At 47.1% G+C, this 71,268-nt stretch overlaps 2 protein-coding genes across 2 annotated transcripts; both read left to right on the plus strand.

Moving 5' to 3' along the window:
* The first annotated feature begins 1,305 nt into the window (after positions 1-1,305).
* LOC137384488 (baculoviral IAP repeat-containing protein 7-like) lies at positions 1,306-43,792 on the plus strand. The gene is made up of 10 exons (XM_068058627.1): positions 1,306-1,497; positions 2,928-3,017; positions 3,896-4,577; positions 11,374-11,473; positions 24,556-24,637; positions 25,147-25,156; positions 34,781-34,978; positions 35,197-35,268; positions 38,374-38,576; positions 43,655-43,792. The coding sequence occupies exons 1-9, from the start codon at positions 1,306-1,308 to the stop codon at positions 38,565-38,567; spliced, it is 1,620 nt and encodes a 539-aa protein (XP_067914728.1). The 3' UTR covers positions 38,568-38,576; positions 43,655-43,792.
* A 4,073-nt stretch (positions 43,793-47,865) lies between these two features.
* LOC137384184 (HUWE1-associated protein modifying stress responses-like) lies at positions 47,866-58,557 on the plus strand. Its single transcript, XM_068057823.1, has 4 exons — positions 47,866-48,174; positions 53,582-53,668; positions 54,709-54,981; positions 57,222-58,557. The coding sequence occupies exons 1-4, from the start codon at positions 47,949-47,951 to the stop codon at positions 57,458-57,460; spliced, it is 825 nt and encodes a 274-aa protein (XP_067913924.1). The 5' UTR covers positions 47,866-47,948; the 3' UTR covers positions 57,461-58,557.
* The last annotated feature ends 12,711 nt before the right edge of the window (positions 58,558-71,268 follow it).

Genomic DNA, 71,268 nt, shown 5'->3' on the forward strand with positions numbered 1-71,268 from the left:
ACTCAGGATCCCCCTACCTGCCTCACTTGCAATCATACCCTGTTGTCCCTGATAACTAACTGAATTTGAATTACTTAATCTACCAGGTGTGACTGCCTCCTGAAACAAAACGTCCAGGTAACTCTCCCCCTCCCGGATGTGCCGCAGTGTTTGAAGCTCAGATTCCAGATCATCAACTCTGAGCCGGAGTTCTTCCAGCAACCAACACTTGCTGCAGATGTGGTCCCTGCCGTTCACAATGGGGTCAGCCAGCTCCCACATCATACAGCTACAGCACATCACCTGCCCCGCTATCTCTACTTAGTTAATTACTTTATTACTTTATATAAATTTATGAGTTAAATACTTTCTGATACTTCTCTGCTATGGTCTTTTTCAAATAACCAATTAATAGATAAATCAAAAAAAGAAAGTAAATTTTTAACCAATCACACGATACAGAAGAAATAAAAAAGCTTACCTTATCAACACACCAGAGTTCTTTTTTTTTTGGTTCGAGGAGGAGGGCGGGTGGGAGACACTACACGTGTCCATTGGCCACTGACTGCAAATACAACTCATGGGCCTTTGGATGAAGGTAGGACTGTCCCCCTGTCTGGACCTGGAGGTGAGGGAAGGTGCTTAGACCCAATAGCTGAGGGCTGGGAAAGGGTGAGCACCTTCACAGAAGGAGAGGAGGGAGTAGACTAACAAGGAAATGAACAGCAAAGAACATGTATCTCTCTAGCACCTTTCAACTCTCAGGATGTCCCAAAGTGCCAATGAACTATCTATCATGCAGGCCCCCACCTGCCAAGAATGAGACACACATTATTTTGCCACATGAACATTAAAACTTAAAATTGTTGCTGGGAAGAAACGAGGCCCTATCACAAGGAATTGCCAGGCCCCACACCATAAAGACATTTTTTGCATACGAGCAGACAGTGTTGGAACAAAGAAATCAGTCCCTGCTTCCCCAATACACAGAAGACATGGTCAGACTAAAGGCCGGATTGGGTCTGCAAACGAAACCGGATAAGAGCCTGACAGAACCACATCTGACCCCGACCCAACCCGAGTCCTTCCATTCTTTCCTGCGCCTGAACCAACCCGACCCGACCATCAGTTAACCTAACTTCCGTTTTTCACTTTGTTGCTGATCTGCACACGCTTAAAATAACTGTAACAAAACCACCTTTCTAGTCCAAATATTACATGAATATTGGAGCCACTCACCTGAGGTTGTGATGGAGCGTGTTCAACCCAGCCCGAGCCCGAATGCCGGGCCCGGAAGTCTGACCTGACCCGATCCAAACCCGACACATGTCGGGTCCTGTCGGGTTTGGGTCAGGTAGCCAGCCTTTAGGCTGTTGGAGATTTTTGAATTTGAACTTGCCACAGAGTTTTAAAACTCAGAAAGCTGTTTGCTCCTGGACTGGAAAAGATCTCTGGTGGCTGGCTTGCTGCCGCCTCTCTCCTGTCTGCTCATCTCTTTCTCACCAGCTTTGGAATCCAGTAAAGACACAGGAACCCCAAGAGAGAAAAGTCTCCTACAGGGCAGCACAGTGGCGCAGTGGTTAGCACCGCAGCCTCACAGCTCCAGTGACCCGGGTTCAATTCTGGGTACTGCCTGTGTGGAGTTTGCAAGTTCTCCCTGTGTCTGCGTGGGTTTTCTCCGGGTGCTCCGGTTTCCTCCCACAAGCCAAAAGACTTGCAGGTTGGTAGGTAAATTGGCCATTATAAATTGCCACTAGTATAGGTAGGTGGTAGGGAAATATAGGGACAGGTGGGGATGTTTGGTAGGAATATGGGATTACTGTAGGATTAGTATAAATGGGTGGTTGATGGTCGGCACAGACTCGGTGGGCCCAAGGGTCTGTTTCAGTGCTGTATCTCTAAACTAAACTAAAAAAAAAGTGAACAAGGTTTAAGAAGAATACTGGGCCCCAATGAAAAGCAAGAATTACCTACAAAAGGATGACAGTGAACTCGAAGCACAGTAACAAGAAACTCTTCTGATATTGCCTCAAATCTCTCTACTTTTTTTTTCTGCTCTTTTCTGTCTCTATTTGCATGTGCGTATCTCGTATGTATGTTAGTGCGGAGCACGGCGTGTATCCGTAGACATTAGTGGAATTAGAGTTTAAGTTTTAATAAATGTCACTTTTCTTCTTTAAACCTGAGAAAACTGTTTATGCTCATTTCTTTGCCTTATCATTGGAAAGCAGTGAACAAAGATTCACCAAAGGGGTACTGAAAACACGGTGTGTTTAAAAGTTAAAGTCCTGTTACACTAAGATCAGGTGAAGGCTGAAAAGACCCCTAGGCACCTTTCTCACCTGGTCATAACATATCTTTGAAGTGTAGTCATTGTTATAATGTAGGAAATGCAGCAGCCAATTAGTGCACAGCAAGATCCCACAGACAGCACTGTCATAATGACCTGATGATCTGTTTTAGTGGTGTTGGTTGAGGGATTAATATTGGCCCCAGGAAGAACTGTCCTGTGCTCCTTTGAAATATTGCCATGGGATCTTTTACATCCACCAGAGAGGACCGACAGGTTTAACATCTCATTCGAGAGATGGCACTGCCAGCAGTGCAGCTCTCCCTCAGTACTGCATTGAAGTGTCAGCCAGGATTATGGGCTCAAGTGGGGCTTGAAGCCATGACTTTTTGATTCAGCGATAAGAGTGCTACCCACCGAGCCTCAGAAAACAATTCTCTGCTAGTGCAAAACCATTTGTGCATCTTACAGCGACCAAACTAGTATCTGAAATCAAGAAGACTTTTTAAAGTAGTATTTGAATCTAACTATCTGTATAAAAGTTAGTTTGTGTTTCAAAGATGACGTGGCATGGTTAATAAACATACGACAAAAGGCTGAGGCTGTGATTGTGCGAGTGGAGACCAGCTCAGCATAATGTGACTCTGGCTCTTTCCAGTCCAGGCTGGCTGTAATCACATGGAATCAGTCTGAGCTCAACACTTGCTGCACTGGGACAACGAGGGAAGGTCACAGAGCAAACTGTCCTGTAAGCCGGCCTAATGCACAGTTACCTCTGAGAGTGATTACTTACTGCAATATTGAAGGGATAGGACTCCCAGGGCTGAGTCTGAGCTGGAAACTGTCCGACCAGTGATAATGCCTGATTGGGTGCGTTATTTAGGTTTAAGTGAGTTCATTGGTTTATGGGGTTCTGTTAATTTGTCTTCTCTTTGTGCTGAGTGACGTCAGTAAAAAGAGGTTGCGAGTGATTCTGGCGTAACCAAATGCAATAGTTTGAAGGGTTGTTAGAAGCGGTTTGCAAGTTGCCATGGTTAAAAGGTTCTTTGATGGTGTGAAGCTGGTCTTGCTTTCTCCCTAGTTGTGCATTCTCACACAATTATAACAAGCAAAGATGTTGTTTTAAAACTGGAATCAGAGACCAGCCCCAAGTACTTGGAAAGGATGGAGAGTGCGGAGAGGGAGAGTGCAGGGAGGGGAAGTGCGGAGAGGGGAACTGCAGAGAGGGGGAAGGTGGGGAGAAAGAGTGCTGAGTTGGGGAGTGCGGAGAGGGGGAGTGAGGAGAGGGGTAGTCCAGAGAGCGGGAGGGAAGAGATGGGGAAGGTGGAGAGGGGGAGTGCAGAGAGGGAGAGTGCTGAGAGGGAGAGTGCAGAGATGGGGAAGGTGGGGAGGGGGAGTGCAGAGAGGGAGAGTGCTGAGAGGGAGAGTGCAGATATGGGGAAGGTGGGGAGGGGGAGTGCAGAGAGGGAGAGTGCTGAGAGGGAGAGCGCAGAGAGGGGGAAGGTGGGGAGGGGGAGTGCAGAGATGGGGAAGATGGGGAGGGGGAGTGCAGAGAGGGAGAGGGAACGTGCACAGAGGGGGAGTGCAATTTTCTCTGACCCCTACAGAATTGAGACCTGTGAGCAGTTTCCGTATACAGGTGAACCCTCACTGACCCATGACTTGGCCAAGGTTGTGCCACCTTGCCCGGGCAACCAGCTCCATTGCCTGAAAGCTGGGACGGCAGTGGGGAGCTGGTACTTTGGTGGAAGAGCCTGTGAGGATCACAGTTGGCTTCATGCAGTCTCTAAGCTCCCTGTGGTGACTGATCCCATTGGGAGGCTCCAGTGTGAGAGTCCAGGAGTCAGCTCTGCCGAAGGAGCAGGCTGTCAGAGGAGCGTGCAGATTCCTGATCCACCCCAAGGCTCTTGGCATCCAAGGCCAGAAGACAGGCCTCTGAGAATGTTCCAGAACCAGCCAGGCCGGAACATGTGCTTCTGCAGTGCCATCTTGAGACGTTGGTCGCCAGGCAGACAGGCCAGGTCAGAGCAGGGGAAGTGCTGCCCTCCTCGCACATGCACCTGCACCCTTGACCTTGACAGCGATCCAATCGACCCTGGTGCTGACCCCGGTGTGAAGCGGCAAGAGGCCGACGTGGTGGACGGGCAAATCATTAGCCAGCTCCAGCGGATGAGCATGGAGGAGCTAGTACCACCAATCAATGTGGAGATGGAGATGGAAGAGGCGAGACTGAGCACCTTCGAGAACTGGCCAGCCAACCTCACGATCCGACCACCACAACTGGCCCGGGCGGGCTTCTTCTATACAGGTAAGGCTCAGCACCTTTTCAAAATTACACAGCAGGATTGCAATATTGAATTGAAAGTACAAGAAGACATTAATAATCTTGCAGAATGGGTGTGCAATTGGCAAATGAACTCAAATAACGATAAGTGTGGGGTGGTACATTTTGTTAGAAAGGATAAGGATATAAAAACGAGTCATGTGGTTGATGGCGAGGATGAAAGATGCGGTGTGCAGGAAGATATCAATGGACTGGTCAGTTGGGCAGAAAAGTAGCAAATGGAATTCAATCCAGAGAAGTATGAGATAATGCATTTGGGGAGGGCAAACAAGGCAAGGGAATACACAGTGAGTGGTAGAATACTGGTAAGTGTAGAGGAACAGAGGGATCCTGGAGTGAATGTCCACAGATCCCTGAAGGTAGCAGGACAGGTAGATAAGCTGGTCAAGAAGGCACACAGGATACTTTACTGGCCAAGGCCTAGAATATAAGAGCAGACAGGTTATGCTGGAACTGTATAAAACACTAGTTAGACTGCAGCTAGAGTAGTGCATACAGTTCTGGTCACCACATTACAGCAAGGACATGACTGCACTACAGAAGATACAAAAGAAATTTATGAAAATGTTGCTAGGAACAGAGAATTTTAGCTATGAGGAAAGATTGGATAGGCTGGGGTGGTTTGCTTTGGAACAAAGGAGACTGAGGGGAGATTTAATTGAGGTGGATAAAATTATTAGGGAACTAGATAGAGTGGAAAGGAAGGACCTATTTCTATTAACAAAGAAGTCAATAACCAGGGGGTATAGATTTAAAGTAATTGGTAGAAGGATGAGAAGGGAGTTGAGGAGGAATTTTCACTCAGAGGATGGTGGGCATCTGAAACTCACTGCCTGAATGGGCGGTAGAGGCAGAAACCCTCATCACATTTAAAAATCACGAGGAAATGCCTTTGACGTGCTGTAAACCTGCAGGACTATGGACCAAGATCTGGAGAAGGTACACAAAAGATGTACTAGAATGATACCAAAACTGAGATTGAACAAGCTGGAACCTTTTTCTCTCGAAAAGTGTAGACTGAGGGGTGACCTTATAGAGGTCACTAAAATTAAGAAGGGGTTTGATTGGGTAGACGTAGAGAAAATGTTTACACTTGAGGGGGGAATGAAAAACTAGAGGTATGAATATAAGATAGGGAATTCAGAAGAAGCCTCTTTACCCAGAGAGTGTTTAGAATATGGAACTCACTACCACATGGATTTGTTGAGGTGCATAGTGTTGATGTATTTAAGGGGAAGCTAGATAAACACACAACAGAGAATAGAATAGAAGGATGTGGGAAGGGCAGGAGGAGCATAAACACTGGCATGGATCTATTGAGCTGAATGGTCTGCCTCTGTGCTGTAGGTTCTCTGTACATAAAATGGTGGTTCTCCTCCCACTCCCAGCACTGCTTCCCTCTGTGGATTGAACACACAGTGAGCTAGATTTTGTGCTGGAGGTGGGGCTCCTGATGCCGAGCCGAAAAGGCAGGTAAAAGCCTAGCTCTGCCTTTTCATGCACACCCGCACCCACCCGCCCCCCACCCAACCCCAGAGAAATCCTCCGTTTTTTAAAAAATCAAGTCAGAGGGCCAGCAGCTCAGCAGTACTGGCGGCACTATCGGGAGTGATGGCCACTGCCCGTATTACAGAGGCCTCAAACCCAGGCCCAGTGCTGGAACCTCCGACCCAAGGTAAGTGAGGTGGGGTCACTGGGGCCAGTCTAGAAGGATCCGGCGAGGTGGGGTGGGGAATAGTCATGCAGACCAGGGGAGGGGGATCCTGGGGGATAAACTGGTTCCTGGTGGGGGTCCTCCATGGGCCACAGATTGCCCACGAAAGAGGGACCTCCCCTCAAGCCCACACGGAGGGTGCCTTGTTTTACAAGGTGCCCCCACCAGGTGGCAGAGGCCCCCCCTGCCGCTGGTAAGATCACAGTGGCGACGGGAAGAGGCCATTAATAGGCCACTTAAGGGCCTCAACTGGCCTCTGGACAGAAAGCCTGTGGTCGGCCTATCCTGCCCCCGGGAAAATTTCCTAGCGACGGGCCTTACGACACCCCACCATCCTTCATGGTATTTAGTGCCCAGGCCCCCCCCCCCGCCTCCAACCCTGCCTCAGGTGGCCACATAAAATCCTGGCCAGTGGGTGGATAGCTGCGTTAATTTTAACTTTGACCAGGATTAAATTGGCCACACATTGTGCACCACGTCCCCGACTGTCACCACGTCCCCGAATGTCACCACGTCCCCGACTGTCACCACGTCCCCGAATGTCACCACGTCCCCGAATGTCACGTCCCCGAATGTCACCACGTCCCCGACTGTCACCACGTCCCCGAATGTCACCACGTCCCCGACTGTCACCACGTCACCGAATGTCACCACGTCCCCGACTGTCACCACGTCCCCGAATGTCACCACGTCCCCGACTGTCACCACGTCCCCGAATGTCACCACGTCACCGAATGTCACCACGTCCCCGACTGTCACCACGTCCCCGAATGTCACCACGTCCCCGAATGTCACGTCCCCGAATGTCACCACGTCCCCGACTGTCACCACGTCCCCGACTGTCACCACGTCCCCGAATGTCACCACGTCCCCGACTGTCACCACGTCCCCGAATGTCACCACGTCCCCGACTGTCACCACGTCCCCGAATGTCACCACGTCCCCGACTGTCACCACGTCCCCGAATGTCACCACGTCCCCGACTGTCACTATGTCCGCAGTTGTCACATCTGCTAACTTCAAGAAAACTGAAATATCGGCCAATATTAGATCATCAGCCAAAGTTTAAATTACCCCAACTGCCTCTTACTTAACTTTTCAAAATGTCAATTTGCTTTTCTTTCTTTAACAATAAACAAGGGTGAAGGTGCAGTCACACCGATGATCTATAAAACAGTTCTAAGAAAGAGAACTTTCTTGGTCTGTGTGTTTCCAGCCCAATGGATCTATTTCTGGGCAACAATATGGGGCAAGTGGAGCATGTTTCACTAGGGGACCATTTGGGCAATAGTGATCTTAATATAATCAGAGTTAGAATAGTTATGGAAAAGGACAAGGGATAATCAAGCATAAAGGGATCTAGCAAACAGTGACTGAACAATGGAAGGCCTTCAAAGAGGAAATGATTCAGGTACAGAGTGGACACGTTCGCGAAGGGAGAAAGCAAGGGGATCAGAAGCGAGAGATCCCTGGATGACTAATGATATAAAGGTTAAAATGACACAGAAAGATGAGACTTATGATAAATGTAAGGATGGTAATACAGTACAGAACCAAACTGATTATGTAAAGTATACAGGAGATCTGAAAAGAGTAATACGATGGACAAAAAGAGAGTATGAGAATAGATCACTGGCTAACAAAAAGGGAATTCAAAAGTCTGTCATAAACATATAAATAGTAAAAAGCTGTAAAGATAACGAATAAGATAAAATAAAAAAAGAGGAGGTACATAAAAGGTTGGCAACCTTCAAAGTAGAAAAGTCACCTGGTCTGGATTGGCTGTACCCTGGATTGCTGAGGGAAGTAACAGGGGAAATCGTGCAAGCTCTGGCTGTAATGTTCCAATCCTCCTTCGTTAAGGAGTTGGTGCCAGAGGAGTGGTAAATTACAATTGTTACATCCATTTAAAAGAGGGAGAGGGATAAACCCAGTAACTACAGACCAATCAGGCTAACATTGGTGGTGGGGAAATTTTATTGCAGGGCAAAATTAACTGGCATTTGGGAAATAATGGGTTCATAAATGAAAGTCAGCGCAGATTTGTTAAAGGCAAGTCATGTCTGATGAACTTGAGTGAGTTCTTTGATGAAGTAACAGAGAGGGTTGATAGGAGTAGTGCGGTTAATGTTGTGCACATGGACTTTCAAAGGCATGTGACAGAGTACCACATAATAGGCTTGTTAGCAAAATTAAAGCCCATGAGATTAAATGACAGTGTGGATACAAAGTTGGCTAAGGGACAGAAAGCAGAGAGTAGTGGTGAACGGTTATTTTTCTGGCTAGAGGGAGGTATATGGTGGTGTTCCCCAGGGGTCAGTATTAGGACAACTGCTCTTTTTGTTATATATCATTGACTGGTGAAATGGGAAGACACATGGCAGATTAAATTTAAGGCCAAGAAGTGTGAAGTGATGCATTTTGGTAGGAAGAACAAAAAGAGGTAACATAAAATAAATGGTAAAATTCTAAAGGGAGTGCAAGAACAAAGAGGCCTGGGGGGTCTTTGAAGTTGAGAAGGCCGTTAAAAAGGCATATGGGATCTTTGGCTTTATTAATAGAGGAATAGAGTACAGAAACAAGGAAGACATGCTAAACGTTTATAAAACATTAGGTAGGCCTCAGCTGGATCAATTCTGGGCACCAAACTTTAGGAAGATGTTAAACACTTGGAGAGGATGGAGGGGAGATTTACTTGAATGGCGCCAGGGATGAGGGACTTCAGTTATGGGAAGAGACTGGAAAAACTGCGATTGTTCTTAGAGAAGGTTGAGGGGAGATTTAATTGAGGTGTTCAAGATCATGAAAGGCTTCGAGAGAGTAAATAAGAAGAAACTGTTTCTACTGGAAGAAGGGTCAGTAACCAGGACTTAGGCAAAAGAGCCAGAGGTGACATGAGGAAACATAGTTTTACACAATGAGTTGTTGTCTGGAATGCACTGCCTGAAAGGGCGGTGAAGCAGATTCAACAGCAACTTTGAAAAAGGGAATTGGATAAATAATTGAAAGGAAACACATTTGCAGGGCTGTACGGGAAGAGCAGGAGAGTGGAACTAATTAGATAGCTCTACCAAAGAGCTGGCACAGGCACAATGGGCTGAATGGCCTTCATCTGCGCTGTATCATTCTATAATCATATTTACCTACCCTGTTATCATATACCTTCAACCTCCTTTTCCTTCATCCACCTATCCAATCTGATCTTGATTGTTGACACAGTTTCTGCCTCAACCATTAACCATGAAGTCAATTTTACAGCCTCACAACTCTCTGTGTGAAGAAGATTCTCCTGCTCTCTGTTCTAAATCTCTTACATTTTACCATGTGCAGTACTGAGGGAGTGCTGCACTGTCAGAGGTGCCGTCTTTCAGAGGAGACGTTAAACCAAGTCCCATTTGCCCTCACAGGTGGGTGTAAAAGATTTCACAGTACTATTTTGAAGAAGAGTAGGGGAGCTCTCCCTGGTGCCCTGGCCAGTATTTATCCCTCAACCAACATCAATAAATCAGGTTATCTAGTCATTTGCTCATGTATGTGGGATTTTGCTGTGTGCATATTGGCTGCCATGTTTCCTACATTACAACAGTGACTACACTTTGCATTTCATTGGATGTAAAGCACTTTGGGATGTCATGAAGTTGTGAAAGACACCATATAAATGCAATACTTTCAGTCTTTTCTGTCTGTTCGAGCTTCAGTCATAATTTCTGGGCAACAGTTCTGAAAGCCTTTCTGTTTGAATTCTTTTGAGGTTATAAGGCAGTATCAGTATGACAAATTTCCCAGGACACTGAATTAGTTATAAACAGATTATCAGCTGTGCCAGTTTACCAGGCGATTTAATACTGACTCATCCTCAGTAATGGGAAATGTTAAAAACAGTTTCCAGGAAATATTCAGGGATTTATTTTGGATCTTTCAAAATGGCTAGAAATCGGGCAAGTGGGAGAGAGTTAATGAAATCCAAATTGGGAGTGAGTGTGAACGGGACTGACCACACGGGGAGAGAGAAGCAAAATTAAGGCTTCGAGCTCTGAAATAGATGGGTAGTCAGAGTTGGAAACACATATGTGTGCGTGCATGTGCGTGCATTTGTGTGCATTTGTGTGTGCACGCGCGTGTGTGCATGTGTGTGTGCGCATGTGTGTGTGATTGTACAATGAGGAGTCCCTACCTCTGACATTGAATTTTAACAAATGAAATGAGTGTGTCAAACAGCTGACACACATCCAGCACTGGAAACTATCTGTCCTTTGTCCCACACAAAGAACTAATATCCTGGGGAAACTCACAGAAGCTGAATGGACAGTGTTTAGGCTGATAGAGACCTACTGACGCACATAGAACAATCCACCCCAACACAGACCCCGAGACACATACACCCTCCGACACACACAGACTCCCTGACACACAGACCCCCTGACACACACAGAACCCCCCAACATTGGAACCCCCCCAACATGCAGAGACCCTCCTATCAAACAGAACACCCACCCACCCATCCACAAAAGACACATAGAGATTTCCCACTAGAGGAAATACTTTCTCTCTCCCTTATTTCACTCTTATATAACTGCTAAATTAGCTAAGGAATGGCAGGATCCAGAAACTGACTTTAGTGGGTACAGTGACACCGATCCCTTGCACTCCGCCCCCCAAATCATGTCAGGTGCTTGCCCTACCAGGTGCATCCCCCACCACTGCACTGACCATTGTGCTGTGATATCCACTGCTCCCCCACCCACTCCACCACACTTCTGGAAAGGTGGAAGTCGGTTCACATTGGACGAAAACAGTTTGGCTTTCCCTGTAGATCCCCCCATTAAGTGAAGAATGGTCACATTCGGGGAATAGGTTGCCATAGCCCAGCGCTAGTCCGCGCCTTCAGCGTAGAGAGGGTGGAAATGGGAAAAGGCCTGAATTGAGATTTGTGTTTCACATTGCTTGGGTTCCAGTGACGCACAGCTGACACTCTGGGTATCGGTCTCACTGAGAGAATGCATGTTTAATCATGTAAATTACTGCTGGAGAATTGCTGTTTGACAGGTCACCGTGACAACGTGAAATGTTTTCACTGCGATGGAGAACTCCGAAACTGGGAGCTGGGTGATGATCCATGGATGGAGCACGCAAAATGGTTTCCCCGGTACTGACCACCAACGCCTTAATGAGACATGTGGCTGAATGTGTTTCGACATCTGAGGGTGACATTCCATGTTACCTGTGTCCTGCCTGTGTGTGCGTGTCAGCTTGTACCATGTGACAGTGTGTGAGTGTTGGCCTGTGCTGTGTAACAGTGTGTGTATGTGACAATCGGCCTGTGATGTGGGTGTCACTGGCATGGCCAGCATTTATTGCCCATGAGAAGGTGATACTGAGCCGCCTTCCTGAATATGGTATCCTGAATGCAACTGATTGGCTTGCTAGGTCATTTCAGAGGGTAGTTAAGAGTCAACCACATTGCTGTGGATCTGGAGTCACATGTAGGCCAGACCAGGTAAGGATGGCAGATTTCCTTCCCTGAAGGACATTAGTGAATTAGATGGGTTTATAATGACAATCTGGTAGTTTCATCATTACTGAGACTAGCTGTTATTTAATTTTAAATTTCCCAAGTGCTGTGGGATTTGAACTCCTGTTTCTAGATCTTTAGTCCAGTCCCATGGATTACTAACCCAATATAACCATTATGCTACCAAACCCTCTTAGATTCCACCCACTGACTCCCCCCCAACACTCACTTAGGGATACTAAGGGTCTAGATTTGGGAAAGGCTGGTTAGATCACACCTGGAGTACTGTGAGCAGGATTGAAAAATAAACAGAGGAACAGCAGAGAAGGAAATGGGGTGAATTATAGAGTCATAGAGTCATTTATGATACAGAAAGAGGCCATTCAGCCCATCGAGTCTATGCTGGCTCTCTGCAGAGCAATCCAGTCAGTCCCACTTCCCCACTCAATCTCCATAGCCCTACAAGTTTATTTTCTTCAACTGTCCATACTTTCCTTTTAAAATCATTAATTGTCTCTGCTTCCACCACCCTCATGGACAGTGAGCTCTAGGTCATTACCACTCACTGTGTAAAGAAGTTCTTCTTCATATTTCTCCTGCATCTCTTGCCCAAAACCATCAATCTGTGTCCCCTAGTCCTTGTACCATCAGTTAATGGGAACAGTTTTTCCTTGTCTAATTTATCTAAGCCTGTCATAATCTTATATACTTCTATTAAATCTCCCCCCAATTTCCTTTGCTCCAAGGAGAACAAACCCAGCTTTTCCAACCTAACCTTATAACCAAAATCCTCCATCCCTGGAACCATTCTGGTAAATCTCCTCTGCACCCTCTCAAGGACCCTCATATCCTTACTGAAATGTGGTGACCAGAACTGGGCACAGTACTCTATTCGGGGCCTAACCAGAGCTTTATAAAGGTTCAGGATAACATCCCTGCCTCTATTTATGAAGCCCAATATCCTATATGCTTTACTAACCACTCTCTCAATATGTCTTCTCACCTTCAAAGATCAATGCTTGTGCACCCGCAGGTCCCTCTGTTCCTGCACATTCTTTAGAACTGTGCCATTAAATATATATTGCCTCTCCCCCATTCCTTCTGCCAAAATGCATCACCTCACACTTGTCTGTATTAAATTCCATCTGCCACTTATCTGCCCATTCTGCTGGCCTATCTATGTCCTGTTGCAGGTGATTCATATCATCCTCACTGTTTGCCACTCCTCCAAGTTTGGTATCATTGGCAAATTTTGAAATTCTACTCTGTATTCCAAGATCCAAGTCATTTATATATAGCAAAAAAAGCAGTGTACCAGCACTGACCCTTGATGAACTCCACTGTCTACCATCTTCCAATCTGAAAAACAACCATTTCGCACGACTCACTGTTTTCTGTCCTTACGTCATTTTTTTTATCCATTGGACACTGACCCTTCTATTCCATGAGCCTCAATTTTGTTAACTATCCTTTTATGTGGTACCTTATCAAGCACCTTCTAAATAAACAACATCCAAAGCATTTCCTTCATCAACCTTCTGTTACATCAAAAAATTCAATTAGATTAGTCAAGCATGATCTGCCTTTTACAAATCTGTGCTGACTCTCCTCAATTAACTCAAACCTCTCCAAGTCCTGTTGATTTTTTCCCTGATTATTGTTTCTAAAACCGTACTGACCACTGATGTTAAACTGATGGCCTGTGGTTACTAGGAACGTCCTTACACCCTTTCTTGAATAAGGGTGTCACATTTGCCACTCTCCAATCCTCTGGCACCTCCCCTGTATCGAGGGAAGATTGGAAGATTATGGCAAGCCCTTCTGCTATCTCCACCCCCACTTCCTTTAGCCACCTGAGATGCAAGCTATCTGGACCAGATGACTTTTCTACCTTAAAGATAGCCAGCCTTTCGAATCCCACCTCCCTCTCAATTTTCACCCTATCCACTGCCTCTACTCTCTCCACTTCTACACAGATTTTGTCAGCATCCTCTTCCTTAGTAAACACCAATACAGTGTACAGGCTGTTGAGAGTAGTGAGGTAGGGGATAAGGTTACAGGGACGCAAGAGGGCACTGGCAAGCAAGAACTTGGTTTAAAGTGTGTCTACTTCAACGCCAGGAGCATCCGGAATAAGGTGGGTGAGCTTGCAGCATGGGTCGGTACCTGGGATCCTGATGTTGTGGCCATTTCAGAGACATGGGTAGAGCAGGGGCAGGAATGGATGTTGCAGGTTCCGGGATTTAGATGTTTCAGTAAGAACAGAGAAGATGGTAAAAGAGGGGGGGGTGTGGCATTGTTAATCAAGGAAAGTATTACAGCGGCAGAAAGGACGTTTGAGGACTCGTCTACTGAGGTAGTATGGGCCGAGGTTAGAAACAGGAGAGGAGAGGTCACCCTGTTGGGAGTTTTCTATAGACCTCCGAATAGTTCCAGAGATGTAGAGGAAAGGATAGCGAAGATGATTCTCGACAGGAGCGAGAGTAACAGGGTAGTGGTTATGGGGGACTTTAACTTTCCAAATATTAACTGGAAATACTATAGTTCGAGTACTTTAGATGGGTCTGTTTTTATCCAGTGTGTGCAGGAGGGTTTTCTGACACAGTATGTGGACAGGCCAACCAGGGGCGATGCCACATTGGATTTGGTACTGGGTAATGAACCCGGCTAGGTGTTCGATTTAGATGTAGGTGAGCACTTTGGCGATAGTGATCACAATTCGGTTAGGTTTACCTTAGCGATGGGCAGGGACAGGTATATACCGCAGGGCAAGAATTATAGCTGGGGGAAAGGAAATTATGACGCGATTAGGCAAGATTTAGGATGTGTAGGATGAGGAAGGAAACTGCAGGGGATGGGCACAAACGAAATGTGGAGCTTATTCAAGGAGCAGCTAATGCGTGTCCTTGATAAGTATGTACCTGTCAGGCAGGGAGGAAGTTGTCGAGCGAGGGAGCCGTGGTTTACTCAAGAAGTTGAAGCGCTTGTCAAGAGGAAGAGGGCGGCTTATGTTAGGATGAGACGTGAAGGCTCAGTTAGGGCGCTTGAGAGTTACAAGCTAGCCAGGAAGGATCTAAAGGGAGGGCTAAGAAGAGCAAGGAGAGGACACGAGAAGTCATTGGCGGATAGGATCAAAGAAAACCCTAAGGCTTTCTATAGGTATATCAGGAATAAAAGAATGATAAGAGTTAGAACAGGGCCAATCAAGGATAGTAGTGGGAAGTTGTGTGCGGAATCAGAGGAGATAGGGGAAGCGTTAAATGAATATTTTTCGTCAGTATTTACAGTAGAGAAAGAAAATGTTGCCGAGGAGATTACTGAGATACAGCCGACTAGGCTAGATGGGATTGAGATTCACAAGGAGGAGGTGTTAGCAATTTTGGAAAGAGTGAAAATAGATAAGTCCCCTGGGCCAGATGGGATTTATCCTAGGATTCTCTGGGAAGCCAGGGAGGAGATTGCAGAGCCGTTGTTGTTGATCTTCAAGTCGTCATTGTCGACAGGAGTAGTGCCGGAGGATAGCAAATGTTTTCCCCTTGTTCAAGAAGGGGAGTAGAGACAGCCCTGGTAATTATAGACCTGTGAGCCTTACTTCGGTTGTGGGTAAAATGTTGGAAAAGGTTATAAGAGATAGGATTTATAATCATCTTGAAAAGAATAAGTTCATTTGCGATAGTCAGCACGGTTTTGTGAAAGGTAGGTTGTGCCTCACAAACCTTATTGAGTTTTTCGAGAAGGTGACCAAACAGGTGGATGAGGGTAAAGCCGTGGATGTGGTGTATATGGATTTCAGTAAGGCATTTGATAAGGTTCCCCACGGTAGGCTATTGCAGAAAATACGGAAGTATGGGGTTGAAGGTGATTTAGAGCTTTGGATCAGAAATTGGCTAGCTGAAAGAAGACAGAGGGTGGTGGTTGATGGCAAATGTTCATCCTGGAGTTTAGTTACTAGTGGTGTACCGCAAGGTTCTGTTTTGGGGCCACTGCTGTTTGTCATTTTTATAAATGACCTGGATGAGGGTGTAGAAGGGTGGGTTAGTAAATTTGCGGATGACACGAAGGTCGGTGGAGTTGTGGATAGTGTCGAAGGGTGTTGTAGGGTACAGAGGGACATAGATAGGCTGCAGAGCTGGGCTGAGAGATGGCAAATGGAGTTTAATGCGGAGAAGTGTGAGGTGATTCACTTTGGAAGGAGTAACAGCAATGCAGAGTACTGGGCTAATGGGAAGATTCTTGGTAGTGTAGATGAGCAGAGAGATCTTGGTGTCCAGGTACATAAATCCCTGAAAGTTGCTACCCAGGTTAATAGGGCTGTTAAGAAGGCATATGGTGTGTTAGCTTTTATTAGTAGGGGGATCGAGTTTCGGAGCCACGAGGTCATGATGCAGCTGTACAAAACTCTGGTGAGGCCGCACCTTGAGTATTGCGTGCAGTTCTGGTCACCGCATTATAGGAAGGATGTGGAAGCTTTGGAAAGGGTGCAGAGGAGATTTACTAGGATGTTGCCTGGTATGGAAGGAAGGTCTTACGAGGAAAGGCTGAGGGACTTGGGGTTGTTTTCGTTAGAGAGAAGGAGGAGGAGAGGTGACTTAATAGAGACATACAAGGTAATCAGAGGGTTAGATAGGGTGGATAGTGAGAGTCTTTTTCCTCGGATGATGATGGCAAACACGAGGGGACATAGCTTTAAGTTGAGGGGTGAAAGATATAGGACAGATGTCAGAGGTAGTTTCTTTACGCAGAGAGTAGTAGGGGCGTGGAACGCCCTGCCTGCAACAGTAGTAGACTCGCCAACTTTAAGGGCATTTAAGTGGTCATTGGATAGACATTTGGATGAAAATGGAATAGTGTAGGTCAGATGATCGGCGCAACATCGAGGGCCGAAGGGCCTGTACTGCGCTGTAATGTTCTAAAGTACACATTAAGTATCCTACCCTTGCCCTGCACCTCTAAGCATATATTACCCTCATTGTCATTAATAGGCCCCACTCCACGTCTTACTATCCACTTACTATTTACATGCTGATAGAAGATTTTTGGGTTCCTTTTATCTTAACTGCCATTCTATTCTCATATTCTCTCTTTACCAGTCTTATTTTCCTCTTCACTTCCCCTCTCAACTTATTGTATTTGGCCTGATTCTCACTTGAAGAATTCACCTGACATGCATTATACACCCTTGTTTTTGTTTCATTATAATTTCTATCTTTCTTACCATTTAAGGAGCCCTGTTTTTGGTTTCCCTACCTTCCACCCTTGTTGGAATGTACCTAGTATTTCTTCCTTAAAGATAATCCATTGTTCCATTACAGTTTTTCCTGTCAGTCTTTAGTTTCATTTTACCCTGGCTGGATCCTTCTCATGCCATTGAATTTAGCCCTCTTCCACATTGTTCCTTGCTTTTCTGCATTGCTTAGTCTAGTAATGATACAATGATCACTTTTATCCAAGTGTTCCCCAACAGACACTTGGCCCACCTCATTCCCCAGCACCAGATCCAGCAATGCCTCCTTTCTAGTTGGGCTGAGACATACTTGTCAAGGAAGTTTTCCTGAACACCATTGAGAAATTCCTCCCCCTTCTTTCCCTTTACCATAACATTATCCCAATCGATATTTGGGTAATTAAAATACCCCAATATCACCACTCTGTAGTTCTTATGCAATGCTGAGATTCCCGGCAGATTTGCTTCTCTCTCTCACTATTTGGAGACCGATAAAATACCCCCAGTCGTGTGATCATACCATTTTTGCTTCTCAACTCTAATCAAATGGATTCTGTCCTTACCGCCTCAAGAACATCCTCCTTTTACAACACTGCAATGTCTACCCTAATCAGTACTGACACCCCACCTCCATGTTTTCCTTCTCTATCTTTTCTGAACACTTTATATCCTTGTATATTCAGTGCCCAGTCCTCACCATTTTTAAGCTACATTTCCATAATTTCCACTACATCTTATTCCCATACTGTTATTTGTGCTTGTAGCTCACCAACCTTATTCACCATAGTTTGTGCATTTACATGCATACATTGTAACCCTGGCTTTACATTCCTCGTAGTTCTTCTCAGTTTGCTCCTCATACAAAACTACTCCCTCTCTAGTACTGTGCAACACTCTCACATTGTGCACTTGATTCCTCTTTTCAATTCTATATGCTAGTGCCCATTCTGCTGTCAATTTAGTTTAAACCAGGGTTGTCCAACATACAGCCTGCAGACCAGCATCCAGCCCGCCAAAGGTTCCCATCCGGCCCGTGTATGTAAATTTTACCCAGGCTGTTCCTCATTCTCGCAGGGTTCATGACTGGAGATGGGGAATTTCCCATTGTCTTCTTCTTGCAGAGTGGCCTTTTTAAACACATTGCACTGAGTTTCACAGCTGACAGCTGTTGAAGCAGGAACGCGCTTCACAACATTGGACAGATTCAGGGTTTTCCAACTTTTTTTAAAAGCCCGCCAGAAAACCCTGAATCTGTCTGATATTGGGAAGCGCGTTCCTGCTTCAACAACTGTCAGCTGTGAAACTGACAGTGCGATGTTTTTAAACAAACTGACCAACCACAAAGCTGCTGTGCTGAGCGCTCCCGCTCAGTGCAACTATCAGAAAGAGGGAGAGAGAGGGGAGGGGGGAAACAAAGAGAGAGAGGGGAACAGAGAGAGGGAGGAAGAAACAGAGAGAGTGGAAATAAAGGGAGGGGGAAACAGAGAAAGGAGAAAACAGACAGAGAAAGGAGAAAACATAGAGAGGGGGGAACAGAGAGAGAGAGGGGGAACTAAAGAGAGAGAGGGGAAAACAGATAGAGAGGGGGAAACAAATAGAGATAAAGGGGAACAGAGAGAGTGAGGGGAAAACAGAGAGGGGGATAGAGAGAGAGAGAGAGAGAGAGGGGGAGACAAAGAGAGAGGGGGGTCTGAGAGAGAGAGGGGGGGAAACAGAGAGGGAGGACAGAGAGTGGTGGGGGGAACACAGAGAGCGAGGATGACACATGGTGGGGGTAACAATGCCTCAAGAACTTGAAGCCCTCCCTCCTGCACCATGCCTCAAGTCTAGCATCGATCCTCTCTATCTTCCTATTTCTACTTTCGCTAGTAATACAGAAATTACTACCTTTGAGGTCCTACTCTTTAACTTACTCCCTAGTTCCTGAAAATCTCCTGCTGTCTCTGTCATTGGCACCAACGTGCACCACAACTTCTGGCTCACTCCTTTTCCCCTGCAGAATATTCTGCACCCTCTCCGTGATGTCCTTGACCCTGGCACCAGCATACGGGATTCATGATGATGGTTACAGAAATGCCTGTCTGTCTCCGACTATGGCATCTCCTATAACAACTGCATTTTTGCATGTTGCTGCTCTCACCTGTGCAGTCTCTTGCCCATTGGTGCCACGGTCTAGACTGCACTCCTTCAGGGAATTGTCACTCCCAGCAACCTCCAATGCTGAGTACTGGTTTGAGAGTGGCACATACCCCGAAGACTCCTGCACTTGCTGCTTCTTGCTACTCTTCTAGATGGCCACCCACCTACTATCCTGTGGGGTAACCACCTCTTGGAACATATGATCCAGGAAATTCTCCTGCTCCCTGATGCTTCACAGTGATTCCAGCTTCCCCTCAAGCTCGGAAATCCTGAGCTTGAGCTGAATTAGAGCCAAATCAGGTAGAGGAAGAGAAATAAAGACAGGGAAGGAAAGGTTAGATTGAGAGAGAGAAAAAAGAGGCAGAAAGAAAAAGTAAGAAAACATTTTTGTGGTTTTTAAATTCTCCAACAGGAATTCACTATCTATAGGAATGAGATTCAACAGTTTAAGTTGTTCCCTTTCTGGGCCAGTGAGGTTGATTACTATTGCAGTAACAGAAATCTCCTGGTTATGCTGTTAATCAGCAGCCTTAACATACTGCAGTGAGTTTAATGGGCAAAATTATTCACAAATGCTGCAATTTCATGAAGGTCACTGGGCAGTTGAGGACAAGATCTCTTATTTGGATGTTAATGGTGGGATCCAGAAACATGTGATGATCACAACTCACAGGGTATCTCTTCCTTGCTGTCAGTTGCTGGATGATTTACACATTAAGGATGTCGATCATCATTAAACTCACCATTATGTTGGCAGCAAATTCTAGACCAATAATTTTCACCGGGCCTCCAAAGGCCTCCGCTCTGCTTTGGAGGGATGGCAGCACAGGAAGCACCAGAGACACACCCAGGCTTTGCAAATAATTCTTTCTCCAGAATTGGAGACAGATTCTGACCTAGAAATTCAGATGTGCAGCTGTCGTTTTCTGGACACTGAATGGCCTCCACAGCCGCCAATATGGCGGGCAGAAAGCACACATTCACTACAAGCCATAAGTATAACACTCACCATATTGGTAAAGTCATAGAGTCATAGATTAAAGGCTAAAGAAATTGGCGTGCCATGCCCACACCTGAAGCAGGCTTTGGAGCACGTGCACATAATGGAGCCTAACAATTATTTGAGATGCCCATGGCAAGACTGGTTATTCCCGAGCTAGCCCCCTCCAGGGCTGTTCCTGGTCCCTTTTCTCACCTCTGACTGGGCCATCTGGGTGAGGCAGGCCTCAGTGACAAATGAGTCTCCAGTACCCCACCCACAGTTACTGACGGTAGGCTATTCGGCAGCGAGCAGCAGTGCAGCAAAACATTATTGTTTCATAAAATCATAGAATGGTTACAACCCAGAAGGAGCCTAATTCTCCCTTCATGTCCGTGCTGGCTCTCTGCAAGATCAACTCACCTAGTCCCACTCCCCTTTCCCCATAGCCCTGCAAATTTTTTCTCTTCAGATAATTATCTAGTTCTCTTTTGAAGGCCTCAATTGAATCTGCCTCCACCACACTCTCAGGCAGTGCATTCCAGATCTCAACCACTTGCTGTGTAAAAAAGCTTTTCCTCATATCACCTTTGGTTCTTTTGCTAATCACTTTAATTTGGTATCCTCTGGTTCTCAACCCTTCAGTTTGTCTCTATCTACTCTGTCCAGACCCCTCATGATTTTGAACACATCTATCAAATCTCCTCTCAACCTTCTCCTTTCTAAAGAGAACAGTCCCAACTTCTCCAATCTATCCTCATAACTGAAGTTCCTCATCCCTGAAACCATTCTCTTGAATCTTTTCTGCACCCTCTCTAAAGCGTTAACATCCTTCCTACAGTGTGGTACCGAGAAATGGACACAATATTCCACAATATAATTGAGGTTGAACAAGTGTTTTATACACGTTTATCATAACTTCTTCGTTCTTGTACTCTATGCCCTAAAGCCCAGGATCCCATATGCCTTATTAACCACTTTCTCAATCTGTCCTGCCACCTTCAACAATTTGTGTACATGTATCCCCAGGTCCCTCTGCTCCTGCACCTCTTTTAGAATTACATCCTTTATTTTGTATTGCCTCTCCTCATCCTTCCTACCAAAATGCACCAGTTCACACTTCTCTGCATTAAATTTCATCTGCCACGTGTCCACCCATTCCACCAGACTGTCTATGTCCTCTTGAGGTCTGTCACTATCCTCTTCACAGTTCCAAGTTTTGTGTCATCAGCAAATTTTGAAATTTTCCTCAACACACCTAAGTCTAGGTCATCAATAAATATCAAGAAAAACAATGGTCCTAATATCAACCCCTGGGGAACCCCACTGTATATCTTCCTCCAGTCCGAAAAACAACCATTCACCACTACTCTGTTTCCTGTCACTCAGCCAACTTGGTATCCATGCTTCCATTTTCCCTTTTATTCCATGGGCTTTGACTTTGCTGGCAAGCCTATTATGTGGCATTTTATCAAATGCCTTTTGGAAGTCCATATGCACCACATCAACTGCATTAATCTCATCAACATTCTCTGTTACCTCATCAAAAAATCAAGCAAATTAGTAAAACACGATTTGCCTTTAACAAATCCATGCTGGCTATCTTAATTAATCTACATTTATCCAAGTGAATGTTAATTTTGTCCCAAATCATCATTTTTAAAAGCTTTCTACCACTGAGATTAAACTGTAGTTGCTGGGCTTGTCCTTATACTCTTTTTCGAACAAGGGTGTAATGTTTGCAATTCTCCAGTCCTCTGGCATGACCCCTGTATCTAAGAAGGATTGGAAGATTATTGTCAGTGCCTCCACAATTTCCACCCTTCTCTCAGTATCTTTGGATGCATCTCAGTCTGGTCCTTGTGAATTATCAACTTTAGGTACAGCCAGCTTTTCTAATACCTTTTTATCAATTTTTAGCCCATCCAGTGTCTCAACTACCTCCACTTTCACTATGACTTTGGCAGCATCTTCCTCCGTGATAAAGACAAATGCATTGTACTCATTTTGTACCTCAGCCATGCCCTCTGCCTCCATGTTTAAATTCCTTTTTTGATCCCAAATCAACCCCATCCCTCCCTTTACTATGCTTTTACTATTTATATGCCCATATAAGACTTCTGGATTCCCTTTTATGTTAGCTGCCAGTCTCTTCTCATACTCTCTTTGCTTCTATTATTAGTTTTTCACTTCCTCTCTGAACTTTCTATATTCAGCCTGGTTCTCACATGTATTATCAACCTGACATCTGTCATACACACCCTGTTTCTGCTTCATCTTTCTATCTCTTTTGTTATCCAGAGAGCTCAGGCTTTGTTTGTCCTACTTTCCCCCCTCATGGGAATGTACCTTGACTGTACCCAAATTATCTCCTCTTTAAAGACAGCCCATTGTTCTGTTACAGTTTTGTCTGCCAATCTTTAATTCCAATTTACCTGGGCCAGATCTGTTCTCACCCCATTGAAATTGGCCATAACCCGATTAATTATTTTTACTCTGGATTGCTCCTTTCCCTTTTCCACAGCTAACCTAAACCTTATGATACTATGATCACTGTCCCCTAAATGTTCCCCTACTGACACTTGATCCATTTGACCCATCTTATTCCCCAGAACCAGATCCAGCAATGTCTCCTTCCTCGTTGGGCCAGAAACATACTGATGTAGAAAATTCTCTTCAACACACTTCAGAATCTCTTCCCCTCTCTGTCCTTGGCACTATTATTATCCCAGTCTCTATTAGGATAATTACAGTTCCCCACAATCACTATAGTTTTTGCATCTTTCTGTAATTTCCTTGCAAATTTGTTCATCTATATCTTTCCCACTAGTTGGTGGCCTATTAGAATACCCCCAGTAGTGTAATGGTACCTTGATTATTTCTTAACTCTAAACAAATAGATTCTGTCCTTGACCCCTCTAGGACGTCCTCACTCTTCAGCACTGTAATGTTCACAAATCAATCCTGCCATCCTCCTCCTTTATTTCCTTCCTATCTTTCCTGAACACCTTGTATTCAGGGATATTTAGTAACCAGTCCTGCCTGTTTTTGAGCCAGGTCTCTGTTATCACCACAACATATTTCCATGTAGCTATCTGCACCTACAGCTCACCAACTTTATTTATCACACTCTGTGCATTCATATACATGCACAATAAACCTTATTTAGACCTTATTACTTTCCCTCTTACTTGGACCCTACCTAATACCTTACTATTTCTTACTCTAGTGCTATCTGTCTCTCCAAATTCTCTGTGCACTTTGGTTTTCGTCTCTAATATTACCTCCTGTTTCCCACACCCCTGCCAAGTTAGTTTACACCCTTCCCAATCGCCCTGCAAGGATATTGGTCCTGCTCTGTTCAGGTGTAACCTGTCCGGTCTGTACAGGTCCCATCTCCCCCTGAACCGGTCCCAATGTCCCAGGAATCTAAAGCCCTCCCTCCTGCACCATCTGTCCAGCCACACATTCATCTGCTTTCCCCTCCTATTTCTATGCTCATTAGCGTGTTACACCAGGAGTAATCCAGAGATTACTACCTTTGAGGTCCTGCTTGCTAGTCACTTTCCAGCTCCCCAAAATCTGCCTGCAGGACCTCATCCTTCTTTTCACCTATGACGTCGGTACTGGTGTGGACCACGACTGTTCACCCTCCCTCCTCATAGCGCTCCTTTTAATGAGGCCTGTCCAGTAAAATGGACTGGCATTTAAAATGGACAGACCTCTTGCAGCACCTCCTGGGTGGCTCGGGTTCGCGGACTCCACCAGCCAACCACCCAAGAATTAAAAATCTCCCTCTAACTTGCTTTAAACAGTAGAAGTGAGAGGGTTATTGGGAAGGTGATTATGCCTCCATACTGTGGGTATTATACATTGTAAGTTGCAGATTGCATTGATGCTGTCTTCTTCCCCAGTCCTGCTCATCTGCAGGCAGCTAAAGGATGATAGGGACATGGTCTGGAGTTTTTGTCCTGCTTGTCCTGGTTGGGGAAGTAGTGATGGTGTTACAATGTTCTCAGTGCTCCGGGGCTCAGGAGAGAATTAGCCTGAGGTTCCGTTCCTGCTTTCTATCCAGTGATTTAGCTGGAAAGTACAGGCATCAGATGAGGACTGGATCGGTGATGCTACTCACAGTTCAATGTCCTGACAGAAGCTACTACGTAAGCTTACAAGTGAAGAGTGGTCACTTAGACAAGACACTGGAGGGCAACTGATGCTTGTAATCCTGCAAGGAGTCAGCATCATCAGAAAATATGGAGTGGAACCTGGACAGGGCCAGCCGTGGGGAGGGAGGTTAATTCAGTTAGTACTGTGTCATATTTGATAAAGCTTGAGCTTTTCCTGTAACTAGTTTTTAATGTTCTGTTTTGCCAGCTGTGAATATTTACTCCAGGTGAAAGGGAGAGATTATGTGAACAGGATCCAGCAATTACATTCCCACATCATGGAGTCAACGGTGAGCTCGATAACACTGGTGCAGCCTTCAACTGTGTGTCTGTGTGCACGTGTCTTTATGTGTATATGTTTGAATGTGTCGATATGTCTTTTCTTACAGTAAAGGCAAGTTGTGTGTGTGCACATGGGGAGATGTATGTCTGTCTATGTTCTTGTGCTTGTATGTGTGCGTTTGCTTGTATTTGTGTGTCTGTGTGTATATATTTGTTTTCCTACAGTGAGGGGTAAAATAGAGGGGAGATGCTTTGGGATGGCTCTCCAAAGCGGTCCCACCTCCGGGGACTTTTCCAAGGACAGACTGGGAACTGGGCCCATTTTCCACCAGCACTGGTGTTTTCCTGCTGACGGAGCAGCCCCCACTCCACCATGTGCGGAGGCCACTAACTCAATCGAGGCAGCAGGCCAGGAGCCATCGGAGCCAGGGATGAAAGGCCGCAGCCACACCTGAAACCACTCCACCCTGCTGGCCCTACTGCCTACTGGCCTCTTTATTTCATGAATTCTATGCAGGCAACTGATGGTACCTCCATATTAAGGTGCCTTTGCTCTTGCCTGCCTGCCTCGGCAGCGCCCACCTCTCCCAGTGGGCTACTGACCTGACATCAGTGCGGGTCCGCTGATTGGGCCTGCAGCATCGGAAGCCTGTCCAACATCCTTAATAGGACAATGAGTGTGGATGTGGCCAATTGGGAGGCTGCTTCCCAGAAAGTTGCGCATGCAGGTGCGCTGAGGACAAGGATGAACTCAGCACCCCCATATAGGCCCGATGTCAGGGTCAGGACACCTGCCGGAAAATACAGCCCTATATATATATGTGTGATATGTATGTGTGTGTGTGTACGCGCACACGTGTGCGTGTGGCAGGGTGTGTTTGAGTCTGTGTCTGTCTGTTTTGGGGTGTATGTATGTTTTGGGGTGTGTGTGTCAGGATGTGTTGAGTGTGTGTGTGTTGGAGTGTGTGTGAGTGTGCATGCGTGTGTATGTGTGTTGGGGTGTGTGTGAGTGGTACAGTGGCGCAGTGGTTGGCATCGCAGCCTCACAGCTCCAGCGACCTGGCTTCGGTTCTGGGTACTGCCTGTGCGGAGTTTGCAAGTTCTCCCTGTGACCGCGTGGGTTTCCGCCGGGTGCTCCAGTTTCCTCCCACAGCCAAAGACTTGCAGGTTGATAGGTAAATTGGCCATTATAAATTGCCCCCAGTGTAGGTGGGTGATAGGAGAATTGAGGGAGGTTGGGGGTGTGGTAGGAAATTTGGGATTAATGAAATATGGGATTAATGTAGGATTAGTATAAATGGGTGGCTGATGGTCGGCACAGACCCGGTGGGCCAAAGAGCCTGTTTCAGTGCTGTATCTCTCTCTCTATGACTCTATGTGTGACTGTGCATGTGTCAGGGTGTCTTTGAGTGTGTGTCTGTTTTGGGAGGTGTGGATGTGTTGAGTGTGTGCATGTGTGTCAGGGTGTTTGTGTGTATGTTGGGGTGGGTGTGTGTGTTGGAGTGTTTTTTTTCATTCATGGGATGTGGGCATCGCTGGCCAGGCCAGCATTTATTGCCCATCCCTAATTGCCCTTGAGAAGGTGGTGGTGAGCTGCCTTCTTGAACCGCTGCAGTCCATTTGGGGTAGGTACACCCACAGTGCTGTTAGGAAGGGAGTTCCAGGATTTTGACCCAGCGACAGTGAAGGAACGGCGATATAGTTCCAAATCAGGATGGTGTGTGGCTTGGAGGGGAACTTGCAGGTGGTGGTGTTCCATGCATTTGCTGCCCTTGTCCTTCTAGTTGGTAGAGGTCGGGGGTTTGGAAGGTGCTGTCTAAGGAGCCTTGGTGCATTGCTGCAGTGCATCTTGTAGATGGTACACACTGCTGCCACTGTGCATCAGTGGTGGAGGGAGTGAATGTTTGTAGATGGGGTGCCAATCAAGCGGGCTGCTTTGTCCTGAATGGTGTCGAGCTTCTTGAGTGTTGTTGGAGCTGCACCCATCCAGGCAAGTGGAGAGTATTCCATCACGCTCCTGACTTGTGCCTTGTAGATGGTGGACAGGCTTTGGGGAGTCAGGAGGTGAGTTACTCGCCTCAGGATTCCTAGCCTCTGACCTGTTCTTGTAGCCACAGTATTTATATGGCTACTCCAGTTCAGTTTCTGGTCAATGGTAGCCCCCAGGATGCTGATAGTGGGGTATTCAGCAATGGTAATGCCGTTGAATGTCAAGGGGAGATGGTTAGATTCTCTCTTGTTGGCACTTGTGTGGCGCGAATGTTACTTGCCACTTATCAGCCCAAGCCTGGATATTGTCCAGGTCTTGCTGCATTTCTACACGGACTGCTTCAGTATCTGAGGAGTCACGAATGGTGCTGAACATTGTGCAATCATCAGCAACCATCCCCACTTCTGACCTTATGATTGAAGGAAGGTCATTGATGAAGCAGCTGAAGATGGTTGGGCCTAGGTGTGTGTTTGAGTGTGCATGTGTATGCGTGTGTGTCAGTGTGTGTGTGTCTGTGCATGTGTGTCAGGGTGTGGGTGTGTTGGGGTGTGTATGTTGGGGTGCGTGTGAGTGTGCGTGCATGTGTGTTTTGGGGTGTGTGAGTGCCGGCTGGGTGTGTATATGTAGGAGGCTGTTAACTGCTGTCTTTTGTAGTTTCAGAGTGGATCTCAGCCACGAGCACCTGCCAGACAAGGTGTGTTTTTCCAATTACAATTTTACAGAAAGGACTTACATAAATTTCTTATAATGTTTTATTTTGAAATCTTTCCATAATGGGGGGTGTGGTTTAAGGGTGGGTTATGGGATGTTGGGGGGCGGGGTGGGGGGGGGGGCGTCAGGCTGCTGAGCCAGGCAGTCTGCTGTTAACACATAGCAGGTCACTGGGATATGCCGGAAAATCCTGGAGGAGACAGATCCTGCAGCGGAGTTGATTTGCAAGTGACCCTGTTGATTGGGTGGGGGGAGGGACCTAATCCCACTTTCAGCTCTTGGTCTGTAGCCTTGTAGGTGACAGCAGTTCAAGTGCATATCCAAGTACTTTTTAAATGTTATGAGGGTTTCTGCATCTACCACCCTTTCAGGCAGTGCATTCCAGACCCCCATCACTCTCTGCCTGAAAACATTTCCCCTTGAATCCCCTTTAAACCTCCTACCTCTTACCCTAAATCCATGCCCCCTAGTTATGGATCCCTCAACCAAGGAGGATTAGGTCTCTCCTCAGCCTCCTCTGTTCCAAAGAAAACAATCCTAGCCTATCCAATCTTTCCTCATAACTAAAATTCAAGTATAAAGGAAAGGATCTGAGGAGCGGACTTAGCCACCGTCTGCCTGGGAAGAGTCTGTCCGGGGACAGTCTGCCCAGGGAGAGACAGCGCAGAGAGAGTCTGTCCTGGGAGAGTCCATCCGGGGACAGTCTGCCCAGGGAGAGACAGCGCGGAGAGAGTCTGTCCTGGGAGAGTCTGTCCCAGCAAACATTAGTGGGATAATAAAAGCAAAATACTGCAGATGCTGGAAATCGGAAATAAAAACAAAAAGTGCTGGAAATACTCAGCAGGTCTGGCAGCATCTGTGGAGACAGAAGCAAAGTTAACATTTCAGGTCAGTAACCTTTTATCAGAACTGGCAAAGGTTAGAAATGTAATAGGTTTTAAGAAAATAAAGTGGGGGTGGGACAAAAGAGAACAAAAGGGAAGGTGTTGATAGGACAGAGGGTCACAGAAAATAACTGACAAGGAGGTCATGGAGCAAAGGCAAAGAGAGCGTGTTAATGGTGTGGTGAAAGACAAAGCGTTAGTGCAGAGAGGGTATTAAATGACAGAATAATGAACAGCCCTAGCCAAAAGCACAAACATGAAAAAAACAGTGGGCAGGCACATGGTAAAAAATTGAACGATGAAACAAACTAAAATAAAATGAAAACAAAATAAAACGAAAAATAAAAAAGGGGAGGCCAGTTTAGTTTTACTTTTTATTTTTATTTACACTAGCAAGTTTTTTTTTCATTGTAAAAGTAATTAATGGCGGGGCAGATTGGCCAAGTGGAATGTATTTCCTGTGCAATGTGGGAAGTCGTGGAAGTGCTGTGGGACCTTGGTGAACATGTCTGCAGAAAGTGTCTCCGGTTGCAGAAGCTTGAGCTTCGGGTTTCGGAGCTCAAGTGGTGGCTGGAGTCACTGTGGCGCATCCACGAGGTGGAGGACTACGTGGATTGCATGTTTCAGGAGGTAGTCAAGCCGGTGCCTAGGTGAGTACAGTCGGGGGGGGGGGGGGGGGGGGGGGTGGGGGGCGGTGACTTGGTGGATGCCAGGCAGACAAAGAAATCAGGGCAGGTAGTGCAGGAGTCCCCAGAGGGCATCCCACTTTCTAACCGGTATTCAGTTCTGAGTACCAATGAGACAGAGGATTGCACCGAGAATCATGACCGGAATGTCATGGCTGTCTCAGCTGTGCTGGGATGGAGAAAAAGGGACAAGAGGGCAATAGTGGTAGGGGATTCTATGGTTAGAGGAACAGATAGGCGTTTCTGTGGTCACAGTCGTGATTCCAGGATGGTATGTTGTCTCCCTGGTGCAAGGGTCTTGGATATCACTGAGCGGTTACAGAGTATTCTGGAGAGTGAGGGTGCAGAGCCGGAGGTTGTGGTCCATGTTGGTACCAATGACATAGGTAGAAAGAGGGATGAGGTCCTGCAAAAAGAATTTAGGGAGCTAGGCAGCAGATTAAAAAGTAGGACCTCAAAGGTTGTAATCTCTGGGTTTCTTCCAGTGCCACGGGCTAGTGAGTATATGAATAGGAGGTTAGAGCAGATGAATGCATGGTGAGGGCTTTAGATTCTTGGATCACTGGGCCTGTTTCTGGCGAAGGTGGGATCTGTATAAGATGGACGGGTTGCACCTGAATCAGAACGGGACCAGCATCCTTGCTGGGAGGTTTGCTAGTACTGTTGGCGGGGGGGGGGGGTTTAAACTAATTTGGCAGGGGGATGGGATGCAGAGTGGAAGCACAATGTGAAGCTAAGTCAGTCCAGAGGACAGAGTAAATGTAGATCTGTTAAGGCTCAGGCTAATAATGCAAGCCTGGATTGTATCTATTTTATTGCAAGGAGTCTTATTAGTAAGGCAGATGAATTGAGGGCGTTGATTAACACATGGGAATATGATATTATTGCTATTACTGAGACATGGTTGAGGGAAGGGCAGGACTGGCAGCTTAATATCCCAGGGTATAGGATCTTCAGGCGTGATAGGGGAGAGGGTAAAAGAGGAGATGGCATTGCACTGTTGATTAAAGAGTCAATTACTGCAGTAAGGAGGGATGATATCTTAGAAGGTTCCTCTAATGAGGCCATATGGGTAGAACTTAAAGACAAAAAGGGAGCGATTACTTGGCTGGGAGTGTACGACAGGCCTCCAAACAGTCAGGGAGAGGTAGAGGAGCAGATATGTAGGCAAATCTCAGAGAGGTGCAATAATAATAGGATAATAATAGTAGGGGATTTCAACTTCCCCTATGTTAGAGGGGATAGTATTAGTGCAAAAAGCTTAAAGGGGGCGGAATTCTTCAAGTGCATACAGGAGAGCTTTTTGAGCCAGCACATAGAGAGTCCGACAAGAGGAGGTACTGGACTTAATCCTGGGGAATGAAGCCGGACAAGTGGTAGAAGTGTCAGTGGGGGATCATTTCAGGGATAGTGACCATAACTCTGTAAGATTGAAGGTTGTTATGGAAAAGGACATAGAGGGTCCAGAAATAAGAGTACTGAATTGGGGGAAGGCAGATTTCAATTTGATAAAACAGGATCTGGCCAAAGTGAACTGGGAGCAGCTTCTTATAGGAAAGTTTACATCAGACCAGTGGGAGTCATTTCGAAGGGAAATTGTGAGGGTTCAGGTGCAGCATGTTCCTGTAAATATGAAAGGTAGGACCAACAAGTCCAGGGAACCCTGGATGTCAAGGGATATAGAGGATTTGATAAGGAAAAAAAAGGAGGCATATGGCAGATTCAGAGCGCTGAAAACAGCAGAGGCCCTAGAGGAGTAAAGAAAGTGTAGGGGAGTACTTAAAAAAATAATTAGGAGAGCGAAGAGGGGGCATGAAAAATCACTGGCAGACAAGATAAAGGAAAATCCTAAGGCATTTTATAAGTATGTTAGGGGCAAGAGGATAACCAGAGAAAAAGTGGGTCCCATTAGGGATCAAAGAGGCAATCTGTGTGGAGCCGGAGGATATAGGTGAGGTTTTGAACGATTACTTTTCATCTGTGTTCACTATGGAGAGGGACGATGTAGGTGTAGTGATCAGGGAGGGGGATTGTGATACACTTGATCAAATTAGCATTGAAAAGGAGGAAGTATTAGCTGTATTCTTCTTCTTTGGCCTCCTTGTCTCGAGAGACAATGGGTAAGCGCCTGGAGGTGGTCAGTGGATTGTGAAGCAGTGCCTGGAGTGGCTCTAAAGGCCAATTCTAGACTGACAAATTCTTCCACAGGTGCTGCAGATAAAATTGGTTGTCAGGGCTGTTACACAGTTGGCTCTCCTCTTGCGCTTCTGTCTTTTTTCCTGCCAACAGCTAAGTCTCTTTGTCTCGCCACACTTTAGCCCCGCCTTTATGGCTGCCCGCCAGCTCTGGCGATCGCTGGCAACTGACTCCCACAACTTGTGATCAATCGCACAGGACTTCATGTCACGTCATGGGCGGCGCAGTGGTTATCACTGCAGCCTCACAGCTCCAGGGACCCGGGTTCAATTCTGGGTACTGCCTGTGCGGAGTTTGCAAGTTCTCCCTGTGACCGTGTGGGTTTTCGCCGGGTGCTCCGGTTTCCTCCCACAGCCAAAGACTTGCAGGTGATAGGTAAATTGGCCGTTGTAAATTGCCCCTAGTGTAAGTAGGTGGTAGGGAATATGGGATTACTGTAGGGTTAGTATAAATGGGTGGTTGTTGGTCGGCACAGACTCGGTGGGCCGAAGGGCCTGTTTCAGTGCTGTATCTCTAAATAAAAATAAATAAAATAATATATCTTTAAAGCGGAGACATGGACGGCTGGTGGGTCTGATACCAGTGACAAGCTCGCTGTACAAAGTGTCCTTGGGGATCCTGCCATCTTCCATGCGGCTCACATGGCCAAGCCATCTCAAGCGCCGCTGGCTCAGTAGGGTGTATATGCTGGGGATGTTGGCTGCCTCGAGGACTTCTGTGTTGGAAATACGGTCCTGCCACCTGATGCCAAGGATTCTCCGGTAGCAGTGAAGATGGAATGAATTGAGACGGCACTCTTGGCTGACATACGTTGTCCAGGCCTCGCTGCCGTAGAGCAAGGTACTGAGGACACAGGCTTGATACACTCGGAATTTTGTGTTCCGTGTCAGTGCGCCATTTTCCCACACTTTCTTGGCTAGTCTGGACATAGCAGTGGAAGCCTTTCCCATGCACTTATTGATTTCTGCATCGAGAGACAGGTTACTGGTGATAGTTGAGCCTAGGTAGGTGAACTCTTGAACCACTTCCAGAACGTGGTCGCCGATATTGATGGATGGAGCATTTCTGAAGTCCTGTCCCGTGATGTTCGTTTTCTTGAGGCTGATGGTTAGGCCAAATTCGTTGCAGGCAGCTGCAATCCTGTCGATGAGTCTCTGCAGACACTCTTCAGTGTGAGATGTTAATGCAGCATCATCAGCAAAGAGGAGTTCCCTGATGAGGACTTTCCGTACTTTGGTCTTCGCTCTGAGACGGGCAAGGTTGAGCGGGCTTAAAAGTGGATAAATCCCCAGGCCCAGATGAGATGTATCCCAGGCTGTTATGTGAGGCAAGGGAGGAGATAGCAGGGGCTCTGACACAAATTTTCAGATCCTCTTTGGCCACAGGAGAGGTATCAGAGGACTGGAGGACAGCGAATGTGGTACCATTATTCAAGAAGGGTAGCAGGGATAAAGCAGGTAATTACAGGCAGGGAGTCTAACATCAGTGGTAGGGAAATTATTGGAAAAAATCCTGAGAGACAGGATTAATCTCCACTTGGAGAGGCAGGGATTAATCAGGGATAGTCAGCATGGCTTTGTCAGGGAGAGATAGTGTCTAACTAACTTGATTGAATTTTTTGAGGAGGTGACTAGAGGTGTAGATGAAGGTAAAGCAGTTGATGTAGTCTACATGGACTTCAGTAAGGCTTTTGATAAGGTCCCGCATGGGAGATTGGTTAAGAAAGTAAAGGCCGATGGGATCCAGGGTAACTTGGCAAATTGGATTCAAAATTGGCTTCGTGGCAGGAGACAGAGGGTGATGGTAGAGGGTTGTTTTTACGATTGGAAGCCTGTGACCAGTGTGTACCGCAGGGATCGGTGCTGGGACCCTTACTGTTGGTAGTGTACTTTAATGATTTAGATGTGAATAAAGGAGGTATGATCAGTAAGTTCGCAGACGACACGAAAATTGGTGGTGTCGTAAATGGTAAGGAGGAAAGCCTTAGATTACAGGACGATATAGATGGGCTGGTAAGATGGGCAAAGCAGTGGCAAATGGAGTTTAATCCTGAGAAGTGTGAGGTGATGCACTTTTGGAGGTCTAACAAAGCAATGGAATATAAAATGGATCGTAGGACCCTAGGGAGTACAGAGGGTCAGAGGGACCTTTGGGGTGTTTCTCTATAGATCACAGAAGGCAGCACCACAGGTAGATAAGGTGGTTAGGAAGGCATACGGGATACTTGCCTTTATTAGCCGAGGCATAGAATATAAAAGCAGGGAGGTTATGATGGAGCTGTATAAAATGTTAGTTAGGCCACAGCTGGAGTACTGTGTACAGTTCTGGTCGCCACACTTTAGGAAGGATGTGATTGCACTGGAGAGGGTGCAGAGGAGATTCACCAGGATGTTGCCTGGGCTGGAGCATTTCAGCTATGAAGAGAGACTGGATAGGCTGGGGTTGTTATCCTTGGAGTGGAGAAGGCTGAGGGGGGACCTGATTGAGGTATACAAAATTATGAGGGGCATTGATAGGATAGATAGGAAGAAACATTTTCCCTTAGCAGAGAGGTCAATAACCAGGGGGCATAGATTTAAGGCAAGGGGCAGGAGGTTTAGAGGGGATTTGAGGAGGACTTTTTTCACCCAGAGGGTGGTTGGAATCTGGAACACGCTGCCTGAAGGGGTGGTAGAGGCAGGAACACTCACGACATTCAAGAAATATTTAGATGAGCACTTGAAACGTCATAACATACAAGGCTACAGGCCACGTGCGGGGAAATGGGATTAGTTAGGACGGGTGCTTGATGGTCAGCGCAGGCGTGTTGGGCCGAAGGGCCTTTTTCTGTGCTGTAAAACGCTATGACTCTATGACTCTATTTCATTTTATTTTAGTTTGTTTCATCATTCATTCTGGAGAGAGTCTGTCCGGGGAAAGTCTCTCCAGGGAGAGTCTCTCCGGGGAGAGTCTGTCCGGGGGGGAGTCTGTCTGAGGAGGGTCTGTCTGGGAAGGTCGGTCTGGGGAGAGTCTCTCCAGGGAGAGTCTCTCTGGAGAGAGTCTCTCCGGGGAGAGGCTGTCCGGGGAGAGTCTGCTTGAGGTCAGAATTTGTGTTGCTACTTTTCAGGTTGTCCCCAAGTGCTTGAAACAGAATTACATCAAAATTCACAGCCAATTAAATCCTTAAAGATTGTTTCCATTGCAGCCAAATTGTACACAAGAAGATCCCACATACTGACCAGATAATCTATGTTTAGTGATGTTGACTGAGGGATAAATATTGGCCAGGACACCAGGCTGAACTCCCCTGCTCTTCTTTGAAATAATGCTGTGGGACGATTCCCATCCACCTGAGAGGGCAGACGGGACATCGATTTAACGTCTCATCTGAAAGATGGCACCTCTGACAGTGCAGCCTGGATTATGGGCTCAAGTCCCTTGAGTGGGGCTTGAACCCACATCTTTCTGGCCGAGAGTTAAGAGTGACTCCACTGAGCCAGGCTCCTGATCCACAGGGAAGGTACTGGGTGTGAAGGGGATTAGAAATGACCCCAGCAAATGGCCAAACAGTGTTCCACATTCCATCCTTTGCTCCACCCTCCTGTCTCAGGAGGAGTGATCTTCAAAGGGGAAGAAACGAGGATTGAAGAGACAGTCAAAGAAGGAGCAATCTTAAAATCTCACCATAAATGTATCTCCTTCCAGATGCAGCGCTGTCTCCTCTCATGCAATCTACTGTGGTTCAGCGGGTATTGCAGATGGGGTTTGATCGTAGTTTGATAGAGACTTTAGTTCATAGCAAGTACCTGCTGAATGGGACACAGTACAGCTCGGTCAGTGACCTTCTCTCCGATCTACTAGGAGCTGAGGAGGGAGGAAGAGAAAGGAGACAACTAAACTCAGGTATGACTTCAAGAACAAAACGAACTTCTTTTGCTTTCTTTCTGAATTTTTAGTGGAATTTCATGATTGATTGGGTAGTTTTGACTGGAAAGTGACGATCTTGTGTTTTCACTGTGATAAATATATTCCATTACCAAATCCACCAGCAAAGCTCAGGGTGTATTCAGCAAAGATTCATTACAGCCCCTTGCACTGACTGGCGATCTTGTTTTTTGCAGGAGTTGACCAGAGGCCACGGCAAGCCAGCCATGCTCCAAGTGAGAGGAGAGAGGCAACAGCTCAGGGAAGGGGTGAGCTGCAGCGTCAGAGGCTTCAGAAAGTCTAAACCCAGGGCTGTCTGGTAGCTCAGGGTCCGAGATTAAATCAGTGGTCTCTGCAGAGTTAACAGAGCTCTGCTAAGACAGCAGCAATCGTATTCCAATTGATCTCATCGTCCCGAGGCTAGGGTAAGGGTTGGGTGAGATGGAGTGGGATGGAGGTGATGGGACAAGGAGCCAGGCTTCTTGCTGTTGACTGCAAGGCATTGACTGACCCCCATCCCAGCTGGGAAGCACATGTGTCTGAATTTCAGCATTGTCAGGATTAGACTTGGCAGTCATGCTGTTCACGATTGAATGACCCGCCAGGTTTACGTATGAAGAACAGCTGCTTAAACGGATTAAACATTAGCTAATGAATCTGTGGTTGGCAGATCAGATTTCTCACTTGCATTGATGGCTGCTCCTTGTGTGGTCCAGAGTAGATCAGCTGTGATTACCAACCCAAGGAACTGAGTGTCCGTAACATTGGAATTTTCAACCCTTCTAGATAAGATGTCAATGACCAAACTGACAATTAATGTGTCTTAACAGAGTTCTTGATTTGGTTTCTAAGAGCTGATGATACGGCTGCCCAGGTCTTTCCATGTCTGCCAGCAGTGTGGTTGCCACTTGAAATTCCCTCAGGGAATTAACTGTCCTGTAGATGGTGGTATTCCTGGCAATGAATGGCATCACATTTGGTAACTTCAGTTGAGAAACAGCGAGAGGCCAAGAGTGTTTCCCTTGTGGATTCCTGCATAGTTATGATAAGAAGACAACAGCTTCTTTCTTAGAACTGAATATTTGTTTCCTCTGAAAAAGTCACATATTCAGCTCAAAAGGGCAGTGTCTCAATGAGCCCAGGATGCCCCATCCTATCAAAGGCTTTAGCAGCGCACTATTCCAATGTTGCACCAAGTCTTACCCACCCATCACCCTATCCTCATTGACTGACATTTGCCCCACATCTCCCAATGCTTCAAAATTCACATCCTCATGTTTAAATCTCTCCATAACCTTGCCCCCTTATCTCTGTAATCTCCTTTGGACCTTCACCCCCCCTGAACACTCCAGTCCTCTGACCCTGCCCCCTTGTGTATTCTTCAGCTGGCTCAGTTCCAGTTTCTGGAATTCCTTTTGTAGACCCTCCTTCCACATCCCTCTCTGTCGTTATAACCCACCTCTTTAACCAAGCTCTTTCTCAATCATCAATCGTGGCTTCGTGTCCATTTTCCTCAAAGTCTCTTTCAAGTCCTTTAGGATATTTTCTACATTAAATGCACCATAGATAATAGTTAGTGTTAGAGTAGATAGTTAATGTTAGTGTAGATAGTGTTAGTGTAGATAGTAGTTAGTGCTAATGTCTGGACCAGCATCTGGGAGACAAGTAAAGACAGTTTGATATTCCACTGATCATTCACACTCTGCTTCTACAATAATTCTATTCATTGTTAGCTGGATGCATTCCACTCAGGGAGGTGGGGTAATCTGCTTAACTAAAAGCTGACACTGGATTCAGACTTTTAAAAACAGAGGGCTTTGAAAGCTGTCGGGATAGACAGCAAAGGACTATGTGCAGCATGGAACATGGGAGAGGGTTAGAAAATTAAGTCAAGAAAGATGATCGACTGAAGTAGGGTAGCATAGTAAATATAGTATGTTACATGAAGACAAGTTTTATTGCGGGAAATACATGAAACTGACCATAGTTGTTATTGTGTCCCTTGAAGTCACTGAGATATAATGCAGCTAAACAATCCAAATCAAAGAATCTAGGAGTACAGATACAACATTCATTAAAAGTAGCAACTTAGGTTGATAAGGCCATAAAAATAAAGCAAACCAAGCACTAGGGTTTATTTCTAGAGGAACAGAATTGAAAAGTGGAGGAGTAATGCTAAACCTGTATCAAACCTTGTTTAGACCACAGTTGGGTTACTGTGAACAGTTTTGGTCACCATATTATAAAAATGTCATAGAGGCATTGGAAAGAGTTAAAAAAATTACATGGATGATACCAAAACTGCGAGATTATACCTATCAGAAAAGGATGAACAGATTGGGTCTCTGTTCTCTTGAAAAAAGAAGGCTGAGAGGTGATCTAATAGAGGTCTTTAAAATTCTGAAAGGTTTTGATAGAGTGGATACAGAGAGGATGTTTCCTCTTGTGGGGAGGAGCATAACTAGAGGCATTAATATAAGATAGTCATCAAGAAATCCAATAGGGAATTCTGAAGAAACTTCTTTACCCAGAGAGTGGTGAGAATGTGGAACTCACTACCACAGGGAGTGGTTGAGGTGAATGATGTAGATGCATTTAAGGGGAGGCTAGATAAGCATATGAGGGAGAAGGGAATAGAGGGTTATGGAGGATAGAGTTAGATGAGGAAGGATGGAAGGAGGTTCGAGTGGAGCATAAACGCCGACATGGACTGTTGAGCTGCATGGCCTGTTTCTATGCTGTATATCTGATGTAAGTCTTACTTCACCCTGATGGTAACTCAATTGACCCTGGGGAGATTGAAGAAATGAACATTTGAAAAGTAAGAGAATCTGGTCCAGATGACAAGGGGATGTTAAATCCCTGAGTAACACCACTGTAGAAGGAGACACGTGACAGTGTGTCAATTCCCATAAAAGTAAAAAACACTAACAGCACTTTCAGGAGCGTGAGAAGGAGGGATCTACAGGAGATCTGACTTTCGGACAGTGATGTTAAGAGAAGAACATGTTGATGTGACAATTTTTACCCACGATTTTAATGCAGACATTACCTTTTTTTATGGATTAGTACCTCCCCTAAACCAGCAGTCAGAGGAATTCTGCTGACTGATGCACTGCAGTAATGTGGGATTGAGTGATACAGTCTAAGTATTGATCTGAGGCAGTGACTTACTACAATATACCACAGATACCAGTGGTATATCTTAGGAGCAGTAAAGGAGGAAAGGTCACTGCTCTCACCAGCTAGTGACCAGGTACAGTGTAGCATCTGCAGGGAACTGCAGGCAGGTTATAATCCACTGTTACTTTATACATGATGTGATAAAGTCAGTAGAAGTGGTGTAAGTATCCTTGTGTCTTCATACATTACAGACTTGAGTGCTGAAGAACAACTGCGTCAGCTCAAGAATGAACGGACCTGTAAGGTGTGCTTGGATAAAGAGGTCTCCATTGTTTTTATACCATGCGGACACCTGGTTGTATGCAGAGACTGTGCTCCTAATCTCCGGAGCTGCCCTATATGTCGAGCTCTCATTAGAGGCAGTGTACGAGCCTTCATGTCCTAATATTCACAGGTACAGGAACATTCCCATTTTCTGGTGTGACAGCATCCTTGCTTGATACTCTGTTGGTTAGGAAGGTGGTTCAGTGTGACATTATTTCAGAAAACACACCCACTGCTCCACAGAATGAGAGTCTTCCCCTATTTCATCAATCCTGCTATTATTGTGGGGAACTGCCAACTGCAATTCAAGCACTTCCCCCCATAGAAAGTTTGATGCAAGGCCATCTTCAAACTATTCACAGGTCAGACTTAGTGTACCATTGGCAGGTGCCTTGGATCAGATGGTTAATCTCCTTGGCTGGGATGAAATGGAGAGATGGAAAAGAGAAAGCGATTGTAAGAAAGAAGTTTTTACTAAAGCATGCATTTTGGTTTGGATGATATATTAGGTAGTGTTACAGAACCAAAGAAGGCTACAGCACTGAAGGAGGCTATTCATCCTCTCATGCCTGTGCTGGCTCTTTGATAGAGCAATCCGAAATTTATCATAGTAATCCAGCTCTCTCCCCATAGCCCTGTATCAATCCCAAACTAATCCCACTGCCCCTCTCTCTCCCCATAGCCCAGTATCAATCACAAACTAATCCCACTGCCCTTCTCTCTCCCCATAGCCCTGTATCAATCCCAAACTAATCCCGCTGCCCCCTCTCTCCCCATCGCCCTGTATCAATCACAAACTAATCCCACTGCCCCTCTCTCTCCCCATAGCCTAGTATCAATCCCAAACTAATCCCACTGCCCCTCTCTCTCCCCATAGCCTAGTATCAATCCCAAACTAATCCCACTGCCCCCTCTCTCCCCATCGCCCTGTATCAATCACAAACTAATCCCACTGCCCTTCTCTCTCCCCATAGCCCTGTATCAATCCCAAACTAATCCCACTGCCCCTCTCTCTCCCCATAGACCTGTATCAATCACAAACTAATCCGACTACCCCTCTCTCTCCCCATAGCCCTGTATCAATCACAAACTAATCCCACTGCCCCTCTCTCTCCCCATAGCCCAGTATCAATCACAAACTAATCCCACTGCCCCTCTCTCTCCCCATCGCCCTATATCAATCCCAAACTAATCCCACTGCCCCTCTCTCTCCCCATAGCCCAGTATCAATCACAAACTAATCCCACTGCACCTCTCTTTCCCCATAGCCCAGTATCAATCACAAACTAATCCCACTGCCCCTCTCTCTCCCCATAGCCCTGAATCAATCACAAACTAATCCCACTGCCCCCTCTCTCTCCCCATAGCCCTGAATCAATCACAAACTAATCCCACTGCCCCCTCTCTCTCCCCATCGCCCTGTATCAATCACAAACTAATCCCACTGCCCCTCTCTCTCCCCATAGCCCTGTATCAATCCCAAACTAATCCCACTGCTCCTCTCTCTCCCCATAGCCCAGTATCAATCCCAAACTAATCTTCTTGATCCCATTGGCAAGCACATGCTTCCTATGACTTGAAACTTCATATTGCATGGTGTTATGCCTCTGGGAGAGCAATGCATCCTTTTAACCATCAGGGCAGACACTGAAACCCAATGCCACTGTTCAAGCCTGATCCTCTCAGCTGTTCCCCAACTTTGACTTTGCTAAAGCTACATAAATGAGGAGGTTGTCGGGTTACTGGATGAGATAAAAATAGATAAAGAGGATCTACTAGAAAGCTGGCAGTACTTAAAGTGAATGGTCACCAGGTCTGAACGTGATGCACTCTAGGATGCTGAGCAAAGTAAAAGTGGAAATTGTGGAGTTGCTGGTCACAATTTTCCAATCCTCCTGAGATACAGGGGTGTCGCCAGATGATTGGAGAATTGCAAACGTTACAAACTTGTTCAAAAGGGGAGAAGGATAAAGCTGGTAATTACAGGCCAGTCAGTTTATTGTCAGTGGTGGGAAAGCTTTTAGAAATTGCAGAGATATGTGGAAAGAGCAGGGGAGTGGGACGAACTGGATTGCTGTGTGAAAGAGCCAACACAGACTCGATGGGTCGAATGGCCTCCTTCTGTACTGTACAAATCATAGTTCTGTAATGCAAGACACAGCATTGGCATTATTAACTCAGGTCAAAAAATTCCAAATTTGTGTGTATTAAGCAGTTAAGTAAGCCAGAAGCAGGAGCAAGTTGGTAGATCAGATGAGTTACAGTGTTACACTTAACTTACAGTATCTGTTCCAAAACACTAAAAACCTCATACTTAGCAATTCTCTTCAGTAACCTTGAATCCTTTAGCTGTTTATGGCCCTAGTGACTCACACACACAGGAAGTAATATTCACCTTGACCTCCTGGCAGATGTGGCGGAGCCGATCACTCAAATGTTATAGAACCCACCCAATTGTTTTCAATGGGATGAGTATCAGGTGGGTTCTACATTAGGTGGGACATGGGTTCACCAGATTATTGCCTAAGTGGTGAAGATGCTCACCATGGTCTCCAAGGAGTTTTCATATTTATTCTGTCCCTGAGACAGAAATGATTACCAAAACAGAAGCAAAATACCGCAGAGGGCTGGAAACCTGAAATAAGAACAGAAAATGCTGGACATACTCAACAGGTCTGGTAGCATCTGTGAAGGAAGAAATAGAGTTAACACTTCAGGTTGATGACCTCTCATCAGAACAGTCCAAACAGCGGAGAGTTTCCCCCCTGATTCCCATTGACTCCAGTTTTGCTAGGGCTCCTTGATGTCAGACTCGGTCAAATGCTTCTTTGCTGTCAAGGGCAATCACTCTCAATTCACCTCTTGAGTTCAGCTCTTTTGTTCATGTTTGGACCAAGGCTGTAATGAGTTCAACATGACTTGGAGAAGGAACAGAGGTTACACAGAGCAGGACAAGCTGCTGGAAGAGGGAGGAGGAGGTTACTGAGGGATGGACAGGTGGAAATTGCGGAAGTGCTGGCCACAATCTTCAAATCCTCCTTAGATATGGTACTGGTGCCAGAGGACTGGAGTTTTACAAATATTACACTCCTGTTCAAAAGAGGGGAGAGGGATAAACCCAGCAATTACAGGCCAGTCAGCCTAATGTCAGTGGTGGGGAAATGTTTAGAGACAATAATCCAGGTCAAGATTAATTGTCACTTGGAAAACAATGACAGCCAGCATGGATTTGTTAAAGGCAAATCATTTTTTTCTATCTTTATTGAGTTTTTTGATGCAGTACCGGAAGTGTTGATGATTGTACTATGGTTGTTGTTGTTAAAATGGACTTTCAAAAGGCATTTGACAAAGTACTACATAATAACATATGGGATTCAAGAGACAGTGGCAGTCTGGATACAAAATCCAGGCGGCACAGTGGCGCAGTGGTTAGCACTGCAGCCTCACAGCTCCAGGGACCCGGGTTCGATTCTGGGTACTGCCTGTGTGGAGTTTGCAAGTTCTCCCTGTGTCTGCGTGGGTTTTCTCCGGGTGCTCCGGTTTCCTCCCACAAGCCAAAAGACTTGCAGGTTGATAGGTAAATTGGCCATTATAAATTGCCCCTAGTATAGGTAGGTGGTAGGGAAATATAGGGACAGGTGGGGATGTTTGGTAGGAATATGGGATTAGTGTAGGATTAGTATAAATGGGTGGTTGATGGTCGGCACAGACTCGGTGGGCCGAAGGGCCTGTTTCAGTGCTGTATCTCTAATCTAATCTAAAATTGACTAGGGGACAGAATACAGAGTAGTGGTGAACGGCTGTTTGTCAGACTGGAGAAAGGTATACATTGGTGTTCCCCAGTGATTGGTGTTGGGACCACTGCTATTTTTGATCTCTATTAATGACCTAGATTTGGATATAGAGGACATAATTTCAAAGTTTGCAGATGACACTAAACATAGAAATGAAACAAAGACGACGATAGTAACAGATTTCAGGAGGACATAGATTGGTGAAATGGGCAGACATGTGGCAGATGCATTTTAACGCAGAGAATTCTGAAGTGATACACTTTGGTAGGAAGAACGAGGAGAAGCAATATAAGCTAAATTATACAATTTTAAAGGGGGTGCAGGAACAAAGAGACGTGGGGTGAATGCACACAAATCTTTAAACGTGACAGGACAAGTTGAGAAGGTTGCTAAATAGACATATGGGATCCTTGGGTTATAAACAGAGGCACAGAGTACAAAAGCAAGGAAGTTATGCATAATCTTTATAAGACACTGGTTATGCCTCAGCTGGAATACTGTGTACTATTTTGGGGCACATACTTTGGGAAGGCTGTCAAGACCTTGGAAAGGGTGCAGGGGAGATTTATGAGAATGGTACCAGCAATGAGGGACTTCAGTTAATGTGGAGACTTTTGAAGCTGGGTTAGTTCTCCTAGCACACACTGCCTCACACTGCCGACTGTTAATTGCAGGAACAGATGTAGCTGCTTTCACAAGGAGATGCTGGCTCTAATACTGCTGGTTTATATTGGATGGTTCAGCTATTAGGGACAATGAGGGCATCTCCTCTCAGAGAAGCAGCATGCACATGTTAACATTGGAGTGACTGGTAACAATGTGGGAGATTTGCATCATCGATCGTGGCTATTGGCAGCCCAGTTTAGTTCTAGCATTTAGGATTAGAACAAGGCTTAGGGTTAGAGTATTAGGGTTAGTTGTTGGTTTAGGATTTTGATAAGGCGTTGCCACTAGATGTATGCAATTGACATATGACAAAGTGTGAGATATTTGGCCAAGTTATAAACAAAAGGCTTCCTCACTTCATTGCTAAATCCAGGTGAATCTTTCCGTTGCAAAGACAATAACAATCTCTCCCAGAAAGCAATCACAGTTGCATTTTAGAATTGTCACAGTACTTGAGCGGATCCAAATTTCTGTTAAATAAATTGAACATAGAGATTCTGACAGCCTGAGACAACATGGACCCTCTGGGTCCCAAACAACATGGGACCTGTGGCCAGCTTAGTCCCCCCAATGCCACTTTTGTATAGCTCCTTATGTAGTCCCACTGACAAAGGCCTTTCCCCATGTGACCTGACCGTGCATGGAATTGGCATGAAGGGCCTCGAAAATGGGGAAGAAACTTTAAATGGAATCTTTGCTTTACAAATCAAACAGAGCAGATTAGTCATTTTCTTTTAACAATTTGCAGCTTTGGATCTCAGCCGGAGGATCTGAAGATATTCTCAATGGATCGACACAGATTTTAACTCCATGAGCAAAGAGGACCCACCCCATGTGATCATTGATACAAGCTGTGACATTGGAGACTGACTTTCGTCTTGCAGCCAGTAGACTTATGAGTTTGTCGAATGAAGACTCCAAATTGCTGACAGTAGCCCCCCCCCCCCAACACCATTTCAGCCCCCAAACCCTTCACTCACCTGTGTTGACACTGTTGCTGTGAAATGCAGATGGCAAGAAGATTGTGAATTGTAGCAAAATAACATGTATTGATAATTAAATGGTAATAGTGATTGAGCTCCTGTGCAGTCTGCCTTTTCTTGTAAGTACAACATGATACATACAAATCTCTGTGGTATGCACACTCACTCCTCCTCTCCATTGTCTTGTTGAACTCATGTGAACACTTTTGTGTTGAAAAATTAAGAGATATGCCTGGACCTTGCTTCTTCCAGTGGGGAGATCAGTGGCTGGAAACCAGGTCATTGTCTTCACTGACTTGAAAACCAACCACTGCTCTTCACTGGTAATCACTTGCTGAAAGGGAGTTGCTATTTCCAGCAAAGTGATTGGAGCAAAACAAAATACTTGTTTGCTGTTGCTCAGATGACCGATTGTCGCACTAACTCTTACGGAGCAGCAGGCCCCAGGGTTGATCTCTGTTCTCAACCAGACAGCAGCTGGAACACTACAACAAGCCTTTGCGGTTTGGAAGGTTTCAACAGCAATAAAGCTGAGGTGGGGGTGCAGATGGGAAAAATTGGAGCAGTCTTGTTTTTGTGAGGAAAGGATATGGGTTGGCAAACTAAGCTCAGGGTCAAACAAAATGCCAAGTTTGCAAATCCTGTTTGAGCCTGAGGGTGGAATCAGTAGCAAGGGAGTGGAGTTTGTGTCAGGGGCAGAAAATGATGGAATTGGTCTTCCCGATGTTAAACTGGAGGAAGTTGTGACTTATCCCAGGCTGAATTTCGGAAAAAAACAATCCTGCAGCATTGATTCTGAGGCCATTGCTTTTTCTGTATATTGATGGGATAGTAACAGGAGTGGCTAAATTGGTAGCATTCCTCTCTGACTTGACAATAACCTCAGTGGGTAGGAGGGAGTGCTGCATTCATAGAATCATAGAAAGTTTACGGCACAGAAAGAGGACATTTGGTCCATCGTGTCTGTGCCAGCTGAAAAATGTTCCACCCAATCTAACCCCACCTTCCAGCATTTGGTCCGTAGCCTTGTAGATTACAGCACTTGAGGTGCATTTCCAGACTCCTTTTGAATGAGTTGAGGGTTTCTGCCTCAACTACCCTTTCAGGCAGTGAGTTCCAGACCATCACCACCCTCTGGTTGAAAAAAACTTTTCCACATCTCCCCTCTGACCTTTCTACCAATCACTTTAAATGTATACCCTCTAGTCACAGTTCCAGCATAACCTCCCTGCTCTTATATTCTATACCTCAGCTAATAAAGGAAAGAATTCCATATGCCTTCTTAACCACCTTATCAACCTCTCCTACTACCTTCAGGGATCTGTGGACATTTACTCCAAGGTCCCTCACTTCCTCTGCACCTCTCAAGTATTTTCCCATTAATCATGTATTCCTTTGCCTTGTTTGACCTCCCCAAATGCATCACCTCACACCTCTCCGGATTGAATTCCATTTGCCACTTTTCTGCCCATCTGACCATCAATATCTTCCTGCAGCCTACAGCTATCCTCTTCGCTATCTACCACACGGCCAATCTTTGTGTCATCCGCAAACTTCATGCCTCCTACATTTACATCCAAATCGTTAATATACACCACAAAAAGCAGGGGACCCAGTCCTGAGCACTGCGGACCGCCACTGGAAACAGCCCTCCAATCGCTAAAACACCCGTCAACAATTACCCTTTGTTTCCTGCCAGAGGCAATTTTGTATCCACCTTGCTACATTTCCCTGGATCCCATGGGATTTTATTTTTTTAACCAGTCTGCCATATGGGACCTTGTCAAAAGCCTTGCTAAAATCCATGTAAACGACAGCAACTGCACTACCCTCATCTATCTTCCTTACTTCTTCAAAAAATTAGATCAAGTTGGTCAAAGCTTCCCTGAACAAATTCATGCTGACTATCCTTTATTAACCTGTGCCTTTCTAAGTGACAGTTTATCCTGTCTCTCAGAATAGATTCCAATAATTTGCCCACTACTGAGGTTAGACTGACTGGGCTGTAATTATTCGGTCTCTCCCTCACTCCCTTTTTAAACAGAGGTACAATGTTAGCAGTTCTCCAATTCTCTGGCACCACACCTGTACCCAGTGAGGACTGGAAAATGATGGTCAGACCCTCTGCTATTTCCTCGCTTGCTTTTTTTAACAGCCTGGGATACATTTCATCTGGCCCTGGTGATTTATCAACTTTCAAGGATGCTAATCCCATTAATACTTCCTCTCTCCCTATGTTTATCATATCCAATACTTCACACTTCTCTTCCTTAACTACAATATCATTGTCGGAGGTGCCACCTTCCAGCTGAGACGTTAAACCAATGCCGCTTCTGGCCTCTCAGGTTCAGGTAAAGATCCCATGGCATTTATCAAAGAACAGCTGTTGAGTTCTCCAATTTTCCTGAATATTTATTTCTCAACCAACATCAAGACAGGTTAGCTGTCCATTAAAGTCATTGTTTGTGGGATCTTTCTGTAGCAACATAGGAATAGGAGTAGGCCATTCATCCCTTCGAGGCTGCTCTGCCATTCGATAAGATCATGGCTGATCTGATTGTGGTCTCAACTCCACTTTCCTGTCTGCCCCCCATAACACTTGACTCCCTTGTCTATCAAGAATCAATCTAACTCAGCCTTGAATAAATTCAATGACCTAGCCTCCACTGTTTTCTGGGGAAGAGAATTCCCCAGACTAACGAGCCTCTGAGAGCAAAAATATCTCCTCATCTCTGTCTCAAAAGGGACACCTCCTATTTTTAAACTGTGTCCCCTAGTTCTGTTCTCCTGTACAAGAGAGGGCGGCACAGTGGCGCAGTGGTTAGCACCGCAGCCTCACAGCTCCAGGGACCCGGGTTCGCTTCCGGGTCCTGCCTGTGTGGAGTTTGCAAGTTCTCCCTGTGTCTGCGTGGGTTTTCTCCGGGTGCTCCGGTTTCCTCCCACAAGCCAAAAGACTTGCAGGTTGATAGGTAAATTGGCCATTATAAATTGTCACCAGTATAGGTAGGTGGTAGGGAAATATAGGGACAGGTGGGGATGTTTGTTGGGAATACGGGATTAGTATAAATGGGTGGTTGATGTTCGGCACAGACTTGGTGGGCCGAAGGGCCTGTTTCATTGCTGTATCTCTAATCTAATCTAAAACATCCTCCCAGTATCCACTCGATCAAGTCCCCTCAGGATCTTATATGGTTCAATAAGTTCACCTCTCATTCTTCTAAACTTCAGTGAGTATAGGCCCAACCTGTTCAACCTTTCCTCGTAAATCCTTCATCGCAGGAATGAGTTGAGTGAACCTTCTTTGAACTGCCTCTAATGCAATTATATCCTTTTTCAAATAAAAAGACCAAAACTGTACACAGTACTCCAGATATGTACATATTACCTAAGCATTTTCTACATTACAACAATGATTACATTTCAAAAGTACCTCATTGGCTGTGAAATGTTTTGGGAGATCCCGAGTTAATGAAAAGCAGTTGACAGATTGTAAAGGAGAAGGGAAATGGAGATAAATTAGCTAGCTGCTTTGACTGAAGCCTACCCTGCAAAGTGTATGGGTGATAGTATTTGACTGGGTGTAAAGCTGTGAGCTCCTCAGGATAAAAGGTGCTACACAAATGCAACTGCTTTCACTTCACTAGCTAAAGCCGACAGCCGGGTCCAGGGGCAAGTTTACTGTCGGTCAAATCACATCACGTGACGGCATAATCATCCCCCGACCCCATTGGTCGAAACTGCATCACATGATTTCAGGCTGACAATGACACCCGTGTGGCAAATCAACTACAACTCCCAGAATTCTGCGCGGAGATGGCGCATGCGCACTCGGAACAAATCCCAGACCGCGGGGCGTGGAGTGGCTACGGCGCAAGTGCAGTACGACTGGACGATCAAGAGACGAACCACAGCGCCCAGGATGACGAACGGCGCAGGCGTAGTGTGCTGGCCACCGGCAGGAGGCGGGGCCGAGTGGCGCCGCGCAGGCGCAGTGTGACGGCTGGGTTGCTGCTGTGCCGGGCGGCGGCTGGTGGGGCAGCGCCTTCTCCTGGGCCGCGGATGGAGGAGGCCAAGGGTCCCAGCGACTCAGTCATGGCGGGTCACGGCCCCGAGAACTGGTTGTCTGGCTGGGAGCGGCAGTGCCTGGAGGAGGACGAGCGGCAGGGCCCTGCGCCCGGGGCGGCGGCGGAGAGCGGGGCCGGCGGTACGGAGGCGGATGCCCAGAGACAGCGGCTGTGGCTCTGCTTCCAAAACTCGGCCACCGCCATCGCTCAGCTCTACAAAGGTAGAGGAGGGAGGACTGGGGAAGCGGAGAAATGGGGGCCGGGGAGAAATGGGGGCGATAGGGGAGGTGGAGTGAGGGCGGGGGGAGGGAGAGGGTAAGTGGGGGAGGGGTAAGGGGGAGGGTAAGTGGGGGAGGGGGGAGGGGTAAGGGAAGTGGGGGCGGGGCGGTGCGGGAAAGGGGGAAGTGGGGGCGGTAGGGGAAGTGGGGGCGGTAGGGGAAGTGGGGGCGGGAGGGGAAGTGGGGGCGGGGGGGAGGGGGCGGGTAGGGGAAGTGGCGGGTAGGGGAAGTGGGGGGCGGTAGGGGAAGTGGGGGCGGGGGGGGGGAAGGGGAAGTGGGGGCGGGGGGGGGGGGAAGGGGAGGGGGGGGGAAGGGGAAGTGGGGGGGGGGGAGGGGGCGGGGGCGGTAGGGGAAGTGGGGGGAGGGGGCGGTAGGGGAAGTGGGGGGAGGGGGCGGTAGGGGAAGTGGGGGAGGGGGCGGTAGGGGAAGTGGGGGAGGGGGCGGTAGGGGAAGTGGGGGGGAGGGTAAGTGGGGGGGAGGGGGAGGGGAAGTGGGGGTGTTAGGGGAAGTGGGGGCGGGGTGGGGGGGGAGCGGGAGGAGGAGGGGAAGTGGGGGCGTTAGGGGAAGTGGGGGCGGGTGGGAGGAGGGGGGTAAGTGGGGGCGGGGGGGAAGTGGGGGCGTTAGGGGAAGCGGGGGGGAGGAGGGGGGTAAGTGGGGGCGGTAGGGGAAGTGGGGGCGGGGGGAAGTGGGGGCGGTAGGGGAAGTGGGGGCGGGGGGAAGTGGGGGCGGTAGGGGAAGTGGGGGCGGGGAGGAGGGGGGGAAGTGGGGGTGGTAGGGGAAGTGGGGGCGGGGAGGAGGGGGGGGGAAGTGGGGGCGGTAGGGGAAGTGGGGGTGGGGGGGGAAGTGGGGTAAGCGGGGGCAGGAGGAGGGGAGGAGGGGGGGGAAGTGGGGGTGGGGGGAGGAGTGGGGGGTGGGGTGAGGAGGTAAGTGGGGAGGAGGAGGGGGTGGGGAGGTAAGTGGGGAGGAGGGGGAGGTAAGTGGGGAGGAGAAGGAGGGGGGGAGGTAAGTGGGGAGGAGGAGGAGGGGGGGAGGTAAGTGAGGAGGGGGCGAGGTAAGTGGGGAGGAGGAGGAGGGGGGGAGGTAAGTGGGGAGGGGGGGGAGGTAAGTGGGGAGGAGGAACGGGGGGGAGGGAGGGGGGGATGTAAGTGGGGAGGAGGAACAGGGGGGGGGAGGTAAGTGGGGAGGAGGAACGGGGTGAAGGTAAGTGGGGAGGGGGGGGGAGGTGAGGTGAGGAGGGGGGGGAGGTGAGGTGAGGAGGGGGGGGAGGTGAGGTGAGGAGGGGGGGGAGGTGAGGTGAGGAGGGGGGGGAGGTGAGGTGAGGAGGGGGGGGAGGTGAGGTGAGGAGGGGGGGAGGTGAGGTGAGGAGGGGGGGAGGTGAGGTGAGGAGGGGGGGAGGTGAGGTGAGGAGGGGGGGGAGGTGAGGTGAGGAGGGGGGGAGGTGAGGTGAGGAGGGGGGGGAGGTGAGGTGAGGAGGGGGGGAGGTGAGGTGAGGTGAGGAGGGGGGGGGAGATGAGGTGAGGAGGGGGGGTGAGGTGAGGAGGGGGGGGGAGGTGAGGTGAGGAGGGGGGGTGAGGTGAGGTGAGGAGGGGGGGTGAGGTGAGGTGAGGAGGGGGGGTGAGGTGAGGAGGGGGGGGAGGTGAGGTGAGGAGGGGGGGGGGGAGGTGAGGTGAGGAGGGGGGGGGAAGGTGAGGTGAGGAGGGGGGGGGGAGGTGAGGTGAGGAGGGGGGGGGAGGTGAGTTGAGGTGAGGAGGGGGGGGGGAGGTGAGATGGAGGGAGGGGGGGGGGGGGGGAGGTGAGGTGAGGGAGGGGGGGGGGGAGGTGGTGGAGGAGGGTGAGGTGAGGCTGGAGGGGGGGGGAGGTTGAGGTGAGGAGGGGGGGGAGGTGAGGTGGAGGACGGGGGGGGGGAGGTGAGGTGAGGAGGGGGGTGAGGTGAGGTGAGGAGGGGGGGGGAGCTGAGTTGAGGGGGGGGAGAGGGTGAGGAGGGGGGGGGAGGTGAGGTGAGGGGGGGGGGAGGTGAGGTGAGGGGGGGGGGGGGAGGTGAGGTGAGGAGGGGGGGGGGAGGTGAGGTGAGGAGGGGGGGGGGGGGGAGGGTGAGGTGAGGAGGGGGGGGGGGGAGGTGAGGTGAGGAGGGGGGGGGAGGTGAGGTGAGGAGGGGGGGGGGAGGTGAGGTGAGGAGGGGGGGGGAGGTGAGGTGAGGAGGGGGGGGGGAGGTGAGGTGAGGAGGGGGGAGGGAGGTGAGGTGAGGAGGGGGGGGGGAGGTGAGGTGAGGAGGGGGGGGGAGGTGAGGAGAGGAGGGGGGGGGAGGTGAGGTGAGGAGGGGGGGGGGAGGTGAGGAGGTACGTGGGGGGGAGGAGGGGGGGAGCTCATTGGGGAGGAGGGGAAGAGGTCAGTTGCAAGGGGGGGGAGGTAAGTAGGGAGGAGGGCGGGGGGGGAAGCGGGTGCGGAGGGAGGGGAAAGTGGGGGGGGGAAGGAGGGAGGGGGAAGTGGGGGGGGGAAGGAGGGAGGGGGAAGCGGGGTGGGGAGGGAGGGGAAGCGGAGGGGGGGAAGGAGGGAAGGGGGCTGGGGGGCGAGGAGGGGAGTGGGGTAAGCGTGGGGGTGAGGAGGGGAGTGGGGGGGGCGAGGAGGGGTAGTGGATAAGCGGGGGGGGGAAGCGGGGGTGCGAGGAGGGGAGTGGGGGGGTGAGGAGGGGAAGCGGGGGGCGAAGAGGAGAGGGGGGAAGGGGATGGCGAAAAGGGGAGGGAGGGAGGGGGGAAGGAGGGAGGGGGAAGCGGGCGGCGAAGAGGGGAGGGAGGGGAGTGTGGAAGCGGGGCGGAAAGGAGGGTAGGGGGCTGGGGTGAGGAGGGGAGCGGGGGGGGTGGAGAGGAGGGGAGCGGGGGGGGGTGGAGAGGAGGGGAGCGGGGGGGGTGGAGAGGAGGGGAGCGGGGGGGGGTGGAGAGGAGGGGAGCGGGGGGGGGTGGAGAGGAGGGGAGCGGGGGGGGCTGGAGAGGAGGGGAGCGTGGGGGGGTGGAGAGGAGGGGAGCGTGGGGGGGGTGGAGAGGAGGGGAGCGGGGGGGGGTGGAGAGGAGGGGGAGCGGGGGGGGGTGGAGAGGAGGGGAGCGGGGGGGGGTGGAGAGGAGGGGAGCGGGGGGGGGTGGAGAGGAGGGGAGCGGGGGTGGGGTGGAGAGGAGGGGAGCGGGGGGGGGGGTGGAGAGGAGGGGAGCGGGGGGGGGTGGAGAGGAGGGGAGCGGGGGGGGGTGGAGAGGAGGGGAGCGGGGGGGGGTGGAGAGGAGGGGAGCGGGGGGGGGTGGAGAGGAGGGGAGCGGGGGGGGTGGAGAGGAGGGGAGCGGGGGGGGGTGGAGCGGGGGGGGGGCGGAGGGGAGGGGAGCGGGGGGGGGCGGAGGGGAGGGGAGCGGGGGGGGGTGGAGTGGGGGGGGGGTGGAGGGGAGGGGAGGGGAGGGGAGTGGGGGGCGAGGAGGGGAGGGGAGAAGCGGGGGGGCGAGGAGGGGAGGGGAGAAGCGGGGGGGCGAGGAGGGGAGAGGGGAGTGGGGGAAGCGGGGGGCGGAGAGGGGGGAAGGGTATGGCGAAAAGGGGAGGGAGGGGGAAGCGGGGGACGAAGAAGGGAGCGGGGCGAAGAGGAGGGAGGGAGGGCGGGGGGAAGCGGGGAGGAGGGGTGCAAGAAGCGGGGAAGGGGGAGTGGGAGCAGGGGGTGTGGTAATGAGTGGGGCAGCCGTTGGGGAGGGGAAAGGACTAGTGTGAGGGAGAGGGTGAGTTGGGGGAGGAGAAAGGCATGTTGGGGGGGTTGGGAATGGGAGGCAGAGGGGGGAGGGCACCTCTCTCTTCTACACAGGAACAGGAGGAGGCCATTCAGCCCCACAAGCCTGCTCCACCATTCAGCCCCTTGAGCCTGATCATGTATGATCTGTGACCAATCTCCATATACCTTCGGTTTACAAATCTATCGATCTCCAGATTTAAATTTCACTATTGATTTAACATTAATTAACTGTTTGTGGAAGAGAGTTCCAAACATCTACCTACCACTCTTTGTTCGTAGAAGTGTTTCCTAATTTCACTCCTGAAAGGTCTGGTTCTAATTTTTAGACTATGCTTCCAGTCTTAGATTCCCCACCCATGGGAAATAGTTTCACCCAATCTATCCTATCTGTTCCTCTTAATACCTTAAACTTCAGTCGATTCGCCCGTAATATTCTAAATTCCAGGGAATACAACCCTAGTTTGTGTAATCGCTTTTTGTAATCTAACACTTGCCATCCTGGTCTTAGTCTGGTAAATCTACATTACGCATGTACAGTACCGGTGGACACATGTCTGTCACTTGATAACACTGGTACAGTATTGATGGGTACAGGTCTGTCACTGTATAACATTGGGGTACAGTACTGGTGGGTACAAGTCTGTCACTGTGTAACACTGGTGTACAGTACTGGTGGGTACAGGTCTGTCACTGTAACATGGGTACAATACTGGTGGGTACAGGTTGGGGTACAGTACAGGTCTGTCACTGTATAACATTGGGGTACAGTACTGGTGGGTGAAAGTCTGTCACTATAATTGGGGTACAGTACTGGCGGGTACAGGTCTGTCACTATAACAAGGATACAGTACTGGTGGGTACAGGTCTGTCACTGTAAAACACTGGGGTACAGTACTGGTGGGTACAGGTCTGTCACTGTAAAACACGGGTACAGTACTGGTGGGTACAGGTCTGTCACTAACACTGGTACAGTACTGGTGGGTACAGGTCTGTCACTGTAAAACACTGGTACAGTACTGGTGGGTACAGGTCTGTCACTGTGTAACACGAGTACAGTACTGGTGGGTACAGGTCTGTCACTAACACTGGGGTACAGTACTGGTGGGTACAGGTCTGTTACTATAACACTGGGGTACAGTATTGGGTACAGGTCTGTCACTAACACTGGTACAGTACTGGTTGGTGCACCTGGGGTACATTACTGGTGGGTATGGGTCTCACTATAACACTGGGGTACAGTACGGCGGGTACACGTCTGTCACTGTAATACACTGTGATTAGTAGCAGCACAGTAGACAAAGAATCAAATGAGATCGTTGTCATAATTTGCTTGTTAGCTGAATATTTGCCTGACATGGTTCCTTGAGGGATATTAACAATGAATTTGTTTCAATCTATTTACTATCCATCCCAGTTATTAATAGTTGCTTTATTTCCATCCTGTTTGTTTTTCAGTAAGTTTCCACTGTGGAGCTCAGCTGGTTGATACTAATGAATTGGTTAATAGTCAGTGGAAGTGGTTTTAAACCATTTAGGGGGGCTTCACACCTTAGCTGAGGATTCCAATATAAGAAGAAATTATTTTTCCTCTTTCAGATCGTGTATATGAACAGCAGCTGGGTATTCAGAGCCTGTGGAAACCATTTCAGGCAGCAGCTACTTCTGTCACCTGTCTATATAAAGGTATGTCACTAATCAGTGTGTCCAATCATTTAGGCATGGTTGTTCAAACAGTGTCCTGTGGGTCCTGCTGCCCAGTCTTTAAGGTCCAGCAGAATATTTATGCTGATATTTGGTGTTTGCTTTGCCTGAACTTGCATATTTCTCTTGTTTCTCTCCTATCTTCCCTTATTCCCTCTCTGAGCTCATCTTGTCCATGAGTCCCACCCCCTGTTCACTCAACCCTATTCCCATCAACCTGCTGACCATCCAACTTCCCTTCCCCAGGCATCCAAACTCTGCTGCCTGTGTCCTAACTTGCACCAAGTCCTGCAACACCTATCACCCCTACACTGACCTACATTAGCTCTTGGTCCTGCACCACCTCAATTTAATAAAAAAAATTCTCAGTTGTGTTTTCAAATCCCTCCATGGCCTCCTTCCTCCCTATCTCTAACAATCTCCAGCCCTACGACCTTCCGAGATCCCTGCAGTTCCGATTCTGGTCTCTTGAGCATTCATGATTTTAATTGCTGCACCAATGGCAGCTGTGTCTTCAGCTGCCTGGGCCCAAAATGCTGGAATTTGCACCCTCACACAATCAATTATCCTGTTAGTGCTTCTGGTCTAGACTCCTTCATAGTGAGCAATAAACTGAGGGGCTCCAGACATTCGAGGATTCTTTCCCCAATCAAAGGTTGCTTTCTGGAGATGAAGTGAGGAAAAAGTACAAATAGGAATAAGCACCAGCTTTAGTTAAAGTTCTGATCAGAATGTTATTGGTACTTAATCTGCATCAGTACTATACTGTGGGATTGCTGCATTCATCCTTTGGAGGAGGTGTTAAATGGAGGTGCTATCTATTTAGTTGAATAATGGGAAAATGGTATAGGATGGTATTCTGCAGGGATATGATTGAATGGACTGAGGGATGTGTGCATTTGGTTTCATCTTTTCCCTTTTTAGATGCTGAGCCCTTTTAGAAAACAGACCATCTAGGAAGACCCCAGGCAGGAGTAATTCAACCTACACACATGGTCTAACATTCATCTTTCCCTCCCCAGATGGGCTTGAAGCGTACAGAGCAAGCTTGGATTTGGGCGTGCAGGCAGGCTATCAGAGGAGAAACAAGGAAATGCTGGCCTGGGTGAAAAAGAGAAGACACATCATCCACCGCGAGGACTTGCTCAGCTTCCTGTGCAGGAAGTCACCACCCTCAAGGAACAGCAGACTGGCACCTCGGCTAAACATACCCTCTTCAGTGTTAACCCAGGAAGATTCAAGCAGGACTGCTGAGGGTGACCTGCAGGCGTTTACTGATGCCATTGCTGTCCATGGTAAATGAAAGGTTATTTAGAGCGGTTTCTGACTGACAGGTCCACTCACATTCAGGCCTTTTTGAGGAGCTTATGCTGATGTTGGGATAGCTTGCTGGTTTGAAAGTTAAAGCCATGTACCTCCTGATGCCTCCTTTTGTATAATTTGTTCTCATTGACTAATCTCGCCATAGCTTTGGTGTGACCTACTGCACCCTTACATCCTTCAGCTGTTCATCTCTGGCCTTCTGTGCATTAACACTCCTGCATTGCTGCTCTACCCACCACCTCACTTTCATCCTTGTCTGTTTTTCCCCCCCAACTCCATTCCCTACTACCTCTCAGACCTTTTATTAAATGTAACTTGCTTCAGGATCTGATCAGTACAGCAGGATTGTTATGTTTAAAAAAACGTCCTGTGATCTTTGTCTCCTTATGCTTGCCATATTGCAGCCTCTGGTAGCAGTGAGAGACTGGACCTCCGAATAAAAACAAGAAATGCTAGAAATACTCAGCAGAACTGATGGGTCACTGACTTGAAGCATTAACTCTGCTCTCTCCACAGATGCTGCCAGACCTGCTGAGTATTTCCAGCATTTCGAGTTTTTATTTCAGATTTCCAGCGTCTGCAATATTTTGCTTTTATTTGGGTCTCGGATGTGTGGGAGAGTCTGAGCTTCCTGGGCCCAATGCAGCATTTTTGTTTTTCCGAACTAATACAAGACAAATGTGTCTTCACACAGCTGGGCACTGTTAACCTTGAAGGTGTTGCAGTACAGACCCCATTAACCTTGTGGGTTTAAACATCTGATTGTTATACCAGCCTGCCTAGCAACCTGATTTTTATATCACATTTGTTTTCATTCCTTTTCTCTAAGGGAACAGACAGAATCAGAGTTGGTATATATTTTATAACCACCTAATTGAATTCTGTAGTAAAGAGGAAACCTATAAACTAAGCCTGTCAGGCGTCAGTTGGGAGGTGGGAATGAAGACCGTTTTAACCAGAAGGTTTTTTTCCCTAAGAGAAATGTATCCATTATGTTGCATCCCAGGTTTGCTCTGTCGAGCAGTGATGGGGCATGGGTTTTTCTTTAATGCTCAGTATATGGGCATCACTGGCAAGGTTGGCATTTATTGCCCATCCCTAGTTGCCCAAGGTGGTCTTGGGCCTCTGTGAGCTGCTGCACTTGATACAACGGAGTGCTTGCCTGGCCACCTGAGAGGACAGTGAAGAGTCAAGCACATTGGTGCCTTGCTTCTCCATGTGACTTAATTATGATGAGTCACTGGAGGTTGAGGCACTTTACCGGGAGGAGAAGCTGGGATCAAATTGACCTGGGCAGCACAGATATCCCTTGTAGCTACTTCAGAGCAGTATTGACAAATCTGCATTGCATGTGTAGACTCAAAAAGAGGAGCATAGTAAATATTTATAACATTGTGACATAGAAAATTTATAGTAATGAAGCTATTTGGCCCATCATGTTTGTGCTGGCTTTTTGCTAAAGCAGTCCTAGTCTAATCCATGCCCTTTTCTCTCCACAGTCCTGGATCTCTCTCTACTTCAAATATTTAATCATTATCCCTCAAAAGATTAAACGGTCTCTGTTTCAAGCACTCCTTCCTCCATCAGCCCTCGGTGGAAAGAGATTTCTCCTAACCTCTCCTTGTTCTGTGACCATTTAATATTCATGTCCCTTCATCGCCAACTCCCCAACCGGAGGGAATAATCTTTACCTGTTCAGCTCAATTTTAAAACCTCAGTTAAATTTCCTCTTGCCCTTCTCTGCTCCAGTGGAAACAGTCCTAGTATCTCAAGTCTCTAACATAGCTTCTCATCCCTGGTGAGTCTACACTGGAAGCTCTCTATAGCTTTAATGTCCTCTGTAATGGAGCACCCAATATTGATTGCACTGCCCTGTAAGTGGCCTGATCATTGTCTTGAACAAATTGATCATTATCTCTTTACTCTTGCACACTCTGTCCCTCATTATAAACCCCAAGGTGGAGTTATGTATTTGATACCCACTCCGTCCCATTCTCTCCCCCTTTCCCGCTCCCCCCCACCGCTCCCCAAAACCCAGTTCGCCACATCTTTGCTTGGGCTGACTGGTCTCCATCGCTGGTTGTGCTGGAGGGCTCTTAACCCAGTTCTACCCTCCAGGACTGGTTGAAGGATGGTGTAATGTTCATTTGCTGTGCAGAGGGAGAGCGTGAAGCTGAGATTTATAGTTTTCATTCTTGCTCTCCCCCTACAGGCCTCAGTGGCGCCATGGCGAATGTCAGCGTACGCTCAGGAACACCTGGGTCCCCAACGCACACAGGTAGCAACTCCACCTCAGTGCGCAGGCGCAGCAGCCTACAGGATGTGGACTTAAATAGCTTTATAGCTGAAGAGATGGCTCGCCACCTGGACAGCTCGAGGAAGAGGGCTCCAGCCCAGTGCAGCGACGTCATCACTGAATCGCCCAGTCACAAGCGAAGCCGGATGCTATGAAGGGACAAAGGAGCGAGTTCCTGAATGACCGGAGGTAATCCTGCACTTCAGGCACCCGAACAGGTGGAGCAGGGAATAGTAGGAACCAAAAAAACACAAGTAAACCTTTGGCCAAACTTTGGAACAAATGTTTATTAAATAAAAGTGTATTGTGATTACTTCAATATTGCGAAACACTCGTACTTGAAAATGCAATATCAAAGTGGGTTTTTAAAGGGCATTATGAGGATTTTGATCTAAGTATTGCCCGCAAACTGTATTACGTGGCTCAGTTATGTCATTTTTGTTTTCTTTTTGTAATTTCTTTTGGCACTTTATTTAACAGTAATTTTGAGAATTGTTTGTAAATGGACTGGCTTGCAGTTACTTGACCCTCTGTGGCTCCTGGTGCCTATGTACCAGGCTGTGTGCCATCCTTCATTTCTGACTCTATTGTCATTTGTTTTATTTTGCACATGGGGTATTTGGTCGCTGCATGGGAAGGTGAACATTTCTCGAAGGTTTGTTATTGTCGCTGACCCAGAACACTTGGGGCATTTGCGACTGAAGGCACTCAACCCATCTCTGGTGCCCCATGGGTTATGAAATCAAAGATTGCAAAGTTGTTGAGTTGCAGTGCCATCACACCACCTAATGGTAGGCACAGGAGTGGCAGAAGCCGGGTGCAGATCAGTTGCTTCTCTAGGCCCACAGAAAAATAGGGCTAAGCAAGCACGAAGACTTGCTCTTAAACAATAATTACCCAAGAGTGTCCGCTGGCATATCTGTAAAGGGTTTGCTGCATTTGTGTGCCTGCTATCTCCAGAGTCCCTCAGTGTCTTTTAAAACCAAATTACCTTGATCGCACATCTCAAAGGATAAACAATATGTTCACAGCCTTTAATGTTACAGCACACCCTTTACTATAAAGTAGTGTGACTTGGGGAAGCTGTGTGTGAATTGCTGACCATCGTACTGTCCTGGTCTCACAGGGTCAAGTAATTGTGAAAGGGTTTAAAAGTATTAATCATACCTGTTTGAATTGTGAAAAACTTTGAATTGCAATGCTCTGGCTAATCACAGTTGTGAATCCATTAAATACTGAAGCAGCAAATCTCTCCACCTGTCTAGTCTCTTCCTCCTTCAGTTGGAGACATTGAGTTCATTTGGAATTTGATTCCGAGGGTCCACCCCATCTACCAGCCCTTCTCCATGTATGGTCTTAAACAGTTGTGTTATTTGGCCATTTGGTTGGGGTGGGTGGCGGGCAGGGGGTTGTCACGTGAGCCTACTATCATCATTTGATGTCCATCCAAACACACTTTCTTGCAGGTGCCTAGACAATGAATTCAGGCTGATATTCCCCTCCTCTCTCAAATACCCAGCAGATTCTGTTTACTTTTTGAAAGGCAGTAAGTACCTCGCTTTGCCTAAAACTAAGGTTTAGTGACTACTAAAATAATGCACAAGAGCAGTAGGACATGGGAAGTTACTAAATACAATGGTTTGTGCAAAGTCGCCCACTAGTGATTAATATCCTTTTTTGTGGCTCAGTGGTCTGAATCAGAAGGTTGTAGGTTAAAGGCTCACTCCAGGACTTGGGTAGTACTGAGCGAGTGCTGCACTGTTGGAGGTGTGCTGCCTTTCGGCTGAGGCACTAAACCTCAAGGCCTGTCTGCTGCCTTTAGGTAGACATAAAAAAAATCCCATGGAACTGTTTGAAGAATAGCAGTGAGTTCTTCCTAATGTCCTGACCAATATTTATCTCTCCATCACAACACATCATACACATTATATGGTCATTAATAGTGCTGTTTGTGAACCTTTGTAGTGCTGCATTTACTAGATTAATACAGTTACTACACTTCAAAAGTACTTAATTGGCCATAAAGCACTTTGGGACAACCTTTAGAAAGGTGCTATAGGAATGTAATTTCTTTCCTTTTGGTTTTGATCTTCCAGAATTCCCTAGGTTCTAGAATGTTTTCCATGGATTGGAAGGTAGCAAATGTAACCCCGCTATTCAAGAAAAGTGGGAGAGAGAGAAAACTGGGAACTACAGGCCCGTTAGCCTGACCTGAGTAGTAGGAGAAATGCTGGAATCTATTAGGGACATGGTAACAGGATTCCTGGAAAATAATGATTAGACAGAGTCAACATGGTTTTATGAAAAGGAAAGTTTTTTGACGATGTAGCTACAAGGTAGATAAGGGGGAATCACTGGATGTAATATATTTGGATTTTCAAAAGGCATTCAATAAAGTGAATACAGGAGGTTTTACACAAGATTGGGGTAATATATTAGCATGGAGCGAGGATTGGTTAACAGAGAAAACAGAAGCAGTTCATTTTTGGGATGGTGGAGTGTCGCAAAGATTGGGCCTCAACTATTTACAATCTATATCAATGACTTAGATGAGGGATAGTGTAATATATCTAGATTTGCTGATACAAAGTAAGTTCTGAGGAGGATGCAAAGGGGTATAGACCAGTTAAGTTATTGGGCAAAAAGATAGATGAAATATATAATGTGGGGAAGTGTGAAATTGTCTGCTTTGGTAAGAAAAGCGGAGTACTTTTTAAATGGTGAAAACTAGTAAATGTTGGTATTTAGAGGGATTTGGGTGTCCATGTAAATGAATCACGGAAGGTCAAAATGCAGGTACCTCAAGGCTTTGGGGAACAAAGAACAGTACAGCACAGGAACAGGCCATTTGGCCCTCCAAGCCTGCGCCGATCTTGATGCCTGCCTAAACTAAAACCTTCTGCACTTCCGGGGTCCGTATCCCTCTATTCCCATCCTATTCATGTATTTGTCAAGATGCCTCTTAAACGTTGCTATTGTCCCTGCTTCCACCATCTCCCCCGGCAGCAAGTTCCAGGCACTCACCACCCTCTGTGTAAAGAACTTGCCTCGCACATCCCCTCTAAACTTTGCCTCTCGCACCTTAAACCTATGTCCCCTAGTAACTGACTCTTCCACCCTGGGAAAAAGCTTCTGACTATCCACTCTGTCCATGTCACTCAACTTTGTAAACCTCTATCATGTCGCCCCTCCACTTCCGTCGTTCCAGTGAAAACAATCCGAGTTTATCCAGCCTCTCCTCATAGCTAATACCCTCCAGACCAGGCAACATCCTGGTAAACCTCTTCTGTACCCTCTCCAAAGCCTCCATGTCCTTCTGGTAGTGTGGCAACCAGAATTGTACGCAATATTCTAAGTGTGGCCTAACTAAGGTTCTGTACAGCTGCAGCATGACTTGCCAATTTTTATACTCTATGCTCCGACCGATGAAGGCAAGCATGCCGTATGCCTTCTTGACTACCTTATCCACATGCGTTGCCACTTCCAGTGACCTGTGGACCTGTACGCCCAGATCTCTCTGCCTGTCAATACTCCTAAGGGTTCTGCCATTTACTGTATACCTCCCACCTGTATTAGATCTTCCAAAATGCATTGCCTCACATTTGTCTGGATTAAACTCCATCTGCCGTTTCTCCGCCCAAGTCTCCAACCGACCTATATCCTGCTGTATCCTCTGACAATCCTCATCACTATCCGCAACTCCACCAACCTTTGTGTCGTCCGCAAACTTACTAATCAGACCAGCTACATTTTCCTCCAAATCATTTATATATACTACAAACAGCAAAGGTCCCAGCACTGATCCCTGCGGAACACCGCTAGTCACAGCCCTCCATTCAGAAAAGCACCCTTCCACTGCTACCCTCTGTCTACTATGACCGAGCCAGTTCTGTATCCATCTTGCCAGATCACATCTGATCCCATGTGACTTCACCTTTTCTACCAGCCTGCCATGAGGGACCTTGTCAAAGGCTTTACTGAAGTCCATGTAGACAACATCCACTGCCCTTCCTTCATCAACCATCTTCCTCACTTCCTCAAAAAACTCAATCATGTTAGTGAGACACGACCTCCCCTTCACAAAACCATGCTGCCTGTCGCTAATCTCATTTGTTTCCAAATGGGAGTAAATCCTGTCCCGAAGAACCCCCTCTAATAATTTCTCTACCACTGACTTAAGGCTCACTGGCCTATAATTTCCTGGATTATCCTTGCTACCCTTCTTAAACAAAGGAACAACATATTCTCCAGTCCTTTGGGACCTCACCTGTAGCTAATGAGGATACAAAAATTTCTGTCAAGGCCCCAGCAATTTCCTCCCTTGCCTCCCTCAGTATTCTGCGGTAGATCCCATCATGCCCTGGGGACTTATCTACCTTAATGCTTTGCAAGATGCCCAACACCACCTCCTTTTTGATAATGACATGACCGAGACTATTTACACTCCCTTCCCTAGACTCATCATCCACCAAGTCCTTCTCTTTGGTGAATACTGATGCAAAGTACTCATTTCGTACCTTGCCCATTTCCTCTGGCTCCACGCATAGATTCCCTCCTCTGTCCTTGAGTGGGCCAACCCTTTCCCTGGCTACCCTCTTGCTCTTTATATATGTATAAAAAGCCTTGGGATTCTCCTTAATCCTGTCAAGAGGTGAACCACTTGCCACAGAATTCCCAGTCTATGACCTGACTCTAATAGCTGTGGCACTTACGTAGCTGGTCCAGTTGAGTTTCCAGTCAATGGTGACCCCAGGATGTTGGTGGATTTGGCAATGGTAATGCCATTACATGTCAAGGGGAAGTGGCTAGGTTCCCTCAGGATTTCCATCCCTCATAAGGGTACACCTCCAGCCATGCTGGCCCCTTTTCAGATCCAGGGAAGGTGAAATTTCGGCAGCTGAACCCTTTGGCCACTGCCCGAATCATGCCTTCCTCGTAGTGGAAACATACCTTTTCTAGGCAGGACCTGTGCACGAAGGTGTCTGAGATCACTAATGCAGGTCCCACCCCTACCAATGACATGGCCAACTGGGCAATCCCTGTGTAATATTGTTTGTAGAGTGCAATTGATGGTGGAGGCCATAGTTCCTTCAGTCGCATCCAGTTTTACATCTAACCATGAGGTGGATGTAATTCATCCCCATTCCCTGACCAGGACTAGCCTGTGGACACAAAGGGAGATTGGGGACTCTGAAGAATGTTCCCAAGTATTTGCTCAAGATCCATTCAAAAATTGGCTGGGGATTTGGGTTGGGGGCATGTGGTGTTGGATGCTCCCACAATGCATAGCCATCACATTGAGCAATTACTTATATATTTGTGTTCACTTCCTTGGCATCTCATTACTGTCTACTGCGAGCAAAGAATATTACCACGCTGAAGGGGGAATTCAGCCCATCGTGCCTGTTCCAGCTCGTTGAAAACTATCCAATTAGTCCCACTCCTTGTTCTTTCTCCATTGCCCTGCAAATCTTTGTTAAATGTGTTTATCCAATTCCCTTTTGAAAGTTGCTATTGAATCTGCTTCCACCACCCTCTCAGGCAGCGCGGTAAGTGTTGTAAAGTGGCAAAAAGGCTTTCCAACCCATGATGTTTCCCATCATCAGCAGCACTTCGTTCAGCCCAACTTCAAAAAGGAAATAGGGAATCTTTTGAGTCCCCAGTACTCATTGGGGTTGATTACCAGAAAGTGTTCAATTAAATACTGTATAGGAGGCCAGATCATGGAGTTCTGCTTTGGAGTGACTTGTACAACACAAATGCAATTGATGTTAAATTTCAACTTGTAGGAATTCAGAATAGGCCCCAGTCACCCAGTGGGTGAAGTGGAAAATCTCAAACAAAAAAAAAAAATCAAAGGCTAAGGGAATGTTGGCTCTTAGCTCATGGGGACTGGACTACAATGGGAAAAATGTGATGCCTCAACCGTACAGAGCCTTAGTTGGAGAACTCCATTCCATTCTGGGGACCGCATCTCAGTAAGGATATACTGGCCTTGAAGGGGACGCAGTGCAGATTTGCTAGATGGATGCTGGGGCTAAAAGGGTTAAATTATGAAACGTTGCATAGACTAGGCTTGTATTCCCTTGGGTATAGAAGATTGAGAGGTGATCTAATTGAGGCTGTATAAAATGTTAAATGGATTCAAATAGGTAGATATGGCGAAACCATTTTTTCTGGGGGCATCAAGAACAAAGAGCCATAATTAAAATGAGAACTAAGTTGTTTAGGAGGGGAATCAGGAAGCAGTTTTTCACAAAGGGTAGTGGAAGTGTGGAATTCTCTTCCCCGTATGGCTGTGGATGCTGAGGGATAAATTGGAGCTTTCAAGACTGAGAGCAATAAGATTTTTCATTGGGTACAGGTATCGAGGAAAATGAAGCAAGATGATTAATAGAGTTGAGGTGTAGAACTGCTGCCATCGAAATGAATGCAGGATAGGCCTAAGGGGCTAAACAGCCCTACTGCTGTTCCTAATGTTTCCAAACTCTGTCTGGTGCTGGTTTTCAATGAGAAGGTGGTGATCTGGGATTATCAAGCAGGGCGTACAACCTTTTGCGAGAGTCTTGGCACTTCACTGTGTTTGTATTGGCTGCACATTCGTGCTGAGACATTGATTGTGATGAGGTCAACATACAAGCTGCTGCTTGGAAGGCCTTTGATGGCATTTACTTTTCCCGTTTTTCTGCCATTAGACTTTTCCTGGTATTGAGTTGCTGATAGGTTGTGAAGAAGGCACTGACGACTTCAGCCACCTCTCTCTCCACATCCTCTCTATAGCCTGAGATAGTTTCTTACTCTGTGTGCAAAAATCGTCCTGTCCTCCTTGCCATCATTGCTTGTGGGAGGGCCTCTGCCACAGTGTTGCTTGCAGGCTTCTGCAGTCGCATCCACTTTAAGTGCTACAGACCTTTAAATCCCTTAGTAACATCCGTCTCATTCCCTCCACTGTACGTGCACTTGCAAGTCCAATCAGTGGCAAGTCTTTAATGGGACTCTGCTGATTATTTAAAGAAAATTTATATAGCATCTTTCACAGCCTCAGGAGATTCCAAAGTGCTTCACTGTCGATGAGGTACTTTTAAAGTGTAGTCATTGTTGTAGGAGATGTGGCAGACCATTGCAGCACACGAAGCTCCCACAAACAATAAGATAAATGACCAGATAATCTGTTTTAATGTTGGCTGAGGGATAAATATTGGCCAGGACACAGGAGAGAATTCTGCTGCATGTCTTTGAACAGTGCCATGGGATCTTTTACATCCACCTGAGAGAAGGGGCCTCTGCTTAACATCTCATTCAAAAGATGGCACTTCTGACAGTGCAGCACTCCCTCAGTATTGCACAGGAGGTGTGAGCCTGGATTTTGTGCTGATGTTTCTGAGTGGGACTTGAATCCACAGCCTTCTGATTGAAAGATTAGAGTGCTGCCAACTGAGCCATGGCTGACACCTAATAAATAGGCTGACCTCAGGTCAATGGGTGAGAGGTTAGTGCATGTACATGGAAGTCCTGCAAATGCAACAGGGCATCAGGAAATCTAGGCCACCATCTGTATTGGTGAAAGTCTTGTGCTGCTGCTCGTTGACCATCTGAGGGTGAGCTGCCTTATCAACACAAGAACATTGTACCATGTAAAATGTGATGGCCCCACAGTTCCTGGGGCTGGAGAGCAGAAGCCCTGAATTCTACTCGGTAGAGTGGGGGCAAGAATTTGAGGCAGAACCATATATGCCTGGAATCCACTCTTTAAATTCCATTGGAAGGTGGGGGGGAGGGGAGGGAGTGGATCATTCTGTCTCAACCCCCCCCTGTATTGGGGCACATCTTATGGAGTTTCCAGACCCTCTGTGTGAGCATTGTGCTAGCTGTAAGGTCCAAGACCTTGAGGGAGAGTTAATCGAGCTGAGAGGGGATTGACTTTCTTCCCAATGAGCCACTCAGAGCAGTAGATACCAGGAGGAGAATTTTGTTTAGGCTATCCAGCATTCTGGCTGGTGATTCAGGATGGCTCACTCTGACCATGTGAATCACCACATTCCCAGGATTTAGGATGGGGTCTCCAGCCTTGGGTGGAGAGGGCTTCTGTTCCAGGAGAGTGGATCCCCACATTGACTTCAATGTTCGGAGTTTTTTGGGCACCAAAGAATCAAGCTCCCAACAACAGATTGGCCTTTAAGACTTTGGCACCATTGTGAAATAGACAGGATGTCATTACCTTGGTCTGGAGAGCTTAAGTACAGTGGCTTCCGTGCAGTATCCTCTCGAGTCCTTTCTGACAGCTGTGCTGCCTGCATTTATACCGAGGCTTGATTCCAACATTTGTAATGTAACTATGGCCTAACCATAACTACAATGATGTCTGCATTATTCTGACCACACATCGGGTTTGTTATCACATGCGCCGATCCCACTTTGGTTTACTTTGCATTCCTTTTCCATACAATTGCAGCAGGCATGAGCCAGGCTTTTATACACATAGCCAGACATTGTGGTAGCCCCTTGAATAAGTGGCTTGGGGCTGTTGAATATAAGAGAGAAGGTGAGTGACTGGCAGGGTAGGTAGTTGCCAGTTTTGCCTGTGGTAGAAGGGTATGTAAGGTCTTGATCTTTAACAATGGTCTGCACAGCCTCCTAATTTGCAGCTTCTGGAGGGAAAAAACGCATCAGTTAACTTCAATGTATTTGAGCAGTCCAGGATCACACCCACTAGCCTACCGGGCTCTTAGGTGATCTCCTGTGGCATTGCATACAGGGAATCAAGACCAAGAGTAGCCTTCCAGTGAATGGGGTTAGAGTGCAGGGAAAATGTTATTCAGTCCACAATCTGTCTTTATTTAAACAAAAAACTCATGGTTTTATATTTCTAATTCACAACAATTTGGGAAGCAGAGAGACACAGAATTGGTTGGAGCAGAAGCAGGAGCTGGGAGACACAAACTAGTGTGACAGCACTGCCATTGACAAGAAGCTGTAATTACAGCGTGACAAGTTTACATAGGGAGGTTCTATTACAAATGTGCACAGGAATTTATAATGGGATAAGTTCAGTCAAAAACCTTAACACAGGAAGTAAGTTTTTGTGGACAGGCAGAGCAGCAATGCACAGTGGGAGCCTTTAAAAACAGCGCAGGAAACATTGGCAGCAGCAGAGCAGCAAAGCACAGTGGGTGAGAGGTGGGGATATATTGCGAAGTGATAATGAGTAATGTGGGTGAGTAAGCTTTGAATTTTTATTCTGACCTTTTATTTAAATTAATCAAGTAAGACTGGATCAATTAATTAGCATACAACTAAGGCCAATTTGTGAATTTACGTTTAGTGTTCAATTAATTAATTGAATCTAGGGGGTAGTTAAAATTGAATAGCAAGAGATAGTGACACATTTTCAGTAAATTAAAATCTAAGGTATTTAGATAATGGTTAAGTAAAACATTTCTGTTAGCCTCCCTATACATTAAAGAGAGAAGTAGCTGATTGTTAAGTAGCTGGTGAATCTTTAGTTATTTCAGTCATACGTTTAATAGTCTAATAAATATAGGCATGCAGGAGAGCTTGGTCCTGTGAAGTGCACATCCTGTTCCATGTGGGAACTCCAGGGTACTTCTCATGTCCTGGAAAGCCACATGTGCAGGAAGTGTCAGCTGCAGCAGCTTGAGCTTCTGCTTTCAGAGCTTGAGCAGCAGCTGGAGTCACTGTAACTCATCCACGAGGCTGACAATTTCGTGGATAGCATGTTTATGGAAGCTGTATTCGCTGCTCACAATGTGACCTCTACAATGCAGATTGGGTGATTGCTTTGCGGAACACCTCCATTCAGTCCAAAAACATGACCCCGAGCTTCCAGTTGCTTGCCATTTCAACACACACCCCTACTCTCATGCCCACAGCTCTGTCCTGGGTCTGCTATAGTGAACATCAACGCTAGCTCGAGGAACAGCATCTCATTTTCCGATTAGGCACGCTACAGCCTACCAGACCGAACATTGAGTTCAATAATTTCAGAGCATGACTGGTCCTTTTTTATTTTTATTTTATTTTGTTCTTTTTTTTGTATTTTACCATATGTCTGCCTAATTTTTTCATGTGTGTGCTTTTGGCTAGGGCTGCTCATTATTCTGTCATTAACACTCCCTCTGCACTAATGCTTTGTCTTTCACCACACCATTAGCACACTCTCTTTGCCTTTGCCCCATGACGTCCTTGTCAGTTAATCTCTCCAGCCCTCTGTCCTATCTCACACCTTCCCTTTTGTTCTTTTCTCACACCCCTGCTTTATTTGCTTAAAACCTATTACATTTCTAACCTTTGCCAGTTCTGATGAAAGGTCACTGACCTGAAACATTAACTCTGCTTCTCTCTCCACCAATGCTGCCAGACCTGCTGAGTATTTCCAGCACTTTCTGTTTTTATTATAGCACATTTATAGATGTGGTCACCCTGCAGCTTAATGGTTTGCAGGCAGAAAGGAAATGGGTGACCACTAGTCAGTCAAGGAAGGCCAGGCAGGTAGTGCAGAAGTTCCCTGACTGCATCTCATTCTGCACCCAATATTCCATTCTGAATACTGCTGAGAGTGATGGTTGCTCTGCAGTGTTCAGCCAGAGTCTAGATCATGGCACCATGGATGGCTCAGCTGTAGAGGGGGCAACAGGAAGATTCGAAAAGCAATAGCAATGGGGGAATTGAGAGTCGGGAACAGACAGGCATTTTTGCGGCTGCAGACATGAATCCAGGTTGGTATGTTGCCTCCCTGGTGCCGGGGTCATGGATGCCACTGAGGGGAGAGGGTGAACAGCCAGTGGTTGTTGTCCATATTGGTACCACAACATGGGTAGAAAGAGGAATGAGGTCTTGCAGGCAGAGTTGAGGGAGCTAGGAAAGAAACTAGCAGGCAGGACCTCAAAGATAGTAATCTACATATTACTGCCAGTATCACGCACAAGTGAGTATAGAAATAGGAGGATAGAGCAGATGAATATGTGGCTGGAGAGATGGTGCAGGAGGAAGGGCTTTAGATTCCTGGGACATTGGGACCAGTTCTGGGGGAGATGGGACCTGTACAGGCTGGACTGGTTGTAACTGAACAGAGCCGGAACCAATTGCCTTGCGGGGAGATTTGCAAGTGCAGTTGGGGAGCGTTTAAACTTGGCAGTGGGGTGGGAACCAGGAGGTAATATTAGAGAGGAAAACCAAAGTGCACAGAGAATTGGGAGAGACAGATAGCACTAGAGTAGGAAATAGTAAGGTATTAGGTGGGGTCAGAGTAAGAGGGAATGTAATAAGATCTAAATTAGGTATACTGTGTATGTATGTGAATGCGCAGAGTGTGGTAAATAAGGTTGGTGAGGTGCAGGCGCAGGTAGCCACATGGAATGGCGTGGCGCTAATGGAGACCTGGCTTACAAAAGGGCAAGACTGAGTATTAAATATTCCTGGGTACAAGGTGTTCAGGAAAGATAAGGAAGGAAAGAAAAGAGGAGAGGTATTGATTAAGGAGAACATTACAGTGCAGGGAAGAGGATATCCTAGTGAGGTCAACGTCAGAATCTAGTTGGTTAGTGCTAAAACAATAGAGTTACCATTACATCTCTGGGTGTATTATATAGACCACCAACTGGTGAGAAAGATAGAGGAAGAAATTTGCAAGGAAATTACAGAGAGATGTAAGAATTATAGAGTAGTTATAATGTGGGACTTTATCCTCATGTAGGCTGGGATAGTAATAGTGTAAAGGGTAGAGAGGGGCAAGAGTTTCTAGTCCGATCCAGAGAATTTTCTACATCAGTATGTTTCCAGTCCAATGAGGAAGGAGGCATTGCTGGATCTGGTTCTGGGGAATGTGGTGGGTCAGGTGAATCAAGGGTCAGTAGGGGAACATTTAGGATACAGTGATCATAGCATTATATGGTTTAGGTTAGCTATGGAAAAGGACAAGGAACAATCCACAGTAAAAATAATTGGGGGAGGGCCAACTTCAATGGGGCAAGAATGGATCTGGCCCAGGTAAATTGAGATTAAAAATTGGTAGGCAAAACTGTAACTGAACAATAGGCTGCCTTTAAAGAGAAGCTGGCTCAGGTACAGTCAATGAACATTCCCAGGAGGGAAAAAGTAGGTCAAACAAAGCCTGAGCTCTCTGGATGAATAAAGGGATAGAAAGTAAGATGAAGCAAAACAAAAGGGTGCATATGACAGATGTCGGGTGGATAATACAATTGAGAACCAGCCTGTATATGGAATGTTCAGAGGGGAAGTGAAAAACTAGTAAGTGCAGCAGAGAATATAAGAAGAGTGTGACAGCCAACATAAAGGGGAATCCAAAAGTCTTCTATAGACACATAAATAGTAAAAAGGTGATAAAAGGAGAAGTGGGGCCAATCAGAAACCTAAAGGGATTTACACATGGAGGCAGAGGGCATGGCTGAGGTACTAAATGAGTACTTAGCATCTGTGCTTACCAAGGAAGAAAATGATGCCCAAGTCATAATGAAAGAGGAGGTAGTTGGGATATTGGGTGGGCTAAAACTTAATAAAGAAAAGGTATTAGAAAGGTTGGCTGTACGTAAAATTGACAAGTCACCAGAATGAGATGAGATGCATCCGAGGATACTGAAAGAAGTAAGAGTAGAAATTGCAGAGGCACTGGCCATAATGTTCCAATCCTCCTTAGATACAGGGGTAGGGCCAGAGGACTGGAGAATTGCAAATGTTACACCCTTGTTCAAAAAAGGGTGTAAGGACAAGCCCAGCAACTACAGACCAATCAGTTTAACCTCAGCGGTAGGAAAGCTTTTAGAAATGATGATTTGGGACAAAATTAACAGTCACTTGGACAAAAGAAGCAATGGCAACATGAGGAAAATCTTTTTTACGCAGCGAGTGGTTAGGATTTGGAATGCTCTGCCTGAGAGTGTGGTGGAGGCAGATTCAATCGGGGCCTTCAAAAAGAGAATTGGATATATATCTGAAGAGAAATTTGCAGGGCTGTGGCGAATAGGCGGGGCTAGGTGATTTTCTCTTACAGAGAGCTGGCATGGACATAAGGGGCTGAATGGCCACCTGCTATGTTGTAACTGTTCAATGATTCTAAGCATAAAATTATTATCTGTAGGTGTCTGTAAAAACAAACCAGGTCTTGCACCTGTTCGGGGTATGGCAGAATAATGGTTCTATGACTGAATTAGTAATCCAGAGGCTGGGACTAATAACCTGGAGACATGAGTTCAAATCCCACCACAGCAGCTGAGGAATTTAAATTAAGTTCAGTTAATAAATCTGGATAAAAAGCTAGTTTTAGTAATGGTGACAATGCAATTGTCGTCAAAACCCGTCTCACTAATGCCCTTTTGGGAAGGAAATCTGCTGTCCTTACCTGGTCTGGCCTACATGTGACTCCAGACCTACTGCAATGTGATTGACTTTTAACTGCCCTCTGAAATGGCCAAGCAAGCCATTGAAGGTGAGAGTTCACCACCACCCTCTCAAGGGGCAATTACAGATGGGCAAAAAATGCTGGCCTTGCCCGCATCCTGTGATTGAATTGAAAGGAACAATGTGGTTAATTGCATTAAGGAAAGAAACCAGTTTGCTCTTTTAATCAAAGATGCAATGTGCTCTTTAAATGTAACAAATTTTCCTACTAAATTGTCCAGTTTATTTTCGGCTCAAGTATATTGGTTGCAATATCACTAGGATCCTTCTAGTGGCGCTGTTGATCAATTTGTTATACGTCAGCCAAATTGTTCACTGTCTTGTGTACGAATTTGAAAGGCTGCGTCTATTTACACCATTGTATTGGAAAGAGTGGACTTCTTATTCACTCCAACACAATAAGGGAAAAGAATACACACACAATACTTTGCCTGGAATATGCACTTTGATCCAGTCATTGTCAGGCAGAGCTCAGAGAACACACTTCACTAATACTGCCCATTTCAGATAGGAAGGGGTGAGACTATGG

The sequence above is a fragment of the Heterodontus francisci genome, chromosome 26, assembly GCF_036365525.1.
Source record: "Heterodontus francisci isolate sHetFra1 chromosome 26, sHetFra1.hap1, whole genome shotgun sequence".
Classification (NCBI taxonomy): Eukaryota; Metazoa; Chordata; class Chondrichthyes; order Heterodontiformes; family Heterodontidae; genus Heterodontus; species Heterodontus francisci.

Excerpts from the sequence above, each read along its gene's own strand:
- LOC137384488 (XM_068058627.1), top strand. The coding sequence starts at position 1,306 with ATGTCGGGTCCTGTCGGGTTTGGGTCAGGTAGCCAGCCTTTAGGCTGT. Across the intron at positions 1,498-2,927 it reads CTCACCAGCTTTGGAATCCA|TCCAGGCTGGCTGTAATCAC; the intron begins GTAAAGACACAG and ends GGCTCTTTCCAG. Across the intron at positions 4,578-11,373 it reads GGCGGGCTTCTTCTATACAG|GTCACCGTGACAACGTGAAA; the intron begins GTAAGGCTCAGC and ends GCTGTTTGACAG.
- LOC137384184 (XM_068057823.1), top strand. The coding sequence starts at position 47,949 with ATGGAGGAGGCCAAGGGTCCCAGCGACTCAGTCATGGCGGGTCACGGC. Across the intron at positions 48,175-53,581 it reads CATCGCTCAGCTCTACAAAG|ATCGTGTATATGAACAGCAG; the intron begins GTAGAGGAGGGA and ends TTCCTCTTTCAG. Across the intron at positions 53,669-54,708 it reads TGTCACCTGTCTATATAAAG|ATGGGCTTGAAGCGTACAGA; the intron begins GTATGTCACTAA and ends TTCCCTCCCCAG.